Raw genomic sequence first — 70,686 nt, 5'->3', positions numbered from 1 at the left:
TCATTCAGTTTCCTGAATATATCTGCCAGATTATAGCAAAGCTTTGCAAGCCAGTCCGTGTCCTCAAACATGGTGGCATGGGGAGATCCGTGCTCTGTCAGGAAGGTGTGCACTTCAGCTGGCAACTCAAACAGCCTGCTCAGTACTCATCCACGGGACAGCCAGCGTACTTCAGGATGCAGGAGCAGTTCTGTGTGTTCAGCTCCCGTATTTCCACAGAGGCTGCGGAACAAACGTGCATTAAGTGGCCTTGACTTGATAAAGATTAGAACTTTAATGCTGTCGTTCAAAACTCCTTTTCTTGGACGCTAGCGCTTCCCTGTGTATCACACAGTGCGTCCACTTGATGTGGGGATTTTCTTTTTTAATCCGTGCTATGAGCCCTTTCGTGCTGCCCGTCGTTGATGCAGCCGCATCTGTGCAGATGCTGCTGCAGGATTTCCAGCTGATAAACATGTTAACGACATTCAAAATGTCCTCTCTGGTTGTTCACCCCTCCATTTCTTTGCAGAATAGAACGTGTTCACAGATGTCGTCCGTGTCAATGTATCTTAAATGCAACAAGTTGCGCATGTCCACTCACATCTGTGGATTCATCCAGCTGCAGTGAAAATGAGTCGCCAAGTTTCCCCACAACTTGTTCGATAATGTCTGTGCCCATGATATCTATTCTGCGGCAAACTGTGTCATTAGACAGAGGCACAGTTTTTTATGTATCTGCTGATTTTTTGTCCAGCATAGTTTCGGCCAATACCACTCACAGCGGCGGGGAGCAGTAGGTCTTCCGCTATGGTGAACGGTTGTTTGGCTTTAGCAACAAACAAGCAAAGACACCGCGTAAGAAGCCTCCAGGGCTTTGGCTGATGTAGTGGAGACTTTTCGCATTGTGGCTTGGGATGACTTGAAATCAGAAAGCTTTCTCCTGAAGAACTCTGCCTTCCCAACGTGACATCTATGTTTTGTGGTGAGATGCCGCTGGAGGTGTGCCGGCTTCATGCTAGCGTTGGCTAACTTCTCCCCGCAAAAAAAACAAAAAAAAACACAGTGCCTGGGGTGGGTCAGAGCTCGTGGACGTAAATCCCATTAAAACTTATTCTTCCATGTACTTTCTGGACTTCGTCGCCTCTTGTTTTGTTTTCTTTTTCACTTGTCCATCTCTTCTTTCAGCAGCATGGCTGCTGCGCTTTAACCACGCCTCCATAGTTAGTCGTTGATGAGTGCGTGACGTCAGTGGGTCAAACTAACTTGGTGTCCGGGGGGGGGGGGGGGCAGTTTTATTTCAAAGGACATTGAAACTAAATACTGAATATACAATTCAATGAATGAACACATATTTATATTTTATGGAACTTTTTACAAAATAATTTTTCTCAGGTTTATTATAAGGATGAGCCCACTGATTTAGATAGATATTTTGAAAAGCTTCACGTACCCCCTACAGTACCTCCACGTACCCCCATTTGAGAACCACTGTATATGATATGCTGATTACATCAATATGATGTAATAGTATGATGTAGCATGGTATCTTTGATATCTGTGATGTCATCATACAAGAGCCGATTGGTGTGACCACAGATTACATCATCAGACCAAAATCTATATATACCGGTAGGAGTCAGGTTAGTGTTTATTCTGGTCTTTCTTAGTAAAGAGTGATCACGTTTGAAACCTTTACGTTTTCAAAAACTCAATTCAAGAACCAGAGTATTTTTACCAAGCAGACTATTTTTACCTTTCATCAAATTTAAACTAAAATGGATTGCATCACAAATGACCAACCGGAAAAATGTTCCCTTTGGAAACTTCTTCACACAAAAGAAGTTTCTTCTTTTAAACTGAATCAGATCAGATCCATTCTGCGTCGAGTGGCAACTGCTTTTCAGGACCCTCAATACGCTGATGGAATTCTGACGCCAGAAAGAATTCAGTTGGTTGTTAAAAGAAACCAGAGACAACAGGTCATTTCTACTAAATTTAGTGGAGTTGAGAATCTTCCTCTGGATTCATGCCAACATTTCAGGTGGTACATGGCCCCAGAGACACTTCTTGGTTTAGAGACCACTGAAAAATCCCATGTCTGGTCCCTTGCTTGCATTGTTGCTGAGATGTTCCTTGGCTCTCCTTTCTACACTGCCAATAGTGATTTTGAGATGATCAGGAACATAACAAAAACTCATGGCCGCTTTCCAGACCATCTCTTAAATGCTGGATCCAAAACCAAAGATTTTTACTTCAAAACCTTGAAAAAGCAGTGGCTTCTGAGGACACCAAAAGAAGATAGAAACAGGATCCTTAAAGATGTCAGCTGTGTTTCAGCAGATGACTTCAGAAACCACCAACAGAAGTCGGGAATCTGTTCAGAGACCAAACAGATGAAACTGGAACAATTTATTGATCTGTTCAAGAGAATGCAGTTATTGGATCCTGCAAACCGTATTGCTCTTCATCAGGTGCTTCAACATCCATTTGTAGCAGGTAACATGGATCTCCCAAGAAGCTCTGTAGGAAATGTTACCAGTTTTACTGGCCAGCAAAATCTGTCTTCATCAGAAAAGATAAAAGAGAAAGACACACCATGCCAGTCTGGTAAAGAAAGAAAACTGCCTACGGTCTGGATCATGGGATCAGAATATTACATCAACGGAGCACAAAAAACAGCAAATGAATGCTACGGAGAAAACTTTGGACTCGATTCAAAAATAAATTGGATTGGAAAAGTAAACATGCGCTGGAGGGATGTCTTCGATCATTTCAAAAGTGAGGTTTCCCAACAAAGGAGTATACCAGACATTTTAATTCTCCATGTTGGCAGCAACGACTTGGGGAACACAAATGTGTCTGATCTTCTCTGTCAAATGGTGAAGGACTTGAAATGGCTGCATGACAATTTTCCCACAATGAAAATTGGGTATTCCTTCATAACTCCAACGTCAATACGGGGAACAGAGAAAATAGATAACGACAGGTCCAGGATCAACAAAACAATTCAATCCAGCGTCGAATTATTCAATGGCTTTGTGATAGAGCATCCAAGACTGATACCATTTAGCCATCTGTTTAAATCGAATGGAATACATTTCACCATAGAAGGATTTGAAATGTTTGTAAGCTCTATCTATGACACGCTTGAGCAAATTCTCAACTCGACCTTTTCAGGAGGCCAACCTCAGTCAACCTCAGTCCCACACATCCTTCCAAAGGTGCAGGTACCAACACCAGAGAAAGAAACCCCTTCAAAAGAGTTTGTCAATGGAATGTCTGCAACAGTGAGACAGCTGGAAATGGAGACATCCTTGCCAAAGCACAAAAAGTGTAATCTGAAAAGGAAACACATTTCAGAATCAGACTCAGAAAGCTACTTACCTGCACCAAAGATAATAAGAAAGATTTGTCTGAAATTCACAACAGAAAATGCACAGTCACCACCTGAGGATGAACACTGGCCTAACAAGAAAAAGCCTTTACTGAAGAGAAAAAGAAGTTCAGAGGAACCCCCTTCCCCAGTAAAAAAGATCAAGCTAATCTATGAAAATGTCTCTGAGGATGAACTGGGTTTTGAAAGTCCTTTTGCCAGTTCACCAGAAACTGTGATCCAACCTGAGGAGATGGAAGAGGACACATGTAGCATTACATCGGACAGCTCACCAACAACCCAAACACATCATTTAATAGGAGCACCTGATGTCTGGATCGTTGGCTCACAATACATTTCCAATGCAAAGCATGCAGCGGTTGATGAGTCCTTTGGAAAAAGCCTTCATTCCAACTCCAATGTTAAGTGGATTGGAAGTAAACACTCGGCCTGGAAGGACATTGTTAAAGCAGTCCATCAAACAATCTCTAAGGAAAGTGGTCCCCCTGAAGTTTTGGTCATTCATACTGAAGGTGAGGAATTAGGAACAATTCCTCCAGCGGTGATTGCAAGTCAGATGGCAGAAGACCTGAGGGTTCTAAAAGAAAAGTATCCTCAAATGAATGTAGCTTTATCCCTCATCATCCCAAGAAGACATTGGAGATTTGGAAATCCTGCTCATATGAATAAACTCCGGACCTCTGTCAACAAAATGATCAAGGGGTATACTGACCTGTTCGATGTGGTGGTTGAACATGAAAATATGGTTCCAGCTGAACAGAACATCTATCTACCTGATGGAGTAAATTTAACCAAAAGAGGGAGTCAAGTATTTTTAAATAACATTTGGACTGCCATCAAGACATTACTCCCAGAAGAACAACCAGACTTGATCACTTCTTTTCTTGATGATTTTAGTGAGAGGGATTTTCTAAATTGGGTGAACCAAATGATCACAGGAGATTAGATGATGAATTTTTGTAATTTGAATTTTTTTTCCTGTGGGTTATTATTTCTTTATCGTAAGGACATGTTTGTTTGGATTAAAAATGACCTATGCTTTAGGTTCACAATGTTTGGGTTTTGTTGTAGCACTTTAGTTTAATGGGGATTCTGGAAGTGACTTAATTGTCTTTTGTATAGTAAAAAAAAAAGAAATAGTTTAAGTTTATAGGTTCATAACTTTTTTTTATTCTATTCTGTGAAATTTGTATCTTGTGTGAAAATAAAAATTGGGAGTTGTCCCCCACACACATACTTTGTAAATTCTTAAATTTTTATTTATGTTATTGTTTTGTGTAAATATTTTATTCTGGAAAAAGACAAGGTTTTGTTCGGGGGGGGGTTGTTCATGAACTCTGCCCTCCCCCTAGACACACTCTTTGTACATCTGTAAATTCCTTTTTTCTGTAAAACCTTCACTTTGGAAAAAAAAACACAAAAAAATACTTTAGGGGGGTTTCTTTGTAAATTCTTAGGTTTTCTTTTATTCTTTTCTGTAAAACATTTACTTTGAAAAAAAACTGGGGGGTTTTCTACAGGTACTCTGGTTACCCCCCATGCTTTGTAAATTCTTAGGTTTTCTTTTATTCTTTTCTGTAAAACCTTTACTTTGAAAAAAAAAACTTTGGGGGGTTTTCTCTAGGGACTCTGGTTACCCCCCATGCTTTGTAAATTCTTAGTTTTTCTTTTCTTCTTTTCTTTAAAACCTTTACTTTGAAAAATAAAATAAAAAAAAACGTTAGGGGGGTTTCTTTGTAAATTCTTATGTTTTCATTTATTCTTTTCTGTAAAACCTTTACTTTGAAAAAAAAAATTGGGGGGGTTTCTCCAGGGACTCTGGTTACCCCCCCATGCTTTGTAAATTCTTAGGTTTTCTTTTATTCTTTTATTTTTTCTGTAAAACCTTCACTTTGTAAAAAAAAAACACACACACACACAAAAAAAATTGGGGGGTTTTCTCCAGGTACTCTGGTTACCCCCCCCCATGCTTTGTAAATTCTTAGTTTTTCTTTTATTCTTTTATTTTTTCTGTAAAACCTTCACTTTGTAAAAAAAAAACACACACACACAAAAAAAAATTGGGGGGTTTTCTCCAGGGACTCTGGTTATCCCCCATGCTTTGTAAATTCTTAGGTTTCTTTTATTCTTTTCTTTAAAACCTGTACTTTGAAAAAAAACACTTTTGGGGGTTTTCTCCAGGGACTCTGGTTACCCCCCATGCTTTGTAAATTCTTAGGTTTTCTTTTATTCTTTTCTTTAAAACCTTTACTTTGAAAAAAAAAAACTTTGGGGGGTTTTCTCCGGGGACTCTGGTTACCCCCCCCCATGCTTTGTAAATTCTTAGGTTTTCTTTTATTCTTTTCTTTAAAACTTTTACTTTGAAAAAAATAAAACTTTTGGGGGTTTTCTCCAGGGACTCTGGTTACCCCCCCATGCTTTGTAAATTCTTAGGTTTTCTATTATTCTTCTCTGTAAAACCTTTACTTTGAAAAAAAAAAAACTTTAGGGGGTTTTCACCAGGGACTCTGGTGCCCCCCCCCCCCCCCCACACACACACACACACTCAAGTCTTAGGCCGTCCTTTGATAATATCCTCTTTCCTTGTAAATGTACATTTTTTTGTGAAATCTTTAGTTTCTTTTACTGTATTTTCAGTTTCAGTTTCCTTATTTCAAACACAAATGAAAAAGTAAACACAGTAGTACATTAAATTGGGCTTGAAAAGGAGTGGGTTGAAGAGAAATCTTGTCTGATCCCACCACTTTTTTTTACAACCAATCCGTTCCGTTCATCCAATCCGTTCCATAAATCCACACCACAATTTGATTAACACATTTTTGTTTTTTAGTACAAATGCACTGCTTTTTGAAATTCAGTTGGTTTCTTAGATCGTAACTCCCGTCTCTGACTCTGAACATTTGCTGTATGTTTATTGGAAGTAAGTTGTTTCTGGCTTTATACATGATAAGTGCTGTTTACAGTTTCACTAGTTCCCATAATTTCAATAAACCCAACTTTAAAAACAATACATTTGTATGTGTCCCATAATCCACTGCATGAACTATTTGAATGGATTTTTTTGTAAGATGTACAAACACTCTAGATTTGTTTTATAAGTATTTTAACAAGCATGTGATACAAAAACAGGTTATGTGTGATAGTTTTTAAAGTTAATACACTAACAATTATTCCAAATGTATTCGATCATTTAAAGTCGCATACCGGTTGGACTGCAGGTTTTGCTTTACCTTCCATGTTCAGTCAAAAAAACAAAGGAACTGGTAGATGGTACTCTGGCTTCAGCTAGACGGGGTTCAACTCCCTGCAGTGTCCTTGAAAATTCTTTGACTTTGACATGAAACATCAAAGTAAATAGTCTTCCAAAAAAGATTATTCTAAAGTTTTAAAGATTATTCTATGTTGATAAAGAATAGTTTAGGAATTAATTAACCCTCATGCTATCCTAGGCACTTTAACATTGGGAGTTGGGTCATGTAGATCCACTAGACAGTGCTCTGAACCTTTTTTCTTGAATGATTTGTGATCTTCACTGGTGTCCAAGGATTACCGGTACATGAAATCTTTCCACCTTTATCCACCTTTGTCATGGTAGGGAGAACACGTCAATGTAAGGGTGGGGTTAATATAGCAATAGGACATGTATGTCATGTAAATGTATTCTTTTTTTCTCAATTGGTTGCATTGGTTTTGTATTATGATGGTTCCAAACAGTGTTGCCAGATAGTGTCACAGTTTTCCAGCCCAAAAGTCATCTGAAAAACCGTCAGACCTAGCAAAAAACTGCCCACCCTTTTATGACCGCGGGTTGGGGGGCATTGAAGTGCGGTGAGGTTGATGGCTGGTGAGGCACTGACTCCTCTGGAGTCAGATTTACAATTAGGTGTTAGAGAAAAGAAGAGCACAGATAGACAGCAAGTGGGATTGGGGGTGTTGGGGGTGGGGGTGTTAGAGGGGTTACTGATGAACCTGACTGCAGTGGGAGCTGTTTATGAAGTGGAAAGGCTGGACTGACCTGAGAACAGCTCCTTGGAGGATTCTCAAGTTCTTACTGATGAGCTTTTGCAGCCCTCTGATGACCATGGGGCACAGACTCTGGGAGGGGGGAAAGAGCTAGGGGAAGTTCCAGGGCCAAGGGAGAGATTTATTTTACCACCATGTCACACTTTATGGACCAAACCTCACAAGATGCCCTCAAATGTTACTTTCCTCTAGAGCAGTGATCCCCAACCTTTTTAGCGCCTTGACCCGGTATGACGTCACAAAAAGTTTTCACGGACCGGTCTTTTGGTCTTTTTTTTTTCTTTTTTCAATAAACTTGATTGCACCTTTTTTAATTTAACGGACCGGTCTTTAAGATGTTGACGGAGGATTACTGTAGCAACGCCACACAGAAGGAGGAACAGAAACGTGACAACACAAACCCCAAGCTTTAATTTTGACACGCATGGATACAACATCGCACAGGAGTCATCATCCTCTCCCCTTCCCACACTCATGGTGCAAAAAAGAAGTACTGTCTATTAAATGTAGCTTTCTTTTTTTGGAAGTTGAAGGTCCCTCTTCTGTCTCCTGGCTGGGCCTTTAACCCCTGGCAAAGAAACTTTCCAAAGACGTTTGTTTTTTACTCTTTTTGCTAGTTCCTGGGTTTTATTTTACCGGTAATCTATCACGTGACCGAGATGAGCGTGATAGGTTGATAGGCGTTACTGGTGACATAGACAGATGTGACAGAGAATCGGGCAATTTTTCAAAATAAAACTGCTTTCAGATTCCGATATAAATGAACCGGAAGTAAAGTATGTTATTTATTATTTCTGTGCGGCCCGGTACCAAATGACCCGCGGACCGGTGGGGTTGGGGACCACTGATCTAGACCCACTAGACAGTGCACTGAACCTTGTTTCTTCAATGATTTGAGAACCTCACTGGTGTCCATGGATTACATGAAATCTTTCCACCTTTATCCACCTTTGTCATGGTAGGGAGAACACGTCAGTGTAAGGGTGGGGTCATCTAAGATAGTACAAGGGTTAAGACAAAAAAAAAACTAAAAAAAGGAAACTGGATAAGAGTTTTCAAATACTAAAGCTTTTATAAATATCTTGAGTTACCCGATATACAATCAAATCAAATCAAATCAAATTAAACTTTATTTATAAAATAGCACTTCTCATGCATTTGTGCAGCTCCAAGCGCTTCAACATTAAAAACAGAAAACACACAATATTAGAGTAAAAACCCAACCCACCCTTCATCCTTCCCACTCCCCTCTGCTAAAACATATGACCCATGGCCCCCATGTACAAAGAATAATGACTATGTAACTGTAAAACTCAATTAAAAATAAATAAATAAAGAAACAAACAAAAAAGTAAGGCTTGGCTCTGCAGTGAGGAAACAGTATATGGGAGTCTCTTCATACCAGGAGCCAGCTTGACCATGGGAGCATCGCCACAGCGCCCACCCAGACTGGGACAACAACGGGGTCCACTTCACAGCCATGAAGCTGCAAAGTTAGACTTCAGCTGCCCCAGGAAGGGCGACGACCACGGCAACAACCACCGACCAAACCGGCGAGCCCTGGAGGAAAAGATCCCCACAAACACTGGGGCTAAAATCATGATAAGATACTAAAATTAAAGACACAAGATGTATATAAAAACATAAAATTGAGATTAAGATGCATAAAATGAAATTCAATACATAACATAGCGTATACTAAACTAATAGAATAAATTAGCAGTTAAAATCAAGTAAAAGCTAAATTAAAAAGGTAGATCTTGAGCCTCTTCTTAAAAACCTCTACAGTCTCTGCGGCCCTGAGGCTCCCTGGCATGCTGTTCCACAGGCTATGACCGTAATGGCAGTACTACGCCTCACCATAAGTTTTGGTCCTCACCTTAGGAACAACTAAGAGGCCAGCACTGGAGGACCTCAGGGTCCGCAAGGGCTCATATTTTAAAATAATATATCATTTGAATAAGATTCCCTTCTCTACCTCTGTGCCGGTCCCAAGCCCAGTTGCTTTGAGAGGGTTGCGTCAGGAAGGGCATCCGCCGTAAAACATTGCCATGTTTACCATGCGACTTGTTCGCTGTGGCGACCCCTGATGGGAAAAGCCGAAAGGGAAACAAACATATCATTTGAAAAAGAAGGCCCAAGACCATAAAACATATATAAACCATTAAAAGTATTTTAAAATCAATCCTGAAACGTAGAGGGAGCCAATGCAGCGACTTTAATCCTTGCGCCATCTTAGATGACCCCACCCTTACATTGACCTGTTCTCCCTACCATGAAAAAGGTGGATAAAGGTGGAAAGATTTCATTTAATCCATGGACACCAGTGAGGTTCACAAATCATTAAAGCCGCATGTGACTCTTGGCCAATAAGCATGCGGCTCTTTGCGTCTCATCATATTTTCTATATACTGTGCCTCATTTCATAATTTTTTCCCTCTTAAACCACACTCAAACCATCAGAGGGTATAAAAATAAATAATAAATAATACTAAAAGTTATTTGGCAGTGCGAATGTTTGATGCTGCTCCCGACACATAAGTGATCGCCAATCATTTGCGCGGGTTACGCCCAATGCCGTAAAAAATAACTAAACATATGATGTGCGTGCAGACTGTTACCCTCATGGTCAAAATGGTGAAATTCAGAGTTTAAAGATAAACACAGGACGTTTCTGGAAGAACGGGAAGATTCTTACTTTTTTTACTAAACAGAATGGCGTCACTATGTTTATCATTATGAGCTTTTGGGAGCAGTGACATAGTTCATGGCAGAAAAGAACAAAAAATATCCTGGAGAAAATGAAAAACTCTTCCTGATCTGACACAAATTGTCTCCTTTATTAACAAGTTGAAGCTTTTCAAAGTGCATATTCAAAACGGCCATCATGCCACTTTACTTTTTTGCGGAGCTCCCAGCAGAAAGCTGAAATCAGAATGAATACAGCGCAGAACGTGACACTGCTTGCGCAACTGGACAGAAACAACCGCAGATCCCTTTTCTCATGGATCCTGTAATACAGAGACTGACTGCCTGACATCCCCGCTTGTAACTGATGAGGCAGCGAGCGAACTGGAGATGAATGCGCTGAAATCTCTTTGGAAAAAAGGCCCTGTTACGTTTTGGAGAACGGAGAAATACCCGTGTGTAAAAGAGCTGCTCTCAAGCTGCTGTCGATGTTCTCCTCAATATATGTCTGTGAGTCCCTGTTTATTACCTTAAAACACGTGAAATCAAGGCATCGGTCCATTCTGACCAACACTCACGTAAAGGAACCGATCAGAGAGGCTACAACTGGCCTAGGCGTTAACCCCGCCTACAGCCCCTAAGACTCATGGGAAGTGGGGAATTAAGTGTAAGACAATAAGCCAGGGAGGAATGAGCAGAAGTGACTTGCATGCCGTTTGACTGTTTGTGTGTGTGCTTAAGTTAATGTGCTCTCAATATGGATTGGGGGGGGGGCGGGGCTCAAATAACGCAGCCAGTTTAATGGTAACTTAGCACTTGTTTGCTAACTACGTTGAAGGATGAAATGAGTCTTTTCAATGTATTAACATTTAATAAATTATTTGCTTTTGATGCAAAAAGTTAGTCATTCAATTTTAAATAAAAAAACATATAAAAGCAAGATAATCTAATAAAAGTAAAATTAAATTTAAGTTGCACACAACTGAAATGTAATGTATTCAATGTGTTATGTGTTATGGAAAATAATACGTGTTTGTGTGTGTGTACGTCTTGGCAGGTCGGTGTGGTGTGTAACCTTTATTTACCCAGGAATTGTCCCATTGAGATTGAGAATCTGTTTTTCGAGGGAGTCCTGGTATGGAAGCGATTCTGTCGCATAAATAAAAAGCAAAGTCAAAACTAGAAATGCTTTTTCATTTTCAAAATGAAGCTGCATTTTTTGACTCAAAAATAAAATAAAAAAGTAATCCACCAAAATGCTTTTTCATTTCCTTCCTCAACACAGCTTATTCTGTCACTTAATTAAATTTAAAATGAAAATAGTATTTGACATTTCATTTTCAAAATGTTATCTGGTAAATGTGTAGCAAAATTCATTTAGAAATGTCTAATTTGACAATTAAAATGTTATTTTATTTTTAATTTTTCATTTTATTTTTGAGTCAAAAAATGCAGCTTCATTTTGAAAATGAAAAAGCATTTCTAGTTTTGACTTTGCTTTTTATTTATGCTACAGAATCGCTTTAACTCTCACAGTGAAAAAATTTGTTTCTTGGTGTCAAACTTGTTTGCCACCCCTGGTCTAGTGGGTCTAGATGACCCAACTCCCAGTGTTAAAGTGCCTAGGATAGCACAAGGGTTACAACCGGTGTAATGTGTTCCCGCCCTCTGGTCCTCGTCTGAACTCGTGCCGCTGAGTTCTGCAGTAGCTATAGATTTGAAATAGACTTTTTGGATAAACCAGAGAGCAGGGCATTACAATAATCTAAAGGACTAAAAATAAAAGTATGCACAAGCACCTCTGTGCTGGGAAGAGAGAGGAACGGGCAGACTCTGGTAATGTTTTTGAGATGATGTTCTAGAGTGACTGAACTCGCTGTCTAAAGCTGGCTTTGAGTTAGCTGGAAAGAGCAGACAAGCCAGTGTGAGTTAGGAAATATTGAACTTGTGGAGAGACACGCTGAAGTCACCCAGAAAGATGCAGGACAAGGAGAAACACTGCAGGCACAACACAACACCAGGGTTTCTTTACCTGGAGTGACTAGTTTGATCACTCTAACAGTCAGAGCTCTGTTACTCCTGGTTGGTGAGTAGTTTTTAAGTCTGGCTTTACCTGAGTTTGTTGCACAGAGAGGATTTAACTCAGGTAACAGAGGGGCCATCTAGAAAGGAAACTTCTGGACTCACCAGTGAGTGGGGTCTCAGAGGTCAGACATCCCCTGTTCACCGAGTCACTTCAAAAGCTAATGACTTGCTCTATCTCAGCAGAGACAGAAGGGCAGACAGTGTGAGCGGAACACAGGCACTTGAGAAAAATGATCAAACACCATGATGTCCATTAAGGCACAACAAATACACTACAGTCACAAACAACAGGCGGCAGGGACAAAAACGTGATTCTCTCTGTGAGCACACACAGACGCACAATCAGTGTACAGATCTGCGGACAAAATCACTCTACGGTTACAAAGAAAGATTTCTACAACAACAGCTGACATTTAACACCAAAGAGCAGGCTGGATGGTGGCTTTTTCTGTACTTTAGGAGCCAGATGAGACTTTTCTGCTGCAAAATTTAGGCTTTGTTGCACCACTTTACCCTTTCCCTGGGGAAAGTAATACTTAGGATTATATACAAAATAAAAGTTACATCGTGTAAGAAGAAAGAGCTTAAATCTTTTTTTTAATCAATAACACAAAAAGAAAAGAACATATACTAGGAATAGCATTTACTATATCATTAAAAGTTGAAGAACAGATTGTCCTAAAACGGCTTTTTATGAAAAGTGAAGCCTCACTTTTAACATGCTTACCCGGTATAGTGCCATATCACTGTGCAGAGTCATGTTTTATAAAGTTTTGAAAGTTTAATATAGAAAAAATAAACAACTAAAATGCTATGAGGAAACATTTGAAAAGGAAAAAAAGCCCAAAATACTAATTTACCAAGATAAAATGTGGGATTTATTCTGATGAATAGCGTTCAACAAAACAAATATCAAACAACAAACATACAAACTAGCTTTCAAGCACTATTTCTTAACATCAAAACAAAGATTTGACTTATTAAACAGCAATTTTTTTATTTTTTTTATTTATCCCTGTAAACAACTCCCATGAAAACTGAAGACAGACATGTTTCCGACAGCATAAGAAAGTCCCTTCATTAGCTACTCTTCACATAACAAAAGATTTGTTTATGGTACACAAGTTTTCAATGAGCTTTATGACGGCTTTTCTTTGACAGGATTTGATCCTATTTATATTTCCAGTGTGTGTTCAGTCAGTATGTTAATATATTTTTTTAAATACACATCTTTTCCTTGAGGATGGTTTAAGTTTTGGCAAAGTCTCCAAAGTCTCTGCATCATTAAGTCATTGCCATCCCAAATTCTGCAGGAAAATGTTTGTTTTGCTTAAATGGATCCAGAAAGCCAAAATTTTACATAAATGGCTAGTTTGATCTTGTTTGTACATTATGAGCTTTTACATTAGGTCCTCAAATATTTAGAATTCTGTAAATATGTAAATGATCTTGCGTATTGCTGTTATCTGCTAGCTTTCCGCTATCTACAAGATCTGGAAGTGAATGTGTGCTGTTAAACCCAAAAACAAAATCTTAATATCTCGGCCTAATCTTTAATTAAGACTATAATTGATTCAATAAACAATTATTTGAAGATAAAGGCAAAATGTCAGCATATTTATTAATGTAAATGAGTAATAAATGACTATGAATTTAGGCCATTCGTTGTTTATTATGAAGAACTCACTGATAGACTTTTTATTTTTTTCTGACTTTTGTGTTTATTTGAAATCTGCAACTTAAATCACAAACATGGATTCAAACACAGCCTTGAATGGAAAGAGTTGAGGATAATAAAGTTAGCATTGTGTTTAGCAGCTGGCGTTCTTCCTGCCTTACAGTCTCATGTGGAAATGCTTTCTGTGGTGACTGTTTTCATGGGATTTGTTGACACTTGGTTATAAACTGACCAAATATGTCATCCTTTCAGTTTAACCTCTGCTGTGATTGTAAGACAAGCTACTGTAGGACAAACACGGATGATTCTGCGTTGGCTCAAACATTTACAGCCTTTTGTCTGAAGCCAAAAAGCAGCTCAATTCTGCAGAGCTAGTCATCAACACCAACACTGTGTGCACTTCTTTGACAAACGCACATCCAAAGCAGAGTATCAATGCATACGTACAGTCAAAGCCCACACATACACAGCAAGACAAGATCAGACAAGGACATGTATGAAAAATATGAATGTCATTGGCATTTCATGGAAACTGGCTTCTCCGATTCTTCCTACACCAGTAGCGGTTTTAGGCACGGGCCATACGGGCGATCGCCCGGGGCGGAAAAATGACGGAGGGGCGGCGCCAGCGGCTCAGCTCTTGTAAAATACTTTATGCATCACTATTGGTTTACTTATATCACAGAGTTTGTAACAGCCTGAAACCTGGCGGCGCCCCCGCCCCGCAGCTGCGCTCCCTGCTGTCTTTGAGAAGTAGACGCAAATGTGTGTGAGAAGGAGAAGGGAGGGGGCGCGGGGTGAAGAAGGAGAAGGGAGGGGGCGCGGGGTGAAGAAGGAGAAGGGAGGGGGCGCGGGGTGAAGGGTGCAGGCTGAGGTGAGCACGGAGCACAAAACGCATGCGCAAACCTGGCTGGATCTTCTTCCAGGGGGGCGACGGTCGCGGGCCGCGGCTCAGTGCTTGATGAAAAAATAAAAATAAAAATTGCGCCGCCATGTAGCGAATTGGCGCCCCTGGGTGCAGCTGCACGCGCTCCTGCTGGAAATGTTTGACGAACGGGGGGGGGGGGCTGCGGGTATAAAAAAAGTATAAAAAATCATGCTTTTTTGGTTATTTCAAATAAAAAATGGGAAAACAAAAAAAAATTCTTCACTTAGATGACAGTTGGTTTAGTCGACAGACTTGATACCTATGTCAGGACATTTATGCTAAATGCAAAAACATCTGAAATATGGAGAAAAAAGGTCAAAGCTGGTGCCCAATTTAGAAAGAAAAGAGAAGAAGAGGAGAAAAGAGACAAAGAAAAGGGTATTATCGCATAGCTAGATGCACGTTTTCTAAATTCGAATGTTATCTGCCCTCCAACAACAACAACGTTGCAGAGGAAAAATCTCTTGTTTGGTCTATCATGACCAAAACTGAAGTAGGCCCAAATATTGCAAATAACGTCATTTTTAAGATATTTATTCTTAAATGTTTGCTCTGCCTTAACTTGTAACATTAGTTATGATTCGTGTGTCTGTCTGCTCTGCTGTAACACAAAGTTTTTGTTGTGTTTTATTGTTGTATATTAGTTCATAATGTTAAATAAGCTGTGATGGTAGCATGCTGCTGCTGCTGCTGCTGCTGCTGCTGCTGCTGCTGCTTCTGCTGCTGTTAGCTTTTCAAAACTCCAGTTGATCAAGTCATACCTGAGATCACCAATGTCTCAGGAGCAACTCACTAACCTGCTGTTGTTAGTATCAATCATTCAGGGGGGGAGCAGATTTCATATGATGACGTTATTGACAAGCTTGCATCAGGAAGGCCACAAAGGTTAGGTTTTAGTTAGTGTTTTCTGTTCTTAGTGCTGCAGTTACATTTATTCTAGTGTGTTATTAGTGTGATTTGTAGTTTATAATATTTATTTCAGATTGTTTGTGTTTATTAAATATTTCCTAACTGTATTTTCAGTTACAATAAATGGACAAAGTGACTCTATGGGGGGGGGGGGGCGGGGGGGGGGGGGGGGGGCGCTAGAGGAGGGCCTCGCCCGGGGAGTAATTCAGGGTAGAACCGCCACTGTCCTACACCGTCAGGTTTCTTCCTTCGTTTCTTTCCAAATTTGACTCGTTGATTAACTTTTGACTGATCTATTTGCTCCAATTCTCAGTGTCATTTCAGCCCACTACTGCTCGTCTCTCTGAAACCTCAGTGTTTGCAGAAGTGTTTGCATCAGCTGAACTGCGTCTCTCATGAAAAATCAATAACTAATCCTCCTAAACGTTACATTTTTCACTACTTTGTAGCTCAGGCCTCAAAATAGTGCACCAGAGGGGTGAGAATACAGTTCATATGGAGCTCTGTCTGCTTAAGACACAGACGACTGAGAGAACGGATGCTGGGGGTTTAACTGTGGGGCAGAAGGCCTTTCTTGTAGGCCACAAAGCCGGCTGCTGCGGCCACAGACAGGAAGCTGGAGACCCCCATGAACCTCAGCAGACCGCCGACTGAAGGCAAATTCCTCTCCCAGAAGGTGGTGTGGAATGGAAGTGCTGGGACGTCCTGCATGGGAAGATCAGCAAATTTAGGTTGAAGCTTTTTCTGCACTTTGAAAGGTAAAACTAAAAATAAAGTATTCAATTGAATGAATGGACTTTTACATATTAGCGTGGCTTAAAAACAGAGATGATATGATGTGTGCCAACCACAGTCAGGAGCTGAGGAACCAGCCTCCACAGTCCTGAGGTGAACATTCTTACCATGCTCTCAGCCTCCGGCTGCCAGACCCGATTCTGGTGGATTTTACCCATCGCACACATAATCTGTAAAAACATTAGATATTTTTAAGAAATCAAACATTTATCTCTAAAGTGTGTCTGACTTTACGCTTGACATTTTTTACAACAGCAAAATACCCAACATTCTGACACGGTGAATATCCCTGAATTACTGCTGTTACAGTTAAAAAGATAAATACTTTTTCAATAAATACAGATAATATACTTTCTCAATGTAAATTAACCTTAACGATAATAAACATATAAGGCAACCATTGGCATCGAAAGAGTTTGAATTTTTTCTATTGAGCATTTAGTGTTTTGAAAACATAAAATAGGATTTTTTTTCTAATAGATTAGTAGTTTGAACATGTGAAATAGGAATTAATCAACATAAGTAAATAACAACATATTTCTGCTGTAAAGGAAAAGAGGCACTTTTTTCTTTATCAAAAAAAGAAAAAAATGTGAACAACTCCAGCACAACAAACCAAAAATAGTTTTCATGAATAAAATACTTTTCAAAGCTGGATCGGTTTGGTAAAGCTCTTATATTTATACCTTTAAAGACCCGCTCCAATGAAAAAGGTGTTTTTTGTGTTTTTTAAACTGTTTTTTTTTTGCTGATGATGAAGGACACGCATAAAGAAAATTAAGCTCAAAATTGCGTTTCTGAATATTTCTCTTTTTAAACCCTGGTGAATCAGAAGCAGACACCAAAATGCTGTTTGAAAAGATTATAGCAGTGACAATCTGCAGCTCACAAACTCCCTGCTCCGCTCCATTGCATGCATCCACTCGTAGACAAATAGATCCATGTACATCTTTGTTTTCCGAACTGGTATCTAGATGAAAGCTGTACGGCTGGATAACTCTGGTATTAATCACCATTTTTGTTGCACCGGTAATGTTAAGTTGTGGGTTGAGGGGCTGTAAGCTAGCGGGAGTGTGTTTATATTTATGGATGATGGGAAGTGGGTGCGAGGTTAGTACAGGAAAATAGTCCCGCCTACAAAGGTGAATTTCTGATGAACTCCTGCTGCTCTGCAAAAACTATGTCTGGGACAGAACCCAGGTTTTTTGATTTAGGCTAAAAACGTCAAAACCATAATTAAAAGACCACTGGGAACACTTTTACAAGTGTTGGAGTGGGACTTTTAATAACCAAACATCCGCTGTGTGACTGAAAGTGGAGGAGCTATAGTTACAAACAAAAAATAAAATCATCATTAAGCACAATTATAAACTAATGACTGTCAACTTTTTGGAGAACTTTTATGTGAGTCTTATAGTTAAACAAATGCTCTTGTTGTTTTAAACATAAATGTTACTATAATGTACAGTCATATCAACTTTCCAGACATGAATTACTGAGCGGAGTGTGTGAACAGTGCATCGTGCGCTCTGGGTCTGGCTGTGGGGCTCTGACCTCTCTGGCTGCCCTCTCTCCTGCTTGTACGGCTCCCTCAATGTATCCGCTCCACTCTGTGGCCGTTTCTGTGCCAGCGAAGAACAACCTCCCCACCGGCTCCCTCAGAACTCTACAGGAGAAAGAAATATATTTCATTTGGTAACATTTCAAGGTGTGTATGTATATACAGTGTCCACACACGAGCACGCGCAAACGCAGGCCCACACGTGCACACACACATCCACACACATATATAAAACGAGTAACGAGTGTCCTGCGTGGATTCCAGCGCGTGGCTGCGTTCCCACCAAACGGGACGTAAGATTTCCATATGAAGTCAGGACAGACCCGATAAGAGGTTTTGCAGGGCGTTTTGAACGTCAGGAATGGTGCAGCGGTCTGGCTGTAGCACATTTTGATCAATGCAAACCGTTTGGGGCGTTAAAATGCATCCAGAGTTCAAATATTTGAGCCTTGGTGAAAAAGACACATCAATCAATCAGGGACCCAGAGTTGATACGGTGATGGCGTGATCAGTGGGCGGAGTCCAAAACCAACATGGAGAGAATCCAATCATTCTCCCCCTGGGCTTTATTATGTTTTTCTTATTTGTATAAAGACAATTAGAAAAATGTAATTTTTAATTTTTTCTTTCCTCTGACTAAAGTGGGACAGAAAGTCGTCAAACTGGGTCACAGAGAGATGGAAGTACTGCTAAAAGTTCCATCATTTAGATGATTCCCTGTAGGGATGAGGCTAAAAACTTTGGACAGTAGCTTTTACCACTTATGTGGCAACTTAGCCATCAAGTGGTGAAGCACATACAGTAAACTGACAGAGCAAGGTCAGCAGATGTTTAGCATAGGGGTCACCAACCTTCTGCTCTCATTCACTACAGGCCTCCTAACTTCATGTGGCCTTTAGATTAGCTCAAAAACATTGTGGAGGATGCAGTGACGTGCGGTAAGGTTGATGGCTGGTGAGGCACTGACTCCTCTGGAGTCAGATTTACAATTGTAAGAACTAAATATTTCACTATTCATCCAACAGCAGGTAACAGCATATAAGATACACACAAGAAGATCTTTGTCCTACAGAGAATATTTCTTTTATAGACATGGATAGAACACTCTTCTTGTGTATAAATTCTTCATATATACTGTAAACAAATTAAAGTATACAGATGTGTTCGGCACACATTTCATTTCTACCTCAAGTAACTATTTATAGTATTTTTCCAAGTTCAAATTCTGTTGCTTTAATGTTATCAAAAGTTGTCTGTGAAAATGATCGTAAAAATAATTCTTTGGGCCTAAAATTTATTACACATTTAAAAATTTATAATTTATAATTTATTTTCCACTTACTGTCATGTTGTTTTTAAAAAACATGCGTGGCCTTATTTTTTGAGTCTGTGCGCTGCTCTTCAACGCAGATGCATGGAAAATAATCTTAAATTTATTTATCTTTTTCTAGTTTATCACAATCATGACAGGTGAAGCTGAGCCTCACTTGCCTCATCTGACTGCATGTCACTGGGAGGATGTCATGGAAGAAGGTTTTGACCAAAACCAAGTGCTGCAAATCCTGAACGAAGTGCCCAGAACTGTAGATGCCTCATACTAGGAGATTTCAACAATTTGTGCTTCCCACTTTGTTGGAGATTACCTCTTCCTGTTCCAACATGACTTCCTACCAGTGCACAAAGAGGGTTCATAAAGACATGCAGGTGTCAGTTTAGTGTGAAAAACTGGACTGGTCTGCTGAGAACCAGACTTTCTCAGAGTCTAAGCTCATTTTTGGCCTTCTGGAAGATCAAGCATTCCCATAAACGTCCTCAGAAGAATAAAAGCTGTTCCAACAGCAGAAGCTGGACCAAAGTCACACTAAGCTACGTTCACACCGGTCTCTGCAACGTGTGTTCAAGCAACCACTTCCAATGAAAAGTCTATGTAAGCGCACGGGAATGCGCATCTCAGGCCTCTGCGTTCAAAACTCTTGAATTCACACATTGCTACAAACATTTCTAAAACCATTTTGACACATGGATGGCATCTCTTTTAATGCACAGAAGTGCCAACTGTTGGAAAAGTGATCATGAAGGAGAAATGAATCATTCCGGTTTGTGGCCACCTGGAATTCTATGATACCAAGTCTTTCATTTATCGGAATACACTGCTCTTCAAAATGTAGGCGGTGGACATGCGCTAGTAAACAGTAGAAAAAGAAGAAGAAGCCCTTCTCTGCTTTTAAAGCGTGAACACCATGGGCTATACTCAAGTTTAAGTTTAGCATGTTCTTGAACATCTAGTGTGAATGCAGCATTAACCCCAATAGAACCTGAATGTGTGTGTGTGTAAAGGCAAATGAGTGAATACTTCATCCACATCAATATAATCATAAGAATTTTCATTCACAGGAAATACAAAAGACTACGTCGCAATTCGTCCCGGTGTGTACGGGCCTTTACATTGACATTTTTTCCCTACCATGACAAAGGTGGATAAAGGTGGAAAGATTTCATGTAATCCATGGACACCAGTGAAGATCAAAAATCATTGAAGAAAAAAGGTTCAGAGCACTGTCTAGTGGGTCTAGATGACCCAACTCCCAATGTTAAAGTGCCTAGGATAGCACAAGCGTTAAACATGTTTTTTTTTGCAGTGAAATTTATTCAAGTGATAAACTGACCAATCAGATGCCTCGTTAAAACTAAGCGGTCTCACATCCAATATTCAAAATGTTTGATTGACAGATTTTCCTGAGCCTGCTTTCTGGTAGCAGGGGTGTGGACTTCAAACAAGGTCACTCCTGATTGGTGAGATTGAACATTTGCAAAAAAATCGGCAACAGAATTGACTTTATTTGGGACTGAAAGTGAGCCATTTTCTATGGGTGACGTCACACTGACTCGGTCCAGTTCTCATTACAGTCAACAATCCAGACCCCTGATGAATCTTGACCTACCCCATAATAGCAGGCACAGTCCCATCTGGCTTTGTGTCATCAAGTGTCAGTCCAATTGGAGCACCCTCTTCCTCAATCACCATGGTTCCACAGTAGTGACTCCAGCTTCACCCGCTCACCCAGCTCTTTGGCCATGCCCTCGCTGATCTGACCAGATCCGCCCAGGAACTTCCTCTCCTTCAGATAGAGAGAGGCATCAGTCAGAGCAGAACTATTCACAACATGACTTGTTTTCACATTGATCTACTTTCTACCTACCAGATTTATTCAAGCCAAAAAACAGTGAACCTGACAAAAATATTCATATGGCAAACATTGCATGTTCAAACAAAAAAGAAAAACAGAAGACGTTGACCACCAGAAGGCATAAAACCAGTCAAAACTCAAATATGCAAAATGCTGCTAATAATAAATAAAATAAAAAATATACATGAATAAAAAAATCTGTTCACAGAAATAAATCTATAACTTAATTATGAATAAATAATATTTAGTTTACAAAATAAATTAACTTCATAAACAAAGATTTGCTCACAAATAATAATTCACATTAACTCTTTTAGGATAAAAAAGAAGAAGATTGCATGTGAATCACTTTGCATTGAACACTTGACTTGAATTGAACAGCATGTAACAGGCAGTGATTTATGAACTGGAAAAAAATGTACTCAATACATTTCAATGAGAAATATAAGCTTGCACCTCACTGAGGATCTTTGTCATTCTTGGTGGCAAAGAGGCAACTGCAGTGATCAAGCTCTTCTCCAGGCACAGTCTGTTTCTTTGCTTTGTTTTGATCAGCATCATTGCTGAGAAGGAGGCCTCACATAAATATGTGGATGCAAACGGTAGCAGCTGCTCCAAAGCTTTCTGTCCCAGCTCAGGGTGCTCCTGCCTCACACACAGCCAAAACGGTGTGAGAGTGGATGCACCACACTTCATCTGCAGGCCACGGTCAGATGCTACTTCCATCACTTTTTCCTGACGAGTGACAGGAAGCTTGCTTCTGTTTGCTTCAGACAAGAGAAATGGGTTTCTCACCCAATCCAGCTGCACAGATGTCTCATCCATGTCAGTAAAGTAGGAGCGAAATCCGGTGGTGAAATCCTCCTGATCACATGGCCTTTTCCACATCTCTGCTTTCTTCAGGAAACCCCCCACCTTGTCATACAGGTTCAGGATGCTGGTGTCCTTGCCCTGCAGGGACATGTTCAGATCATTCAGTTTCCTGAATATATCTGCCAGATTATAGCAAAGCTTTGCAAGCCAGTCCGTGTCCTCAAACATGGTGGCATGGGGAGATCCGTGCTCTGTCAGGAAGGTGTGCACTTCAGCTGGCAACTCAAACAGCCTGCTCAGTACTCATCCACGGGACAGCCAGCGTACTTCAGGATGCAGGAGCAGTTCTGTGTGTTCAGCTCCCGTATTTCCACAGAGGCTGCGGAACAAACGTGCATTAAGTGGCCTTGACTTGATAAAGATTAGAACTTTAATGCTGTCGTTCAAAACTCCTTTTCTTGGACGCTAGCGCTTCCCTGTGTATCACACAGTGCGTCCACTTGATGTGGGGATTTTCTTTTTTAATCCGTGCTATGAGCCCTTTCGTGCTGCCCGTCGTTGATGCAGCCGCATCTGTGCAGATGCTGCTGCAGGATTTCCAGCTGATAAACATGTTAACGACATTCAAAATGTCCTCTCTGGTTGTTCACCCCTCCATTTCTTTGCAGAATAGAACGTGTTCACAGATGTCGTCCGTGTCAATGTATCTTAAATGCAACAAGTTGCGCATGTCCACTCACATCTGTGGATTCATCCAGCTGCAGTGAAAATGAGTCGCCAAGTTTCCCCACAACTTGTTCGATAATGTCTGTGCCCATGATATCTATTCTGCGGAAAACTGTGTCATTAGACAGAGGCACAGTTTTTTATGTATCTGCTGATTTTTTGTCCAGCATAGTTTCGGCCAATACCACTCACAGCGGCGGGGAGCAGTAGGTCTTCCGCTATGGTGAACGGTTGTTTGGCTTTAGCAACAAACAAGCAAAGACACCGCGTAAGAAGCCTCCAGGGCTTTGGCTGATGTAGTGGAGACTTTTCGCATTGTGGCTTGGGATGACTTGAAATCAGAAAGCTTTCTCCTGAAGAACTCTGCCTTCCCAACGTGACATCTATGTTTTGTGGTGAGATGCCGCTGGAGGTGTGCCGGCTTCATGCTAGCGTTGGCTAACTTCTCCCCGCAAAAAAAACAAAAAAAAAACACAGTGCCTGGGGTGGGTCAGAGCTCGTGGAGGTAAATCCCATTAAAACTTATTCTTCCATGTACTTTCTGGACTTCGTCGCCTCTTGTTTTGTTTTCTTTTTCACTTGTCCATCTCTTCTTTCAGCAGCATGGCTGCTGCGCTTTAACCACGCCTCCATAGTTAGTCGTTGATGAGTGCGTGACGTCAGTGGGTCAAACTAACTTGGTGTCGGGGGGGGGGGGGGGGGGGGGCAGTTTTATTTCAAAGGACATTGAAACTAAATACTGAATATACAATTCAATGAATGAACACATATTTATATTTTATGGAACTTTTTACAAAATAATTTTTCTCAGGTTTATTATAAGGATGAGCCCACTGATTTAGATAGATATTTTGAAAAGCTTCACGTACCCCCTACAGTACCTCCACGTACCCCCATTTGAGAACCACTGTATATGATATGCTGATTACATCAATATGATGTAATAGTATGATGTAGCATGGTATCTTTGATATCTGTGATGTCATCATACAAGAGCCGATTGGTGTGACCACAGATTACATCATCAGACCAAAATCTATATATACCGGTAGGAGTCAGGTTAGTGTTTATTCTGGTCTTTCTTAGTAAAGAGTGATCACGTTTGAAACCTTTACGTTTTCAAAAACTCAATTCAAGAACCAGAGTATTTTTACCAAGCAGACTATTTTTACCTTTCATCAAATTTAAACTAAAATGGATTGCATCACAAATGACCAACCGGAAAAATGTTCCCTTTGGAAACTTCTTCACACAAAAGAAGTTTCTTCTTTTAAACTGAATCAGATCAGATCCATTCTGCGTCGAGTGGCAACTGCTTTTCAGGACCCTCAATACGCTGATGGAATTCTGACGCCAGAAAGAATTCAGTTGGTTGTTAAAAGAAACCAGAGACAACAGGTCATTTCTACTAAATTTAGTGGAGTTGAGAATCTTCCTCTGGATTCATGCCAACATTTCAGGTGGTACATGGCCCCAGAGACACTTCTTGGTTTAGAGACCACTGAAAAATCCCATGTCTGGTCCCTTGCTTGCATTGTTGCTGAGATGTTCCTTGGCTCTCCTTTCTACACTGCCAATAGTGATTTTGAGATGATCAGGAACATAACAAAAACTCATGGCCGCTTTCCAGACCATCTCTTAAATGCTGGATCCAAAACCAAAGATTTTTACTTCAAAACCTTGAAAAAGCAGTGGCTTCTGAGGACACCAAAAGAAGATACAAACAGGATCCTTAAAGATGTCAGCTGTGTTTCAGCAGATGACTTCAGAAAACACCAACAGAAGTCGGGAATCTGTTCAGAGACCAAACAGATAAAACTGGAACAATTTATTGATCTGTTCAAGAGAATGCAGTTATTGGATCCTGCAAACCGTATTGCTCTTCATCAGGTGCTTCAACATCCATTTGTAGCAGGTAACACGGATCTCCCAAGAAGCTCTGTAGGAAATGTTACCAGTTTTACTGGCCAGCAAAATCTGTCTTCATCAGAACAGATAAAAGAGAAAGACACACCATGCCATTCTGGTAAAGAAAGAAAACTGCCTACGGTCTGGATCATGGGATCAGAATATTACATCAACGGAGCACAAAAAACAGCAAATGAATGCTACGGAGAAAATTTTGGACTCGATTCAAAAATAAATTGGATTGGAAAAGTAAACATGCGCTGGAGGGATGTCTTCGATCATTTCAAAAGTGAGGTTTCCCAACAAAGGAGTATACCAGACATTTTAATTCTCCATGTTGGCAGCAACGACTTGGGGAACACAAATGTGTCTGATCTTCTCTGTCAAATGGTGAAGGACTTGAAATGGCTGCATGACAATTTTCCCACAATGAAAATTGGGTATTCCTTCATAACTCCAACGTCAATACGGGGAACAGAGAAAATAGATAACGACAGGATCAGGATCAACAAAACAATTCAATCCAGCGTTGAATTATTCAATGGCTTTGTGATAGAGCATCCAAGACTGATACCATTTAGCCATCTGTTTAAATCGAATGGAATACATTTCACCATAGAAGGATTTGAAATGTTTGTAAGCTCTATCTATGACAGGCTTGAGCAAATTCTCAACTCGACCTTTTCAGGAGGCCAACCTCAGTCAACCTCAGTCCCACACATCCTTCCAAAGGTGCAGGTACCAACACCAGAGAAAGAAACCCCTTCAAAAGAGTTTGTCAATGGAATGTCTGCAACAGTGAGACAGCTGGAAATGGAGACATCCTTGCCAAAGCACAAAAAGTGTAATCTGAAAAGGAAACACATTTCAGAATCAGACTCAGAAAGCTACTTACCTGCACAAAAGATAATAAGAAAGATTTGTCTGAAATTCACAACAGAAAATGCACAGTCACCACCTGAGGATGAACACTGGCCTAACAAGAAAAAGCCTTTACTGAAGAGAAAAAGAAGTTCAGAGGAACCCCCTTCCCCAGTAAAAAAGATCAAGCTAATCTATGAAAATGTCTCTGAGGATGAACTGGGTTTTGAAAGTCCTTTTGCCAGTTCACCAGAAACTGTGATCCAACCTGAGGAGATGGAAGAGGACACATGTAGCATTACATCGGACAGCTCACCAACAACCCAAACACATCATTTAATAGGAGCACCTGATGTCTGGATCGTTGGCTCACAATACATTTCCAATGCAAAGCATGCAGCGGTTGATGAGTCCTTTGGAAAAAGCCTTCATTCCAACTCCAATGTTAAGTGGATTGGAAGTAAACACTCGGCCTGGAAGGACATTGTTAAAGCAGTCCATCAAACAATCTCTAAGGAAAGTGGTCCCCCTGAAGTTTTGGTCATTCATACTGAAGGTGAGGAATTAGGAACAATTCCTCCAGCGGTGATTGCAAGTCAGATGGCAGAAGACCTGAGGGTTCTAAAAGAAAAGTATCCTCAAATGAATGTAGCTTTATCCCTCATCATCCCAAGAAGACATTGGAGATTTGGAAATCCTGCTCATATGAATAAACTCCGGACCTCTGTCAACAAAATGATCAAGGAGTATACTGACCTGTTCGATGTGGTGGTTGAACATGAAAATATGGTTCCAGCTGAACAGAACATCTATCTACCTGATGGAGTAAATTTAACCAAAAGAGGGAGTCAAGTATTTTTAAATAACATTTGGACTGCCATCAAGACATTACTCCCAGAAGAACAACCAGACTTGATCACTTCTTTTCTTGATGATTTTAGTGAGAGGGATTTTCTAAATTGGGTGAACCAAATGATCACAGGAGATTAGATGATGAGTTTATGTAATCTGATTTTTTTTCGTGTGGGTTATTATTTCTTTATCGTAAGGACCTGTTTGTTTGGATTAAAAAAGACCTATGCTTTAGCTTCACAATGTTTGGGTTTTGTTGTAGCACTTTAGTTTAATGGGGATTCTGGAAGTGACTTAATTGTCTTTTGTATAGTAAAAAAAAAAGAAATAGTTAGTTTAAGTTTATAGGTTCATAACTTTTTTTTATTCTATTCTGTGAAATTTTTGTCTTGTGTGAAAAATAAAAATTGGGAGTTGTCCCCCACACACATACTTTGTAAATTCTTAAATTTTTATTTATGTTATTGTTTTGTGTAAATATTTTAATCTTTTTTTTGGGGGGGGGGGGGTGTTCATGAACTCTGCCCTCCCCCTAGACACACTCTTTGTACATCTGTAAATTCCTTTTTTCTGTAAAACCTTCACTTTGTAAAAAAAAACAAAAAACACACACACACACACAAAATACTTTGGGGGGTTTTCTCCAGGTACTCTGGTTACCCCCCATGCTTTGTAAATTCTTAGGTTTTCTTTTTTTCTTTTCTGTAAAACCTTTACTTTGGAAAAAAATAAAAATAAATTAAAAATCTTTAGGGTTTTTTTTACCAGGATCTCCGGTTACCCCCCATGCTTTGTAAATTCTTAGGTTTTCTTTTATTCTTTTTTTAAAAATTTAATTTGAAAAAAAAAAAACTTTGGGGGGATTTCTCCAGGTACTCTGGTTACCCCCCCATGATTTGTAAATTCTTAGGTTTTCTTTTATTCTTTTCTTTCAAACCTTTACTTTGAAAAAAAAAAAACTTTTGGGGGTTTTCTCCAGGGACTCTGGTTATCCCCCATGCTTTGTAAATTCTTAGGTTTTCTTTTCTGTAAAACCTTTACTTTGAAAAAAAAAAAATTAAAAAACTTTAGGGAGTTTTCACCAGGTACTCTGGTTACCCCCCCCCCCCCCCCGATTTGTAAATTCTTAGGTTTTCTTTTATTCTTTTCTGTAAAACCTTTACGTTGAAAAAAAAAAATTAAAAAACTTTAGGGAGTTTTCACCAGGTACTCTGGTTACAACCCATGCTTTGTAAATTCTTAGGTTTTCTTTTATTCTTTTCTTTCAAACCTTTACTTTGAAAAAAAAAAAACTTTTGGGGGTTTTCTCCAGGGACTCTGGTTATCCCCCATGCTTTGTAAATTCTTAGGTTTTCTTTTCTGTAAAACCTTTACTTTGAAAAAAAAAAAATTAAAAAACTTTAGGGAGTTTTCACCAGGTACTCTGGTTACCCCCCCCCCCCCCCCGATTTGTAAATTCTTAGGTTTTCTTTTATTCTTTTCTGTAAAACCTTTACGTTGAAAAAAAAAAATTAAAAAACTTTAGGGAGTTTTCACCAGGTACTCTGGTTACAACCCATGCTTTGTAAATTCTTAGGTTTTCTTTTATTCTTTTCTGTAAAACCTTTACGTTGAAAAAAAAAAAATTAAAAAACTTTAGGGGTTTTCTCCAGGTACTCTGGTTACAACCCATGCTTTGTAAATTCTTAGGTTTTCTTTTATTCTTTTCTTTAAAACCTTTACATTGAAAAAAAAAAACTTTTGGGGGTTTTCTCCAGGGACTCTGGTTATCCCCCATGCTTTGTAAATTCTTAGGTTTTCTTTTATTCTTTTCTGTAAAACCTTTACGTTGAAAAAAAAAAAAATTAAAAAACTTTAGGGGTTTTCTCCAGGTACTCTGGTTACAACCCATGCTTTGTAAATTCTTAGGTTTTCTTTTATTCTTTTCTTTAAAACCTTTACCTTGAAAAAAAAAACTTTTGGGGGTTTTCTCCAGGGACTCTGGTTATCCCCCATGCTTTGTAAATTCTTAGGTTTTCTTTTATTCTTTTCTTTAAAACCTTTACTTTAAAAAAAAAAAAACTTTGGGGGGTTTTCTCCAGGTACTCTGGTTACCCCCCCATGCTTTGTAAATTCTTAGGTTTTCTTTTATTCTTTTCTTTAAAACCTTTACTTTGAAAAAAAAAAAAACTTTGGGGGGTTTTCTCCAGGGACTCTGGTTACCCCCCCATGCTTTGTAAATTCTTAGGTTTTCTTTTATTCTTTTCTGTAAAACCTTTACTTTGAAAAAAAAAAAAAAACTTTTGGGGGTTTTCTCCAGGTACTCTGGTTACCCCCCATGCTTTGTAAATTCTTAAGTTTTCTTTTATTCTTTTCTTTAAAACCTTTACTTTGAAAAAAAAAAAAAAAACTTTAGGGGGTTTTCACCAGGGACTCTGGTCCCCCCCCCCCCCCCACACACACACACTCAATTCTTAGGCTGTCCTTTGATAATATCCTCTTTCCTTGTAAATGTACATTTTTTTGTGAAACCTTTGGTTTCTTTTACTGTATTTTCAGATTCAGTTTCCTTATTTCAAACACAAATGAAAAAGTTAACACAGTAGTTTAAAATAGACATAGAAAACAATAAAGTGGGCTTGAAAAGGAGCGGGTTGAAGAGAAATCTTGTCTGATCCCATTACTTTTTTTTACAACCAATCCGTTCTTATTATCCGTTCATCCAATCCGTTCCATAAATCCACACCACAATTTTATAAACACATTTTGTTTTTTAGTACAAATGCACTGCTTTTTGAAATTCAGTTGGTTTCTTAGATCGTAACTCCCGTCTCTGACTCTGAACATTTGCTGTATGTTTATTGGAAGTAAGTTGCTTCTGGCTTTATACACGATAAGTGCTGTTTACAGTTTCACTAATTCCCATAATTTCAATAAACCCAACTTTAAAAACAATACATTTGTATGTGTCCCATAATCCACTCCATGAACTATTTGAATACATTTTTTTGTAAGATGTACAAACACTGTAGATTTGTTTTATAAGTATTTTAACAAGCATGTGATACAAAAACAGGTTATGTGTGATAGTTTTTAAAGTTAATAGACTAACAATTATTCCAAATGTATTCGATCATTTAAAGTCGCATACCGGTTGGACTGCCGGTTTTGCTTTGCCTTCCATAGTGAGTCAAAAAAACAAAGGCACTGGTAGATGGTACTCTGGCTTCAGCTAGACGGGGTTCAACTCCCTGCAGTGTCCTTGAAAATTCTTTGACTTTGACATGAAACATCAAAGTAAATAGTCTTCCAAAAAAGATTATTCTAAAGTTTTAAAGATTATTCTATGTTGATAAAGAATAGTTTAGGAATTAATTAACCCTCATGCTATCCTAGGCACTTTAACATTGGGAGTTGGGTCATGTAGATCCACTAGACAGTGCTCTGAACCTTTTTTCTTGAATGATTTGTGATCTTCACTGGTGTCCATGGATTACATGAAATCTTTCCACCTTTATCCACCTTTGTCATGGTAGGGAGAACACGTCAATGTAAGGGTGGGGTTAATATAGCAATAGGACATGTATGTCATGTAAATGTATTCTTTTTTTCTCAATTTGTTGCATTGGTTTGTATTATGATGGTTCCAAACAGTGTTGCCAGATAGTGTCAGTTTTCCAGCCCAAAAGTCATCTGAAAAACCGCCAGACGTAGCAAAAAACTTCCCACCCTTTTATGACTGCGGACCACGGGGGTTGGGGGGCATTGAAGTGCGGTGAGGTTGATGGCTGGTGAGGCACTGACTCCTCTGGAGTCAGATTTACAATTAGGTGTTAGAGAAAAGAAGAGCACAGATACACAGCAAGTGGGATTGTGGGTGTTGGGGGTGGGGGTGTTAGAGGGGTTACTGATGAACCTGACTGCAGTGGGAGCTGTTTATGAAGTGGAAAGGCTGGACTTACCTGAGAACAGCTCCTCGGAGGATTTTCAAGTTCTTACTGATGAGCTTTTTCAGCCCTCTGATGACCATGGGGCGCAGACTCTGGGAGGGGGGAAAGAGCTAGGGGGAGTTCCAGGGCCAAGGGAGAGATTGCACCTTTTTTAATTTAACGGACCGGTCTTCAAGATGTTGACGGAGGATTACTGTAGCAACGGCACACAGAAAGAGGAACAGTAACGTGACAACACAAACCCCAAGCTTTAATTTTGACACGCATGGATACAACATGGCACAGGAGTCATCATCCTCTCCCCTTCCCACACTCATGGTGCAAAAAAGAAGTACTGTCTATTCAATTCAATTCAATTCAATTCAATTTTATTTGTATAGCCCAAAATCACAACAACAGTCGTCTCGATGGGCTTCGAAGTAAAACATGAAATCAAAAGGATCACGAATACAAAGAGTTCAATAGAAAAATACTAAAATGAACTAACAAACTGACTAAGCTATACTGGCATCCCTGCCCTTAGACCCCCCTTCGCGGTAAGGAAAAACTCCCAAAAAAACCGGATTCCGGAAAAAACGAAGAAACCTCAGGGGTGCCCACATGAAAGAGGGATCCTCCCCCAGGACGGACAGGCGATTTACCAGAACTCTTAGAGAAGAATTAACTTATCTAAATCTACAACTACATATATAAAAGTCCAGCAGACGAGCTTCATCCAGCCGTGGTTATCGGGACAGTCAAAGGCGCGAGTCGAGCCGGAGACAGGAACCACAGCCAGGTGTAGGAGCAGGAGCAGAGACGAGGTACTCGGTCAGGTACAGAGCAGAGACGAGCCAGAGATGAGCCAGAGGCAGGATCCACAGCCAGGTGTAGGAGCAGGAGCAGAGACGAGGTACTCGGTCAGGTACAGAGCAGAGACGAGCCAGAGATGAGCCAGAGGCAGGATCCACAGCCAGGTGTAGGAGCGGGAGCAAAGGCGAGGTAAACGGTCAGGAACTGGAGCACGGATGAGCCAACTGGAGTCTGGAAGCACTCCCACTCCCCAGGAGGGGAGAGGAAAAGAGGGACAATACATGAATCGCACTGCACCAAACAGAGGCATGGAGAACTAAATGATAAATTATGATCAAGAATAGAGGAGAGGAAGGGTAGAAGTAAAAAAGGAAAGAGGACAGAACCCCAGTGCACCATAGTTACCCCAGCTTCAACTTCTAGCAGCCTTTTAAAAGAAATAGTTTTTATTAAGTTTAATTTAAACAAACTAACATTAAGTTAAATAATCTCTGAATACTAACTAGTCTGACAATAAGCCTGTCCAAAGAGGAATGTTTTCAGTCTAGCTTTGAATGTAGAAACTGAGTCGGCCTCTCTTACATGAGCTGGGAGTTTATTCCATAAGACAGGGGCTTGGTGGCTAAACGCTCTACCTCCAACCGTACTTTTACTAATTCTAGGAACCACAAGCAGTCCTGCATTTTGCGAGCGAAGTGTTCTGATTGGTTGGTAAGGGACTATGAGGTCCTTAATATAGGACGGGGCCATTCCATGTAAGGCCTTATAGGTTAACAGGAGGATCTTGAACTTAATTCTAGAATCAACTGGGAGCCAATGGAGCGAAACTAACACAGGAGTGATGTGATCTCTTCTGCTGGTTCCAGCTAACAATCTAGCAGCTGCGTTCTGAACAAGCTGGAGACTTCTTAAGGAACTCTTAGGACACGCTGCTAACAAGGAGTTACAGTAATCCAGCCTCGACGTAACAAATGCATGGATGAGTTTTTCAGCATCACTCTTAGAAAGTATATTTCTGATCTTAGCAATATTCCGCAGGTGAAAAAAGGCAGTTCTGCACGCCTGAGATATGTGAGCCTTAAATGATAAATCCTGGTCAAGTAAAACCCCAAGGTTTCTAACTGTGGAATTGGGGGCTATACTTATACCATCCAGGGAGACTATCTGAGCAGACAGAGCATCTCTGAGGTTTTTAGGACCAAGTATAATGACCTCAGTTTTTTCTGGGTTCAAGAGGAGGTAATTAATTGTCATCCAGGTCTTGATGTCACTGATGCAGGCGTTCAGTTTCTCTATCTGGTCATTCTGGTCAGGCTTCATGGATAAATACAACTGCGTATCGTCGGCATAACAATGAAAATTAATGCTGTGTTTCCTGATTATGTTTCCTAGGGGTAACATATAAAGCGTAAACAGGATCGGTCCCAAGACTGAGCCCTGTGGGACTCCATAGTTGACTCGAGTGCACTGAGAGGAATGGCCATTTACATTAACGAACTGATACCTATCGGACAGATAGGATTTAAACCACTGGAGAGCAGATCCTCTGATCCCTTTGTCCTGCTCTAATCTATGGAGTAAAATACCGTGGTCGATAGTGTCAAAGGCTGCACTGAGGTCTAACAGGACCAGAATAGAAAGTAGTCCCTTTTCTGAGGCCAATAACAAGTCATTAGAGACTCTAACTAGTGCAGTTTCCGTACTGTGGTGAGGTCTAAACCCCGACTGAAAGTCTTCAAAGTGGCTGTTGTCCTGTAGGTGGCAGTAAAGCTGCTTAACTACAACTCTTTCTAGGATTTTAGAAATAAAGGGCAGGTTTGATATCGGTCTATAGTTGGCCAAGATGCTAGGATCCAAACTGGGCTTTTTCAGAAGAGGTTTAACAACTGCATATTTAAAAGACTGTGGCACGTAACCCGTTTCCAGAGAGGCATTTATCATTGTTAATATGGGATCATTAATTAGGGGAAAAGTTTCTTTAAAAAGTCTAGTGGGAATTGGGTCTAACAGACACGTTGAGGATTTGGGGGACGTAATAATTGATGTTATTTCCGCTTGATCCACAGCAGTGAAGCAGTCCAATGTTACAGAGGTTTCTATGGATGCCTCCATTTCTACCGCTTCAGCCTGTTCTGGGCTGATAGTAGGAATAACTTGATTTAACTTATGTCTAATATTTGAGATTTTACTATCGAAAAATGTAAGAAAATCATCAGAGCTGAGAGAAACAGGAACATGTGGTTCTACTGAGCTCTGACTGCGAGTTAATTTAGCTATAGTGCTAAAAAGAAATCTTGGATTGTTTCCATTCTCTGATATTAAGGTTGAATAGTACTGGCTTCTAGCTCTACGCAGAGCTTTTTTATAATTTAATAGGCTATGTTTCCAGATATCCAGAGACTGCTCTGAACCGGAGCGGCGCCATTCTCTTTCCAACTTACGGGTTTCTCGTTTAAGAGAACGAGTTTCAGCGTTAAACCACGGTACTACTCGGTTTTGTCTGACGAACTTAGGTTTCAAGGGGGCAACAACATCGAGTGTACTCCTGAGGGCTTGTAAGGCATCATTAACAAAGTGGTCATTTATACTAGGACTATTAAATGTAGCTTTCTTTTTTTGGAAGTTGAAGGTCCCTCTTCTGTCTCCTGGCTGGGCCTTTAACCCCTGGCAAAGAAACTTTCCAAAGACGTTTGTTTTTTACTCATTTTTGTAGTTCCTGGGTTTTATTTTACCGGTAACCTATCACGTGACTGAGAAGAGCGTGATAGGTTGATAAGCGTTACTGGTGACATAGACAGATGTGACAGAGAATTGGGCAATTTTTCAAAATAAAACTTCGTTCAAATTCCGATATAAATAAACCAAAAGTAAAGTATGTTATTTATTATTTCTGTGCAGCCCGGTGCCAAATGACCCACGGACCGGTAGGGGGTTGGGGACCACTGATCTAGACCCCACTAGAAAGTGCTCTGAACCTTTTTTTCTTCAATGATTTGAGAACCTCACTAGTGTCCATGGATTACATGAAATCTTTCCACCTTTATCCACCTTTGTCATGGTAGGGAGAACACGTCAGTGTAAGGGTGGGTTCATCTAAGATAGTACAAGGGTTAAGACAAAAAACAAACTAAAAAAAGGAAACTGGATAAGAGTTTTCAAATACTAAAGCTTTTATAAATATCTTGAGTTACCCGATATACAATCAAATCAAATCAAATTAAACTTTATTTATAAAATAGCACTTCTCATGCATTTGTGCAGCTCCAAGCGCTTCAACATTAAAAACAGAAAACACACAATATTACAGTAAAAACCCAACCCACCCTTCATCCTTCCCACTCCCCTCTGCTAAAACATATGACCCATGGCCCCCATGTACAAAGAATAATGACTATGTAACTGTAAAACTCAATTAAAAATAAATAAATAAAGAAACAAACAAAAAAGTAAGGCTTGGCTCTGCAGTGAGCAAACAGTATATGGGAGTCTCTTCATACCAAGAGCCAGCTTGACCATGGGAGCATCGCCACAGCGCCCACCCAGACTGGGACAACAACGGGGTCCACTTCACAGCCGTGAAGCTGCAAAGTTAGACTTCAGCTGCTCCAGCAAGGGCGACGACCACGGCAACAACCACCGACCAAACCGGCGAGCCCTGGAGGAAAAGATCCCCACAAACACTGGGGCTAAAATCATGATAAGATACTAAAATTAAAGACACAAGATGTATATAAAAACATAAAATTGAGATTAAGATGCATAAAATGAAATTCAATACATAACATAGCGTATACTAAACTAATAGAATAAATTGGCAGTTAAAATCAAGTAAAAGCTAAATTAAAAAGGTAGATCTTGAACCTCTTCTTAAAAACCTCTACAGTCTCTGCGGCCCTGAGGCTCCCTGGCAGGCTGTTCCACAGGCTATGACCGTAATGGCAGTACTACGCCTCACCATAAGTTTTGGTCCTCACCTTAGGAACAACTAAGAGGACAGCACTGGAGGACCTCAGGGTCCGCAAGGGCTCACATTTTAAAATAATATATCATTTGAATAAGAAGGCCCAAGACCATAAAAAACATATATAAACCATTAAAAGTATTTTAAAATCAATCCTGAAACGCACAAGGAGCCAATGCAGCGACTTTAACCCTTGCGCTATCTTAGATGACCCCACCCTTACATAGACGTGTTCTCCCTACCATGACAAAGGTGGATAAAGGTGGAAAGATTTCATTTAATCCATGGACACCAGTGAGGTTCACAAATCATTAAAGCTGCATGTGGCTCTTGGCCAATAAGCATGCGGCTCTTTGCGTCTCATCATATTTTCTATATACTGTGCCTCAATTCATAATTTTTTCCCTCTTAAACCACACTCAAACCATCAGAGGGTATTAAAAATAAATAATAAATAATACTAAAAGTTATTTGGCAGTGCGAATGTTTGATGCTGCTCCCGACACATAAGTGATCGCCAATCAGTTGCGCGGGTTACGCCCAATGCCGTAAAAAATAACTAAACATATGATGTGCGTGCAGACTGTTACCCTCATGGTCAAAATGGTGAAATTCAGAGTTTAAAGATAAACACAGGACGTTTCTGGAAGAACGGGAAGATTCTTACTTTTTTTACTTAACAGAATGGCGTCACTATGTTTATCATTATGAGCTTTTGGAAGCAGTGACATAGTTCATGGCAGAAAAGAACAAAAAATATCCTGGAGAAAATGAAAAACTCTTCCTGATCTGACACAAATTGTCTCCTTTATTAACAAGTTGAAGCTTTTCAAAGTGCATATTCAAAACGGCCATCATGCCACTTTACTTTTTTGCGGAGCTCCCAGCAGAAAGCTGAAATCAGAATGAATACAGCGCAGAACGTGACACTGCTTGCGCAACTGGACAGAAACAACCGCAGATTCCCTACTCAGTGTGTGGTGTGGCTCTTTTTTTTTTTTAACCTTTATTTACCCAGGAATTGTCCCATTGAGATTAATAATCTGTTTTTCGAGGGAGTCCTGGTATGGAAGCGATTCTGTAGCATAAATAAAAAGCAAAGTCAAAACTAGAAATGCTTTTTCATTTTCAAAATGAAGCTGCATTTTTTGACTCAAAAATAAAATGAAAAAGCAATCCACCAAAATGCTTTTTCATTTCCTTCCTTAACACAGCTTATTCTGTCACTTAATTAAAATTAAAATGGTATTTGACATTTCATTTTCAAGACGTTCTCTGGTAAATGTGTAGCATAATTCATTCCCTGCATTTTTCGCATTAGTAAACACCGAAAACCGGGTCCTGTTCACAAACCGCTGGACCTGGACTGCTCAAACCTGGATTCCTGGATCTTAATGCGAGAAATGCAGTGGAATGTTCCTTTTGTGCCCTCGCGAATCAGAAGCTGTGAATCCCAAGCCAACTTCAGCGGCCGGACACACGGAGAAAGCAGTGACGTCATCGCCCCGCCTCCCCTCTGCTAATGCTTTTTCTAAATGAATATTGAGACAAGGTTCCCAGGGTGGATGTGAAAATGCAAATGCAATCCCCTCTTTGCATTTTGGTTTTAATTATGACACACAATAAGCGGTTTTAAGTATAAAATGAAAAAGCATTTTGAAATATCGCTTTTTAATTTTAATTTTGAGATATTTGATGCAGTTACATTTTGAAAATTAAAAAGCATTTCTGTTAATCCATTTTAATTGTCAAATTAGACATTTCTAAATGAATTTTGCTACACATTTACCAGATAACCTTTTGAAAATGAAATGTCAAATACCATTTTCATTTTCATTTTAATTAAGTGACAGAATAAGCTGTGTTGAGGAAGGAAATGAAAAAGCATTTTGGTGGATTGCTTTTTCATTTTATTTTTGAGTCAAAAAATGCAGCTTCATTTTGAAAATGAAAAAGCATTTTTAGTTTTGACTTTGCTTTTTATTTATGCTACAGAATCACTTTAACTCTCACAGTGAAAAATTTCGGCTCTTGCTGTCAAACTTGTTCGCCATCCCTGGTCCAGTGGGTCTAGATCAGTGTTTTTCAACCAGTGTGCCGCGGCACACTAGTGTGCCGTGGGAGATGGTCAAGTGTGCCGTGGGAAATTACCCTCATTAATCATTCACTGATCTAAAAATATTTTCCATCTCCAGGAAATCAGCTCTTTGTTCATCAAAACAGGCCCTGATAAAACACTGAGTAGTGAGGAATATAAAAGATCTTAAAATTACTTTTTCTTTGTGTTTATTTGATTCTATTAAAGATATTTTGATAAGAATGACGGTATTTACCTGCAGCTATAGCGGTTTGCGGAAAAGTCGATCAATAGAGACCATGAATTTCTGCTTATTTTTTTTTTTTTGGATGCTGGTGTGCCGCGGGATTTTTGTCAAGGTTAAAGTGTGCCGTGGCTCAAGAAAGGTTGAAAAACACTGGTCTAGATGACCCAACTCCCAGTGTTAAAGTGCCTAGGATAGCACAAGGGTTACAACCGGTGTAATGTGTTCCCGCCCTCTGGTCCTCGTCTGAACTCGTGCCGCTGAGTTCTGCAGTAGCTATAGATTTGAAATAGACTTTTTGGATAAACCAGAGAGCAGGGCATTACAATAATCTAAACGACTAAAAATAAAAGTATGCACGAGCACCTCTGTGCTGGCAAGAGAGAGGAACGGGAGGACATTGGTAATGTTTTTGAGATGATAAAATCCTGTCTTAACGACATTTTTATGTGTGGGATAAAATTTAGCTCGGAGTCAAAAAGTACACCCAGCTTTCTAACACATTGAGAAGGTTTAAAATTATGAATTAGCGATTATTGAATCATATACAGAGTAATCCAATATTGTAGCAAATGGAGAAGAAGCAGTCACAATATGATGGGAGAACATGAGATAGAGGAAAGATGCTTGCTGTGTAAAAGCCAGTCCACTGTTTCTCAACATGGAGCATAAAGGCATGAACATAGAATCATGAACGTAACCCTTGTGCTATCCTAGGCACTTTAACATTGGGAGTTGGGTCATGTAGACCCACTAGACAGTGCGCTGAGCCTTTTTTCTTCAATGATTTATGATCTTCACTGGTGTCCATGGATTACATGAAATCTTTCCACCTTTATCCACCTCATGGTAGGGAGAACACGTCAATGGAAGGGTGGGGTCATCTAAGACAGCACAAGGGTTTAAAAAGGTTTAGAGGGTCTTAGGGATACACAAAACTCCCAAATGAATCTGGTTATTTGCTGCAAAGTGTTCAAATGAATATTTTAATCAGATTTCCACTACTTTCAAACAAAGAGAAACACATGATGAACCAAAAACCAGACGATTAAAAGGGTTTATTTCACTTTTTTTTTCTTGTACATCGTCACCAGCTTTGTTGTGGGGATCAAAGACGTCAAAGAACAGGTCAAAGGAAAAACAGAAACTCTTTGGAATAATATCCCTTACAAGAACCCACTCAATGATGTTCTAGAGTGACTGAACTCGCTGTCTAAAGCTGGCTTTGAGTTAGCTGGAAAGAGCAGACAAGCCAGTGTGAGTTAGGAAAGATTTAACTTGTGGAGAGACACGCTGAAGTCACCCAGAAAGATGCACAACAAGGAGAGACACTGCAGTCACAACACAACACCAGGGTTTCTTTACCTGGAGTGACTAGTTTGATCACTCTAACAGTCAGAGCTCTGTTACTCCTGGTTGGTGAGTAGTTTTTAAGTCTGGCTTTACCTGAGTTTGTTGCACAGAGAGGATTTAACTCAGGTAACAGAGGGGACATCTAGAAAGGAAACTTCTGGACTCACCAGTGAGTGGGGTCTCAGAGGTCAGACATCCCCTGTTCACCGAGTCACTTCAAAAGCTAATGACTTGCTCTATCTCAGCAGAGACAGAAGGGCAGACAGTGTGAGCGGAACACAGGCACTTGAGAAAAATGATCAAACACCATGATGTCCATTAAGGCACAACAAATACACTACAGTCACAAACAACAGGCGGCAGGAACAAAAACGTAATTCTCTCTGTGAGCACACACAGACGCACAATCAGTGTACAGATCTCCGGACAAAATCACTCTACGGTTACAAAGAAAGATTTCTACAACAACAGCTGACATTTAACACCAAAGAGCAGGCTGGATGGTGGCTTTTTCTGTACTTTAGGAGCCAGATGAGACTTTTCTGCTGCAAAATTTAGGCTTTGTTGCACCACTTTACCCTTTCCCTGGGGAAAGTAATACTTAGGATTATATACAAAACAAAAGTTACATCGTGTTAGAAGAAAGAGCTTAAATCTTTTTTTTAATCAATAACACAAAAAGAAAAGAACATATACTAGGAATAGCATTTACTATATCATTAAAAGTTGAAGAACAGATTGTCCTAAAATGGCTTTTTATGAAAAGTGAAGCCTCACTTTTAACGTGCTTACCTGGTATAGTGCCCTCTCACTGTGCAAAGTCATGTTTTATTAAAGTTTTGAAAGTTTAATATAGAAAAAATAAACAACTAAAATGCTATGAGGAAACATTTGAAAAGGAAAAAAAGCCCAAAATACTAATTTACCAAGATAAAATGTGGGATTAATTCTGATGAATAGCGTTCAACAAAACAAATATCAAGCAATAAACATACAAACTAGCTTTCAAGCACTATTTCTTAACATCAAAACAAAGATTTGACTTATTAAACAGCAATTTTTTTTTTTTTTTATTTATCCCTGTAAACAACTCCCATGAAAACTGAAGACAGACATGTTTCCGACAGCATAATTAAGTCCCTTCATTAGCTACTCTTCACATAACAAAAGATTTGTTTATGGTACACAAGTTTTCAATGAGCTTTATGACGGCTTTTCTTTGACAGGATTTGATCCTATTTATAGTTCCAGTGTGTGTTCAGTCAGTATGTTAATATATTTTTTTAAATACACATCTTTTCCTTGAGGATGGTTTAAGTTTTGGCAAAGTCTCCAAAGTCTCTGCATCATTAAGTCATTGCCATCCCAAATTCTGCAGGAAAATGTTTGTTTTGCTTAAATGGATCCACAAAGCCAAAATTTTACATAAATGGCTAGTTTGATCTTGTTTGTACATTATGAGCTTTTACATTAGGTCCTCAAATATTTAGAATTCTGTAAATATGTAAATGATCTCGCGTATTGCTGCTATCTGCTAGCTTTCCGCTATCTACAAGATCTGGAAGTGAATGTGTGCTGTTAAACCCAAAAACAAAATCTCAATATCTCGGCCTAATCTTTAATTAAGACTATAATTGATTCAATAAACAATTATTTGAAGATAAAGGCAAAATGTCAGCATATTTATTAATGTAAATGAGTAATAAATGACTATGAATTTAGGCCATTCGTTGTTTATTACGAAGAACTCACTGATAGACTTTTTATTTTTTTCTGACTTTTGTGTTTATTTGAAATCTGCAACTTAAATCACAAACATGGATTCAAACACAGCCTTGAATGGAAAGAGTTGAGGATAATAAAGTTAGCATTGTGTTTAGCAGCTGGCGTTCTTCCTGCCTTACAGTCATGTGGAAATGCTTTCTGTGGTGACTGTTTTCATGGGATTTGTTGACACTTGGTTATAAACTCACCAAATATGTCATCCTTTCAGTTTAGCCTCTGCTGTGATTGTAAGACAAGCTACTGTAGGACAAACACGGATGATTCTGCGTTGGCTAAAACATTTACAGCCTTTTGTCTAAAGCCAAAAAGCAGCTCAATTCTGCAGAGCTAGTCATCAACACCAACACTGTGTGCACTTCTTTGACAAACGCACATCCAAAGCAGAGTATCAATGCATACGTACGGTCAAAGCCCACACATACACAGCAAGACAAGATCAGACAAGGACATGTATGAAAAATATGAATGTCATTGGCATTTCATGGAAACTGGCTTCTCCGATTCTTCCTACACCGTCAGGTTTCTTCCTTCGTTTCTTTCCAAATTTGACTCGTTGATTAACTTTTGACTGATCTATTTGCTCCAATTCTCAGTGTCATTTCAGCCCACTACTGCTCGTCTCTCTGAAACCTCAGTGTTTGCAGAAGTGTTTGCATTAGCTGAACTGCGTCTCTCATGAAAAATCAATAACTAATCCTCCTAAACGTTAAATTTTTCACTACTTTGTAGCTCAGGCCTCAAAATAGTGCACCAGAGGGGTGAGAATACAGTTCATATGGAGCTCTGTCTGCTTAAGACACAGACGACTGAGAGAACGGATGCTGGGGGTTTAACTGTGGGGGAGAAGGCCTTTCTTGTAGGCCACAAAGCCGGCTGCTGCGGCCACAGACAGGAAGCTGGAGACCCCCATGAACCTCAGCAGACCGCCGACTGAAGGCAAATTCCTCTCCCAGAAGGTGGTGTGGAATGGAAGTGCTGGGACGTCCTGCATGGGAAGATCAGCAAATTTAGGTTGAAGCTTTTTCTGCACTTTGAAAGGTAAAACTAAAAATAAAGTATTCAATTGAATGAATGGACTTTTACATATTAGCGTGGCTTAAAAACAGAGATCATATGATGTGTGCCAACCACAGTCAGGAGCTGAGGAACCAGCCTCCACAGTCCTGAGGTGAACATTCTTACCATGCTCTCAGCCTCCGGCTGCCAGACCCGATTCTGGTGGATTTTACCCATCGCACACATAATCTGTAAAAAAATTAGATATTTTTAAGAAATCAAACATTTATCTCTAAAGTGTGTCTGACTTTACGCTTGACATTTTTTACAACAGCAAAATACCCAACATTCTGACACGGTGAATATCCCTGAATTACTGCTGTTACAGTTAAAAAGATAAATACTTTTTCAATAAATACAGATAATATACTTTCTCAATGTAAATTAACCTTAACGATAATAAACATATAAGGCAACCATTGGCATCAAAAGAGTTTGAATTTTTTCTATTGAGCATTTAGTCTTTTGAAAACATAAAATAGGATTTTTTTTCTAATAGATTAGTAGTTTGAACATGTGAAATAGGAATTAATCAACATAAGTAAATAACAACATATTTCTGCTGTAAAGGAAAAGAGGCACTTTTTTCTTTATCAAAAAAAGAAAAAAATGTGAACAACTCCAGCACAACAAACCAAAAATAGTTTTCATGAATAAAATACTTTTCAAAGCTGCATTGGTTTGGTAAAGCTCTTATATTTATACCTTTAAAGACCCGCTCCAATGAAAAAGGTGTTTTTTGTGTTTTTTAAACTGTTTTTTTTTTGCTGATGATGAAGGACACGCATAAAGAAAATTAAGCTCAAAATTGCGTTTCTGAATATTTCTCTTTTTAAACCCTGGTGAATCAGAAGCAGACACCAAAATGCTGTTTGAAAAGATTATAGCAGTGACAATCTGCAGCTCACAAACTCCCTGCTCCGCTCCATTGCATGCATCCACTCGTAGACAAATAGATCCATGTACATCTTTGTTTTCCGAACTGGTATCTAGATGAAAGCTGTACGGCTGGATAACTCTGGTATTAATCACCATTTTTGTTGCACCGGTAATGTTAAGTTGTGGGTTGAGGGGCTGTAAGCTAGCGGGAGTGTGTTTATACTTATGGATGATGGGAAGTGGGTGCGAGGTTAGTACAGGAAAATAGTCCCGCCTACAAAGGTGAATTTCTGATGAACTCCTGCTGCTCTGCAAAAACTATGTCTGGGACAGAACCCAGGTTTTTTGATTTAGGCTAAAAACGTCAAAACCATAATTAAAAGACCACTGGGAACACTTTTACAAGTGTTGGAGTGGGACTTTTAATAACCAAACATCCGCTGTGTGACTGAAAGTGGAGGAGCTATAGTTACAAACAAAAAATAAAATCATCATTAAGCACAATTATAAACTAATGACTGTCAACTTTTTGGAGAACTTTTATGCGAGTCTTATAGTTAAACAAATGCTCTTGTTGTTTTAAACATAAATGTTACTATAATGTACAGTCATCTCAACTTTCCAGACATAAATTACTGAGCGGAGTGTGTGAACAGTGCATCGTGCGCTCTGGGTCTGGCTGTGGGGCTCTGACCTCTCTGGCTGCCCTCTCTCCTGCTTGTACGGCTCCCTCCATGTATCCGCTCCACTCTGTGGCCGTCTCTGTGCCAGCGAAGAACAACATCCCCACCGGCTCCCTCAGAACTCTACAGGAGGAAGAAATATATTTCACTTGGTAACATTTCAAGGTGTGTATGTATATACAGTGTCCACACACACACGCACATATTCATATAAAACGAGTAACGAGTGTCCTGCGTGCATTGAGCACACATCCTTGTGTTAATGGGTAAATTCCAGCGCGTGGCTGCGTTCCCACCAAACGGGACGTAAGATTTCCATATGAAGTCAAGACAAACCCGATAAGAGGTTTTGCAGGGCGTTCTGAACGTCAGGAATGGTGCAGCGGTCTGGCTGTAGCGCATTTTGATCAATGCAAACCGTTTGGGGCGTTAAAATGCATCCAGAGTTCAAATATTTGAGCCTTGGTGAAAAAGACACATCAATCAATCAGGGAACCAGAGTTGATACGGTGATGGCGTGATCAGTGGGCGGAGTCCAAAAACCAACATGGAGAGAATCCAATCATTCTCCCCCTGGGCTTTATTATGTTTTTCTTATTTGTATAAAGAAAATTAGAAAAATGTAATTTTTAATTTTTTCTTTCCTCTGACTAAAGTGGGACAGAAAGTCGTCAAACTGGGTCACAGAGAGATGGAAGTACTGCCAAAAGTTCCATCATTTAGATGATTCCCTGTAGGGATGAGGCTAAAATCTTTGGACAGTAGCTTTTACCACTTATGTGGCAACTTAGCCATCAAGTGGTGAAGCACATACAGTAAACTGACAGAGCAAGGTCAGCAGATGTTTAGCATAGGGGTCACCAACCTTCTGCTCTCATTCACTACAGGCCTCCTAACTTCATGTGGCCTTTAGATTAGCTCAAAGACATTGTGGAGGATGCAGTGACGTGCGGTAAGGTTGATGGCTGGTGAGGCACTGACTCCTCTGGAGTCAGATTTACAATTGTAAGAACTAAATATTTCACTATTCATCCAACAGCAGGTAACAGCATATAAGATACACACAAGAAGATCTTTGTCCTACAGAGAATATTTCTTTTATAGACATGGATAGAACACTCTTCTTGTGTATAAATTCTTCATATATACTGTAAACAAATTAAAGTATACAGATGTGTTCGGCACACATTTCATTTCTACCTCAAGTAACTATTTATAGTATTTTTCCAAGTTCAAATTCTGTTGCTTTAATGTTATCAAAGGTTGTCTGTGAAAATGATCGTAAAAATAATTCTTTGGGCCTAAAATTTATTACACTTTTAATTTTTTATTTATTATTAATTATTTTTTTTCACTTACTGTCATGTTGTTTTTAAAAAACATGCGTGGCCTTATTTTTTGAGTCTGTGCGCTGCTCTTCAACGCAGATGCATGGAAAATAATCTTAAATTTATTTATCTTTTTCTAGTTTATCACAATCATGACAGGTGAAGCTGAGCCTCACTTGCCTCATCTGACCGCATGTCACTGGGAGGATGTCATGGAAGAAGGTTTTGACCAAAACCAAGTGCTGCAAATCCTGAACGAAGTGCCCAGAACTGTAGATGCCTCATACTAGGAGATTTCAACAATTTGTGCTTCCCACTTTGTTGGAGATTACCTCTTCCTGTTCCAACATGACTGCCCACCAGTGCACAAAGAGGGTTCATAAAGACATGCAGGTGTCAGTTTAGTGTGATAAACTGGACTGGTCTGCTGAGAACCAGACTTTCTCAGAGTCTAAGCTCATTTTTGGCCTTCTGGAAGATCAAGCATTCCCATAAACGTCCTCAGAAGAATAAAAGCTGTTCCAACAGCAGAAGCTGGACCAAAGTCATACTAAGCTACGTTCACACCGGCCTCTGCAACGTGTGTTCAAGCAACCACTTCCAATGAAAAGTCTATGTAAGCGCACGGGAATGCGCATCTCGGGCCTCTAGATGGCCACGGTCAGATGCTACTTCCTTCACTTTTTCCTGACGAGTGACAGGAAGCTTGCTTCTGTTTGCTTCAGACAAGAGAAATGGGTTTCTCACCCAATCCAGCTGCACAGATGTCTCATCCATGTCAGTAAAGTAGGAGCGAAATCCGGTGGTGAAATCCTCCTGATCACATGGCTTTTTCCACATCTCTGCTTTCTTCAGGAAACCCCCCACCTTGTCATACAGGTTCAGGATGCTGGTGTCCTTGCCCTGCAGGGACATGTTCAGATCATTCAGTTTCCTGAATATATCTGCCAGATTATAGCAAAGCTTTGCAAGCCAGTCCGTGTCCTCAAACATGGTGGCATGGGGAGATCCGTGCTCTGTCAGGAAGGTGTGCACTTCAGCTGGCAACTCAAACAGCCTGCTCAGTACTCATCCACGGGACAGCCAGCGTACTTCAGGATGCAGGAGCAGTTCTGTGTGTTCAGCTCCCGTATTTCCACAGAGGCTGCGGAACAAACGTGCATTAAGTGGTCTTGACTTGATAAAGTTTAGAACTTTAATGCTGTCGTTCAAAACTCCTTTTCTTGGACGCTAGCGCTTCCCTGTGTATCACACAGTGCGTCCACTTGATGTGGGGATTTTCTTTTTTAATCCGTGCTATGAGCCCTTTCGTGCTGCCCGTCGTTGATGCAGCCGCATCTGTGCAGACGATGCTGCAGGATTTCCAGCTGATAAACATGTTAACGACATTAAAAATGTCCTCTCTGGTTGTTTACCCCTCCATTTCTTTGCAGAATAGAACGTGTTCACAGATGTCGTCCGTGTCAATGTATCTTAAATGCAACAAGTTGCGCATGTCCACTCACATCTGTGGATTCATCCAGCTGCAGTGAAAATGAGTCGCCAAGTTTCCCCACAACTTGTTGGATAATGTCTGTGCCCATGATATCTATTCTGCGGAAAACTGTGTCATTAGACAGAGGCACAGTTTTTTATGTATCTGCTGATTTTTGTCCAGCATAGTTTCGGCCAATACCACAGCGGCGGGGAGCAGTAGGTCTTCCGCTATGGTGATCGGTTGTTTGGCTTTAGCAACAAACAAGCAAAGACACCGCGTAAGAAGCCTCCAGGGCTTTGGCTGATGTAGTGGAGACTTTTCGCATTGTGGCTTGGGATGACTTGAAATCAGAAAGCTTTCTCCTGAAGAACTCTGGTGCCTTACCAACGTGACATCCATGTTTTGTGGTGAGATGCCGCTGGAGGTGTACCGGCTTCATGCTAGCGTTGGCTAACTTCTCCCCGCAAAAAAAAAAACAAAAAAAAAACACAGTGCCTGGGGTGGGTCGGAGCTCGTGGACGTAAATCCCATTAAAACTTATTCTTCCATGTACTTTCTGGACTTCGTCGCCTCTTGTTTTGTTTTCTTTTTCACTTGTCCATCTCTTCTTTCAGCAGCATGGCTGCTGCGCTTTAACCACGCCTCCATAGTTAGTCGTTGATGAGTGCGTGACGTCAGTGGGTCAAACTAACTTGGTGTCCGGGGGGGGGGGCAGTTTTATTTCAAAGGACATTGAAACTAAATACTGAATATACAATTCAATGAATGAACACATATTTATATTTTATGGAACTTTTTACAAAATAATTTTTCTCAGGTTTATTATAAGGATGAGCCCACTGATTTAGATAGATATTTTGAAAAGCTTCACGTACCCCCTACAGTACCTCCACGTACCCCCATTTGAGAACCACTGTATATGATATGCTGATTACATCAATATGATGTAATAGTATGATGTAGCATGGTATCTTTGATATCTGTGATGTCATCATACAAGAGCCGATTGGTGTGACCACAGATTACATCATCAGACCAAAATCTATATATACCGGTAGGAGTCAGGTTAGTGTTTATTCTGGTCTTTCTTAGTAAAGAGTGATCACGTTTGAAACCTTTACGTTTTCAAAAACTCAATTCAAGAACCAGAGTATTTTTACCAAGCAGACTATTTTTACCTTTCATCAAATTTAAACTAAAATGGATTGCATCACAAATGACCAACCGGAAAAATGTTCCCTTTGGAAACTTCTTCACACAAAAGAAGTTTCTTCTTTTAAACTGAATCAGATCAGATCCATTCTGCGTCGAGTGGCAACTGCTTTTCAGGACCCTCAATACGCTGATGGAATTCTGACGCCAGAAAGAATTCAGTTGGTTGTTAAAAGAAACCAGAGACAACAGGTCATTTCTACTAAATTTAGTGGAGTTGAGAATCCTCCTCTGGATTCATGCCAACATTTCAGGTGGTACATGGCCCCAGAGACACTTCTTGGTTTAGAGACCACTGAAAAATCCCATGTCTGGTCCCTTGCTTGCATTGTTGCTGAGATGTTCCTTGGCTCTCCTTTCTACACTGCCAATAGTGATTTTGAGATGATCAGGAACATAACAAAAACTCATGGCCGCTTTCCAGACCATCTCTTAAATGCTGGATCCAAAACCAAAGATTTTTACTTCAAAACCTTGAAAAAGCAGTGGCTTCTGAGGACACCAAAAGAAGATAGAAACAGGATCCTTAAAGATGTCAGCTGTGTTTCAGCAGATGACTTCAGAAACCACCAACAGAAGTCGGGAATCTGTTCAGAGACCAAACAGATGAAACTGGAACAATTTATTGATCTGTTCAAGAGAATGCAGTTATTGGATCCTGCAAACCGTATTGCTCTTCATCAGGTGCTTCAACATCCATTTGTAGCAGGTAACATGGATCTCCCAAGAAGCTCTGTAGGAAATGTTACCAGTTTTACTGGCCAGCAAAATCTGTCTTCATCAGAAAAGATAAAAGAGAAAGACACACCATGCCAGTCTGGTAAAGAAAGAAAACTGCCTACGGTCTGGATCATGGGATCAGAATATTACATCAACGGAGCACAAAAAACAGCAAATGAATGCTACGGAGAAAACTTTGGACTCGATTCAAAAATAAATTGGATTGGAAAAGTAAACATGCGCTGGAGGGATGTCTTCGATCATTTCAAAAGTGAGGTTTCCCAACAAAGGAGTATACCAGACATTTTAATTCTCCATGTTGGCAGCAACGACTTGGGGAACACAAATGTGTCTGATCTTCTCTGTCAAATGGTGAAGGACTTGAAATGGCTGCATGACAATTTTCCCACAATGAAAATTGGGTATTCCTTCATAACTCCAACGTCAATACGGGGAACAGAGAAAATAGATAACGACAGGATCAGGATCAACAAAACAATTCAATCCAGCGTTGAATTATTCAATGGCTTTGTGATAGAGCATCCAAGACTGATACCATTTAGCCATCTGTTTAAATCGAATGGAATACATTTCACCATAGAAGGATTTGAAATGTTTGTAAGCTCTATCTATGACAGGCTTGAGCAAATTCTCAACTCGACCTTTTCAGGAGGCCAACCTCAGTCAACCTCAGTCCCACACATCCTTCCAAAGGTGCAGGTACCAACACCAGAGAAAGAAACCCCTTCAAAAGAGTTTGTCAATGGAATGTCTGCAACAGTAAGACAGCTGGAAATGGAGACATCCTTGCCAAAGCACAAAAAGTGTAATCTGAAAAGGAAACACATTTCAGAATCAGACTCAGAAAGCTACTTACCTGCACCAAAGATAATAAGAAAGATTTGTCTGAAATTCACAACAGAAAATGCACAGTCACCACCTGAGGATGAACACTGGCCTAACAAGAAAAAGCCTTTACTGAAGAGAAAAAGAAGTTCAGAGGAACCCCCTTCCCCAGTAAAAAAGATCAAGCTAATCTATGAAAATGTCTCTGAGGATGAACTGGGTTTTGAAAGTCCTTTTGCCAGTTCACCAGAAACTGTGATCCAACCTGAGGAGATGGAAGAGGACACATGTAGCATTACATCGGACAGCTCACCAACAACCCAAACACATCATTTAATAGGAGCACCTGATGTCTGGATCGTTGGCTCACAATACATTTCCAATGCAAAGCATGCAGCGGTTGATGAGTCCTTTGGAAAAAGCCTTCATTCCAACTCCAATGTTAAGTGGATTGGAAGTAAACACTCGGCCTGGAAGGACATTGTTAAAGCAGTCCATCAAACAATCTCTAAGGAAAGTGGTCCCCCTGAAGTTTTGGTCATTCATACTGAAGGTGAGGAATTAGGAACAATTCCTCCAGCGGTGATTGCAAGTCAGATGGCAGAAGACCTGAGGGTTCTAAAAGAAAAGTATCCTCAAATGAATGTAGCTTTATCCCTCATCATCCCAAGAAGACATTGGAGATTTGGAAATCCTGCTCATATGAATAAACTCCGGACCTCTGTCAACAAAATGATCATGGGGTATACTGACCTGTTCGATGTGGTGGTTGAACATGAAAATATGGTTCCAGCTGAACAGAACATCTATCTACCTGATGGAGTAAATTTAACCAAAAGAGGGAGTCAAGTATTTTTAAATAACATTTGGACTGCCATCAAGACATTACTCCCAGAAGAACAACCAGACTTGATCACTTCTTTTCTTGATGATTTTAGTGAGAGGGATTTTCTAAATTGGGTGAACCAAATGATCACAGGAGATTAGATGATGAGTTTATGTAATCTGAATTTTTTTTCGTGTGGGTTATTATTTCTTTATCGTAAGGACATGTTTGTTTGGATTAAAAAAGACCTATGTTTTAGCTTCACAATGTTTGGGTTTTCTTGTAGCACTTTAGTTTAATGGGGATTCTGGAAGTGACTTAATTGTCTTTTGTATAGTTAAAAAAAAAGAAATAGTTTAAGTTTATAGGTTCATAACTTTTTTTTATTCTATTCTGTGAAATTTTTGTCTTGTGTGAAAAATAAAAATTGGGAGTTGTCCCCCACACACATACTTTGTAAATTCTTAAATTTTTATTTATGTTATTGTTTTGTGTAAATATTTTAATCTGGAAAAAGACAAGGGTTTTTTTTTTGGGGGGGGGGGGGGGGGGGGGTGTTCATGAACTCTGCCCTCCCCCTAGACACACTCTTTGTACATCTGTAAATTCCTTTTTTCTGTAAAACCTTCACTTTGTAAAAAAAAACAAAAAACACACACACACACACAAAATACTTTGGGGGGTTTTCTCCAGGTACTCTGGTTACCCCCCATGCTTTGTAAATTCTTAGGTTTTCTTTTTTTCTTTTCTGTAAAACCTATACTTTGGAAAAAAATAAAAATAAATTAAAAATCTTTAGGTTTTTTTTACCAGGATCTCCGGTTACCCCCCATGCTTTGTAAATTCTTAGGTTTTCTTTTATTCTTTTTTTAAAAATTTAATTTGAAAAAAAAAAAACTTTGGGGGGATTTCTCCAGGTACTCTGGTTACCCCCCCATGATTTGTAAATTCTTAGGTTTTCTTTTATTCTTTTTCTTTAAAACCTTTACTTTAAAAAAAAAACAAACTTTGGGGGGTTTTCTCCAGGGACTCTGGTTATCCCCCATGCTTTGTAAATTCTTAGGTTTTCTTTTTTTCTTTTCTGTAAAACCTTTACTTTGGAAAAAAATAAAAATAAATTAAAAATCTTTAGGGGTTTTTTACCAGGATCTCCGGTTACCCCCCATGCTTTGTAAATTCTTAGGTTTTCTTTTATTCTTTTTTTTTAAATTTAATTTGAAAAAAAAAAACTTTGGGGGGATTTCTCCATGTACTCTGGTTACCCCCCCATGATTTGTAAATTCTTAGGTTTTCTTTTATTCTTTTCTTTCAAACCTTTACTTTAAAAAAAAAAAAAACTTTTGGGGGTTTTCTCCAGGGACTCTGGTTATCCCCCATGCTTTGTAAATTCTTAGGTTTTCTTTTCTGTAAAACCTTTACTTTGAAAAAAAAAAATTAAAAAACTTTAGGGAGTTTTCACCAGGGACTCTGGTTACCCCCCATGCTTTGTAAATTCTTAGGTTTTCTTTTTTTATTTTCTTTAAAATTTTAATTTGAAAAAAAAAAACTTTGAGGGGATTTCACCAGGGACTCTGGTTACAACCCATGCTTTGTAAATTCTTAGGTTTTCTTTTATTCTGTTCCCTTCTCTACCTCTGCCGGTTCCAAGCCCGGTTTGAGAAGGTTGCGTCAGGAAGGGCATCCGGTGTAAAACATTGCCAAATTTACCATGCGACTTGTTCGCTGTGGCGACCCCTGATGGGAGAAGCCGAAAGTGGAAGAAGTTTAAAACCTTTACTTTAAAAAAAAAACAACTTTGGGGGGTTTTCTCCAGGTACTCTGGTTACCCCCCCCATGCTTTGTAAATTCTTAGGTTTTCTTTTATTCTTTTCTTTAAAACCTTTACTTTGAAAAAAAAAAACTTTTGGGGGTTTTCTCCAGGGACTCTGGTTACCCCCCAAAGCTTTGTAAATTCTTAGGTTTTCTTTTATTCTTTTCTGTAAAACCTTTACTTTGAAAAAAAAAAAAACTTTTGGGGGTTTTCTCCAGGTACTCTGGTTACCCCCCATGCTTTGTAAATTCTTAAGTTTTCTTTTATTCTTTTCTTTAAAACCTTTACTTTGAAAAAAAAAAAAAAACTTTAGGGGGTTTTCAATAGGGACTCTGGTCCCCCCCCCCCCCCCCACACACACACACTCAATTCTTAGGCCGTCCTTTGAAAATATCCTCTTTCCTTGTAAATGTACATTTTTTTGTGAAACCTTTGGTTTCTTTTACTGTATTTTCAGATTCAGTTTCCTTATTTCAAACACAAATGAAAAAGTTAACACAGTAGTTTAAAATAGACATAGAAAACAATAAAGTGGGCTTGAAAAGGAGTGGGTTGAAGAGAAATCTTGTCTGATCCCATTACTTTTTTTTACAACCAATCCGTTCTTATTATCCGTTCATCCAATCCGTTCCATAAATCCACACCACAATTTTATAAACACATTTTGTTTTTTAGTACAAATGCACTGCTTTTTGAAATTCAGTTGGTTTCTTAGATCGTAACTCCCGTCTCTGACTCTGAACATTTGCTGTATGTTTATTGGAAGTAAGTTGCTTCTGGCTTTATACACGATAAGTGCTGTTTACAGTTTCACTAATTCCCATAATTTCAATAAACCCAACTTTAAAAACAATACATTTGTATGTGTCCCATAATCCACTCCATGAACTATTTGAATACATTTTTTTGTAAGATGTACAAACACTGTAGATTTGTTTTATAAGTATTTTAACAAGCATGTGATACAAAAACAGGTTATGTGTGATAGTTTTTAAAGTTAATAGACTAACAATTATTCCAAATGTATTCGATCATTTAAAGTCGCATACCGGTTGGACTGCAGGTTTTGCTTTGCCTTCCATGTTCAGTCAAAAAAACAGAAGGCACTGGTAGATGGTACTCTGGCTTCAGCTAGACGGGGTTCAACTCCCTGCAGTGTCCTTGAAAATTATTTGACTTTGACATGAAAAATCAATGTAAATAGTCTTCCAAAAAAGATTATTCTAAAGTTTTAAAGATTATCTATGTTGATAAAGAATAGTTTAGGAATTGATTAACCCTTGTGCTATCCTAGGCACTTTAACATTGGGAGTTGGGTCATGTAGACCCACTAGACAGTGCTCTGAACCTTTTTTCTTCAATGATTTGTGATCTTCACTGGTGTCCAAGGATTACCGGTACATGAAATCTTTCCACCTTTATCCACCTTTGTCATGGTAGGGAGAACACGTCAATGTAAGGGTGGGGTTAATATAGCAATAGGACATGTATGTCATGTCAATGTATTCTTTTTTCTCAATTTGTTGCATTGGTTTGTATTATGATGGTTCCAAACAGTGTTGCCAGATAGTGTCAGTTTTCCAGCCCAAAAGTCATCTGAAAAACCGCCAGACGTAGCAAAAAACTTCCCACCCTTTTATGACTGCGGACCACGGGGGTTGGGGGCATTGAAGTGCGGTGAGGTTGATGGCTGGTGAGGCACTGACTCCTCTGGAGTCAGATTTACAATTAGGTGTTAGAGAAAAGAAGAGCACAGATACACAGCAAGTGGGATTGTGGGTGTTGGGGGTGGGGGTGTTAGAGGGGTTACTGATGAACCTGACTGCAGTGGGAGCTGTTTATGAAGTGGAGAGGCTGGACTGACCTGAGAACAGCTCCTCGGAGGATTCTCAAGTTCTTACTGATGAGCTTTTTCAGCCCTCTGATGACAATGGGGCGCAGACTCTGGGAGGGGGGAAAGAGCTAGGGGGAGTTCCAGGGCCAAGGGAGAGATTGCACCTTTTTTAATTTAACGGACCGGTCTTCAAGATGTTGACGGAGGATTACTGTAGCAACGCCACACAGAAAGAGGAACAGAAACGTGACAACACAAACCCCAAGCTTTAATTTTGACACGCATGGATACAACATGGCACAGGAGTCATCATCCTCTCCCCTTCCCACACTCATGGTGCAAAAAAGAAGTACTGTCTATTAAATGTAGCTTTCTTTTTTTGGAAGTTGAAGGTCCCTCTTCTGTCTCCTGGCTGGGCCTTTAACCCCTGGCAAAGAAACTTTCCAAACACGTTTGTTTTTTTACTCATTTTTGTAGTTCCTGGGTTTTATTTTACCGGTAACCTATCACGTGACTGAGAAGAGCGTGATAGGTTGATAAGCGTTACTGGTGACATAGACAGATGTGACAGAGAATTGGGCAATTTTTCAAAATAAAACTTCGTTCAAATTCCGATATAAATAAACCAAAAGTAAAGTATGTTATTTATTATTTCTGTGCAGCCCGGTGCCAAATGACCCACGGACCGGTAGGGGGTTAGGGACCATTGATCTAGACCCCACTAGATAGTGCTCTGAACCTTTTTTCTTCAATTATTTGTGAACCTCACTAGTGTCCATGGATTACATGAAATCTTTCCACCTTTATCCACCTTTGTCATGGTAGGGAGAACACGTCAGTGTAAGGGTGGGTTCATCTAAGATAGTACAAGGGTTAAGACAAAAAACAAACTAAAAAAAGGAAACTGGATAAGAGTTTTCAAATACTAAAGCTTTTATAAATATCTTGAGTTACCCGATATACAATCATATCAAATCAAATTAAACTTTATTTATAAAATAGCACTTCTCATGCATTTGTGCAGCTCCAAGCGCTTCAACATTAAAAACAGAAAACACACAATATTACAGTAAAAACCCAACCCACCCTTCATCCTTCCCACTCCCCTCTGCTAAAACATATGACCCATGGCCCCCATGTACAAAGAATAATGACTATGTAACTGTAAAACTCAATTAAAAATAAATAAATAAAGAAACAAACAAAAAAGTAAGGCTTGGCTCTGCAGTGAGGAAACAGTATATGGGAGTCTCTTCATACCAGGAGCCAGCTTGACCATGGGAGCAACTCCACAGCGCCCACCCAGACTGGGACAACAACGGGGTCCACTTCACAGCCGTGAAGCTGCAAAGTTAGACTTCAGCTGCTCCAGCAAGGGCGACGACCACGGCAACAACCACCGACCAAACCGGCGAGCCCTGGAGGAAAAGATCCCCACAAACACTGGGGCTAAAATCATGATAAGATACTAAAATTAAAGACACAAGATGTATATAAAAACATAAAATTGAGATTAAGATGCATAAAATGAAATTCAATACATAACATAGCGTATACTAAACTAATAGAATAAATTGGCAGTTAAAATCAAGTAAAAGCTAAATTGAAAAGGTAGATCTTGAGCCTCTTCTTAAAAACCTCTACAGTCTCTGCGGCCCTGAGGCTCCCTGGCATGCTGTTCCACAGGCTATGACCGTAATGGCAGTACTACGCCTCACCATAAGTTTTGGTCCTCACCTTAGGAACAACTAAGAGGACAGCACTGGAGGACCTCAGGGTCCGCAAGGGCTCACATTTTAAAATAATATATCATTTGAATAAGAAGGCCCAAGACCATAAAAAACATATATAAACCATTAAAAGTATTTTAAAATCAATCCTGAAACGCACAAGGAGCCAATGCAGCGACTTTAACCCTTGCGCTATCTTAGATGACCCCACCCTTACATAGACGTGTTCTCCCTACCATGACAAAGGTGGATACAGGTGGAAAGATTTCATTTAATCCATGGACACCAGTGAGGTTCACAAATCATTAAAGCTGCATGTGGCTCTTGGCCAATAAGCATGCAGCTCTTTGCGTCTCATCATATTTTCTATATACTGTGCCTCAATTCATAATTTTTTCCCTCTTAAACCACACTCAAACCATCAGAGGGTATTAAAAATAAATAATAAATAATACTAAAAGTTATTTGGCAGTGCGAATGTTTGATGCTGCTCCCGACACATAAGTGATCGCCAATCAGTTGCGCGGGTTACGCCCAATGCCGGAAAAAATAACTAAACATATGATGTGCGTGCAGACTGTTACCCTCATGGTCAAAATGGTGAAATTCAGAGTTTAAAGATAAACACAGGACGTTTCTGGAAGAACGGGAAGATTCTTACTTTTTTTACTTAACAGAATGGCGTCACTATGTTTATCATTATGAGCTTTTGGAAGCAGTGACATAGTTCATGGCAGAAAAGAACAAAAAATATCCTGGAGAAAATGAAAAACTCTTCCTGATCTGACACAATTTGTCTCCTTTATTAACAAGTTGAAGCTTTTCAAAGTGCATATTCAAAACGGCCATCATGCCACTTTACTTTTTTGCGGAGCTCCCAGCAGAAAGCTGAAATCAGAATGAATACAGCGCAGAACGTGACACTGCTTGCGCAACTGGACAGAAACAACCGCAGATTCCCTACTCAGTGTGTGGTGTGGCTCTTTTTTTTTTTTTAACCTTTATTTACCCAGGAATTGTCCCATTGAGATTAAGAATCTTTTTTTCGAGGGAGTCCTGGTATGGAAGCGATTCTGTAGCATAAATAAAAAGCAAAGTCAAAACTAGAAATGCTTTTTCATTTTCAAAATGAAGCTGCATTTTTTGACTCAAAAATAAAATGAAAAAGCAATCCACCAAAATGCTTTTTCATTTCCTTCCTCAACACAGCTTATTCTGTCACTTAATTAAAATTAAAATGGTATTTGACATTTCATTTTCAAGACGTTCTCTGGTAAATGTGTAGCATAATTCATTCCCTGCATTTTTCGCATTAAGATCACCTAAAACCGGGTCCTGTTCACAAACCGCTGAACCTGGACTGCTCAAACCTGGATTCCTGGATCTTAATGCGAGAAATGCAGTGGAATGTTCCTTTTGTGCCCTTGCGAATCAGAAGCTGTGAATCGCAAGCCAACTTCAGCGGCCGGACACACGGAGAAAGCAGTGACGTCATCGCCCCGCCTCCCCTCTGCTAATGCTTTTTCTAAATGAATATTGAGACAAGGTTCCCAGGGTGGATGTGAAAATGCAAATGCAATCCCCTCTTTGCATTTTGGTTTTAATTATGACACACAATAAGCGGTTTTAAGTATAAAATGAAAAAGCATTTTGAAATATCGCTTTTTAATTTTAATTTTGAGTCATTTGATGCAGTTACATTTTGAAAATTAAAAAGCATTTCTGTTAATCCATTTTAATTGTCAAATTAGACATTTCTAAATGAATTTTGCTACACATTTACCAGATAACATTTTGAACATGAAATGTCAAATACCATTTTCATTTTAATTTTAATTAAGTGACAGAATAAGCTGTGTTGAGGAAGGAAATGAAAAAGCATTTTGGTGGATTGCTTTTTCATTTTATTTTTGAGTCAAAAAATGCAGCTTCATTTTGAAAATGAAAAAGCATTTCTAGGTTTGACTTTGCTTTTTATTTATGCTACAGAATCGTTTTAACTCTCACAGTGAAAAAATTTGTTTCTTGGTGTCAAATTTGTTCGCCACCCCTGGTCTAGTGGGTCTAGATGACCCAACTCCCAGTCTTAAAGTGCCTAGGATAGCACAAGGGTTACAACCGGTGTAATGTGTTCCAGCCCTCTGGTCCTCGTCTGAACTCTGGCCGCTGAGTTCTGCAGTAGCTGTAGATTTGAAATAGACTTTTTGGATAAACCAGAGAGCAGGGCATTACAATAATCTAAACAACTAAAAATAAAAGTATGCACGAGCACCTCTGTGCTGGGAAGAGAGAGGAACGGGTGGACTCTGGTAATGTTTTTGAGATGATGTTCTAGAGTGACTGAACTTGTGGAGAGACACGCTGAAGTCACCCAGAAAGATGCACAACAAGGAGAGACACTGCAGTCACAACACAACACCAGGGTTTCTTTACCTGGAGTGACTAGTTTGATCACTCTAACAGTCAGAGCTCTGTTACTCCTGTGTTGCACACTCTTGAATGATGATAATTCAGGCGTGCATGAGTTTGTAGAACTTTCTTTAATTCGTCTTTCTTTTACAATCTTTACTCGGACCTCACGACTCTCGCCATCACACACGTGCTTCTCTCGTCACTCTCTCTCTCTCTCGCCCCCAGCGCTCACACCCAAAAAGCATCTCAGGACCTCATTTCAGGACCCCTTTAGCTGTCCAAAACTGCCTGAATCTTATAATCTGTGCGCTTTACATTCTTAAATGACATCAGATCACATGTGGTCATCTGTGGTCCCCCACACCTGGTTGGTGAGTAGTTTTTATGTCTGGCTTTACCTGAGTTTGTTGCACAGAGAGGATTTAACTCAGGTAACAGAGGGGACATCTAGAAAGGAAACTTCTGGACTCACCAGTGAGTGGGGTCTCAGAGGTCAGACATCCCCTGTTCACCGAGTCACTTCAAAAGCTAATGACTTGCTCTATCTCAGCAGAGACAGAAGGGCAGACAGTGTGAGCGGAACACAGGCACTTGAGAAAAATGATCAAACACCATGATGTCCATTAAGGCACAACAAATACACTACAGTCACAAACAACAGGCGGCAGGAACAAAAACGTAATTCTCTCTGTGAGCACACACAGACGCACAATCAGTGTACAGATCTCCGGACAAAATCACTCTACGGTTACAAAGAAAGATTTCTACAACAACAGCTGACATTTAACACCAAAGAGCAGGCTGGATGGTGGCTTTTTCTGTACTTTAGGAGCCAGATGAGACTTTTCTGCTGCAAAATTTAGGCTTTGTTGCACCACTTTACCCTTTCCCTGGGGAAAGTAATACTTAGGATTATATACAAAACAAAAGTTACATCGTGTTAGAAGAAAGAGCTTAAATCTTTTTTTTAATCAATAACACAAAAAGAAAAGAACATATACTAGGAATAGCATTTACTATATCATTAAAAGTTGAAGAACAGTTTGTCCTAAAATGGCTTTTTATGAAAAGTGAAGCCTCACTTTTAACGTGCTTTCCTGGTATAGTGCCCTCTCACTGTGCAAAGTCATGTTTTATAAAGTTTTGAAAGTTTAATACAGAAAAATTAAACAACTAAAATGCTATGAGGAAACATTTGAAAAGGAAAAAAATGCCCAAAATACTAATTTACCAAGATAAAATGTGGGATTTATTCTGATGAATAGCGTTCAACAAAACAAATATCAAGCAATAAACATACAAACTAGCTTTCAAGCACTATTTCTTCACATCAAAACAAAGATTTGACTTATTAAACAGCAATTTTTATTTTTTTTATTTATCCCTGTAAACAACTCCCATGAAAACTGAAGACAGACATGTTTCCGACGGCAGAAAAAAGTCCTTCATTAGCTACTCTTCACATAACAAAAGATTTTTTTATGGTACACAAGTTTTCAATGAGCTTTATGACGGCTTTTCTTTGACAGGATTTGATCCTATTTATAGTTCCAGTGTGTGTTCAGTCAGTATGTTAATATATTTTTTAAAATACACATCTTTTCCTTGAGGATGGTTTAAGTTTTGGCAAAGTCTCCAAAGTCTCTGCATCATGAAGTCATTGCCATCCCAAATTCTGCAGGAAAATGTTTGTTTTGCTTAAATGGATCCAGAAAGCCACAATTTTACATAAATGGCTAGTTTGATCTTGTTTGTACATTATGAGCTTTTACATTAGGTCCTCAAATATTTAGAATTCTGTAAATATGTAAATGATCTTGCGTATTGCTGCTATCTGCTAGCTTTCCGCTATCTACAAGATCTGGAAGTGAATGTGTGCTGTTAAACCCAAAAACAAAAATCTCAATATCTCGGCCTAATCTTTAATTAAGACAATAATTGATTCAATAAACAATTATTTGAAGAAAAATGCAAAATGTCAACATATTTATTAATGTAAATGAGTAATAAATGACTATGAATTTAGGCCATTCGTGGTTTATTATAAAGAACTCACTGATAGACTTTTTCTTTCTTTCTTTCTTTTGTGTTTATTTGAAATCTGCAACTTAAATCACAAACATGGATTCAAACACAGCCTTGAATAGAAAGAGTTGAGGATAATAAAGTTAGCATTGTGTTTAGCAGCTGGGGTTCTGCCTGCCTTACAGTCATGTGGAAATGCTTTCTGTGGTGACTGTTTTCATGGGATTTGTTGACACTTGGTTATAAACTGACCAAATATGTCATCCTTTCAGTTTAGCCTCTGCTGTGATTGTAAGACAAGCTACTGTAGGACAAACACGGATGATTCTGCGTTGGCTCAAACATTTACAGCCTTTTGTCTGAAGCCAAAAAGCAGCTCAATTCTGCAGAGCTAGTCATCAACACCAACACTGTGTGCACTTCTTTGACAAACGCACATCCAAAGCAGAGTATCAATGCATACGTACGGTCAAAGCCCACACATACACAGCAAGACAAGATCAGACAAGGACATATATGAAAAATATGAATGTCATTGGCATTTCATGGAAACTGGCTTCTCCGATTCTTCCTACACCGTCGGGTTTCTTCCTTCGTTTCTTTCCAAATTTGACTCGTTGATTAACTTTTGACTGATCTATTTGCTCCAATTCTCAGTGTCATTTCAGCCCACTACTGCTCGTCTCTCTGAAACCTCAGTGTTTGCAGAAGCGTTTGCATCAGCTGAACTGCATCTCTCATGAAAAATCTATAACAAATCCTCCTAAACGTTACATTTTTCACTACTTTGTAGCTCAGGCCTCAAAATAGTGCACCAGAGGGGTGAGAATACAGTTCATATGGAGCTCTGTCTGCTTAAGACACAGACGACTGAGAGAACGGATGCTGGGGGTTTAACTGTGGGGCAGAAGGCCTTTCTTGTAGGCCACAAAGCCGGCTGCTGCGGCCACAGACAGGAAGCTGGAGACCCCCATGAACCTCAGCAGACCGCCGACTAAAGGCAAATTCCTCTCCCAGAAGGTGGTGTGGAATGGAAGTGCTGGGACGTCCTGCATGGGAAGATCAGCAAATTTAGGTTGAAGCTTTTTCTGCACTTTGAAAGGTAAAACTAAAAATAAAGTATTAAATTGAATGAATGGACTTTTACATATTAGCGTGGCTTAAAAACAGAGATGATATGATGTGTGCCAACCACAGTCAGGAGCTGAGGAACCAGCCTCCACAGTCCTGAGGTGAACATTCTTACCATGCTCTCAGGCTCCGGCTGCCAGACCTGATTCTGGTGGATTTTACCCATCGCACACATAATCTGTAAAAAAATTAGATATTTTTAAGAAATCAAACATTTATCTCTAAAGTGTGTCTGACTTTAGGCTTGACATATTTTACAACAGCAAAATACCCAACATTCTGACACGGTGAATATCCCTGAATTACTGCTGTTACAGTTAAAAAGATAAATACTTTTTCAATAAATACAGATAATATACTTTCTCAATGTAAATTAACCTTAATGATAATAAACATATAAGGCAACCATTGGCATCAAAAGAGTTTGAATTTTTTCTATTGAGCATTTAGTCTTTTGAAAACATAAAATAGGATTTTTTTCTTTCGGATTAGTAGTTTGAACATGTGAAATAGGAATTAATCAACATAAGTAAATAACAACATATTTCTGCTGTAAAGGAAAAGAGGCACTTTTTTCTTTATCAAAAAAAGAAAAAAAATGTGAACAACTCCAGCACAACAAACCAAAAATAGTTTTCATGAATAAAATACTTTTCAAAGCTGCATTGGTTTGGTAAAGCTCTTATATTTATACCTTTAAAGACCCGCTCCAATGAAAAGGGTGTTTTTGTGTTTTTTAACATGTTTTTTTTATGCTGATGATGAAGGACACGCATAAAGAAAATTAAGCTCAAAATTGCGTTTCTGAATATTTCTCTTTTTAAACCCTGGTGAATCAGAAGCAGACACCAAAATGCTGTTTGAAAAGATTATAGCAGTGACAATCTGCAGCTCACAAACTCCCTGCTCCGCTCCATTGCATGCATCCACTCGTAGACAAATAGATCCATGTACATCTTTGTTTTCCGAACTGGTATCTAGATGAAAGCTGTACGGCTGGATAACTCTGATATTAATCACCATTTTTGTTGCACCGGTAATGTTAAGTTGTGGGTTGAGGGGCTGTAAGCTAGCGGGAGTGTGTTCATATTTATGGATGATGGGAAGTGGGTGCGAGGTTAGTACAGGAAAATAGTCCCGCCTACAAAGGTGAATTTCTGATGAACTCCTGCTGCTCTGCAAAAACTATGTCTGGGACAGAACCCAGGTTTTTTGATTTAGGCTAAAAACGTCAAAACCATAATTAAAAGACCACTGGGAACACTTTTACAAGTGTTGGAGTGGGACTTTTAATAACCAAACATCCGCTGTGTGACTGAAAGTGGAGGAGCTATAGTTACAAACAAAAAATAAAATCATCATTAAGCACAATTATAAACTAATGACTGTCAACTTTTTGGAGAACTTTTATGTGAGTCTTATAGTTAAACAAATGCTCTTGTTGTTTTAAACATAAATGTTACTATAATGTACAGTCATATCAACTTTCCAGACATGAATTACTGAGTGGAGTGTGTGAACAGTGCAGCGTGCGCTCTGGGTCTGGCTGTGGGGCTCTGACCTCTCTGGCTGCCCTCTCTCCTGCTTGTACGGCTCCCTCCATGTATCCGCTCCACTCTGTGGCCGTCTCTGTACCAGCGAAGAACAACATCCCCACCGGCTCCCTCAGAACTCTACAGGAGGAAGAAATATATTTCATTTGGTAACATTTCAAGGTGTTTATGCATATACAGTGTAAACACACACACACACATACGCACTACACACACACTCACACACACATACACATTCATATAAAACGAGTAACGAGTGTCCTGCGTGCATTGAGCACACATCCTTGTGTTAATGGGTAAATTCCAGCGCGTGGCTGCGTTCCCACCAAACGGGACGTAAGATTTCCATATGAAGTCAAGACAAACCCGATAAGAGGTTTTGCAGGGCGTTTTGAACGTCAGGAATGGTGCAGCGGTCTGGCTGTAGCACATTTTGATCAATGCAAACCGTTTGGGGCGTTAAAATGCATCCAGAGTTCAAATGTTTGAGCCTTGGTGAAAAAGACACATCAATCAATCAGGGACCCAGATTTGATACGGTGATGGCGTGATCAGTGGGCGGAGTCCAAAACCAACATGGAGAGAATCCGATCATTCTCCCCCTGGGCTTTATTATGTTTTTCTTATTTGTATAAAGACAATTAGAAAAATGTAATTTTTAATTTTTTCTTTCCTCTGACTAAAGTGGGACAGAAAGTCATCAAACTGGGTCACAGAGAGATGGAAGTACTGCTAAAAGTGCCATCATTTAGATGATTCCCTGTAGGGATGAGGCTAAAAACTTTGGACAGTAGCTTTTACCACTTATGTGGCAACTTAGCCATCAAGTGGTGAAGCACATACAGTAAACTGACAGAGCAAGGTCAGCAGATGTTTAGCATAGGGGTCACCAACCTTCTGCTCTCATTCACTACAGGCCTCCTAACATCATGTGGCCTTTAGGCTACGTTCACACTGCAGGGCTTAATGCTCAATTCGGATTTTTTGAAAAAATCCGAATTGTTTGCTAGACCGTTCACATTTCCAAGTAAATCCGAACTTTTGTGATCTCCAGTGTGACCGTGACACGACCCAAACGAGACCCGCATGCGCAGAAGCCAGAAGAATACTCAACGGTGAACGACGTCACTTGTTTGCGGAGCAGATGTCAACAACAGTGTTGTCAAAAGCGGAGCTCTTTTTGTAATATTAAATTTATTTTCACGAAGGAGCAGCACAATTACAATCTTCTCATTTTAAGAAGGCAATGAAAGTTATAGCAGTAAAGGTTCAACACCACGCTCTGCCATTTAGCTGGAAAATTTTTCAAAAACCGCCCAGTTGCAATAAGAGCCCTGGAGTTTGGCCTGAAAAGAGCGATCAGCCCAAATATTAATCCAATCGGGGATCTCGCTTCCCTTCCACTGACTGGTCTCAGCAGCATCGTCCACCATGGTTGATGTTTACGTTCTCGTTCCCGCCTACTTTAACGCAAAATGATGACGTTTGTTGCGTGTCGATGACGTACAGTTCGGAATCAAGTCGCCTGGCCGGTCAGACGGCGGTCGCAATTGAAAAGAACGGCTACAATTCGGAATCAGGCCGGCAAACCCACGGGGCCTGGGTCGCAATTGAAAAGATCGGATCTGTGTCATTCAGACTGTCATGAAAAGATCGGAATTGGGCCACTTAGGGGCAAAAAATTCGGAATTGGGTCGTTTCAGCCTGCAGTGTGAACGTAGCCTTAGATTAGCTCAAACACATTGTGGAGGATGCAGTGACGTGCGGTGAGGTTGATGGCTTGTGAGGCACTGACTCCTCTGGAGTCAGATTTACAATTGTAAGAACTGAATATTTCACCATTCATCCAACAGCAGGTAACAGCATATAAGATACACACAAGAAGATATTTGTCCTTCAGAGAATATTTCTTTTATAGACATGGATAGCAGGGCTCCAGACTGCGAGCAATTGGTCGCATTTTGCGACCAAAATTTGAGAGTGTGCGACTAAATTTTACATCCAGTCGCACATGTGCGAGCAGTAAATTTGCTTCCCCCACCCTCCGTATTTTTTTAGACATTAAACTTGGAAGGGGCACGTCAATGATCAATGAAATAATCAATGAGACGCAAGCGCACACGCACGCAGGCAGACACACACTCGCGCACATACTCATGAAACACGAGCACGTACATTCTCGCGTGATGCCTGTCTGTGAGGCGGCCACTGCGTGTGAGAAGAATAGGGAAAGTCACTGTGAGTGGCTAAAATGCGTGGAGGGGGAGGGGCCTAGAGCTGACCAACCAATCACAGTGGGGTATATGACTCTTGGGGGCGTGACAATGACAGGGTTTTGCAAGCAGGAAACCTGACAGCCCCCTCCCCGGACCACATTAAGGAGTTCTTTACTTTCCTTTCTAGAACGTATCTATTCGCTCGTAATTTTCTAAATACATGCAGTCCGTGCTGAACTTTTCTCTGGGTCACACAGACCCGGAGGAAGGTTTAGGTTTTGGCTACGGTTACGGCGGCGCATCATACGGGTTACGGCAGCACACCGACCGCCCCCGTCCCGCGGGAGTCGGGTCAGCTGAGGAGAATAAATGTCCCACACCTACATGCGTGACAGCTAACGGGGCTTGAACTTTAAACACGCTCGAGCAAAAATAACATTAGTTTTAGACTCACTGAAAATACGTGGGGAAAATGCAACGATAGACGTGTTTGAGATGAACCGGCGGCTCGCCTGGATCGTTGGGGACACCAGGCCGGGGTTTGGGGGGGGGGGGGGGGGGGGGGGGGGGGGGGGGGGGGCTGTGAGATGAAGGCGAATCTGCAGCAAGACTGAAGGAGAACAGGAAATTGGAGTTGTCCTTAACATTCAATTTAGATTTAATATTCTTCTCCCCCTTAATATGATCTGTGTTATTATACATTTTATGATTATTTTAATGTTTTGTAGTTTATGTAGCCTTTTTTAATGAATTGGTATTTTAAATTATTTTAATTAATCACTCAACTACAAAAACCATCAGGACACATGTCCCATAATGCATTGTTTTGTAGTCTGTAGGGCAGCTTTCAGTCAGTTCAGTTTCCAGCTGTGTCCGGGTAGGTTTGCCCCTTGCTCCCACCCCTTTCTCGCGATATTTTTGTGATGATTGACAGTTAATGTTGGAGCAAAAACAAAAATATATGTCACACACCAGGTGATCTGTGCAGCGTTGAGTCCACCTGGGTGATCTCAAACACGCTTATTGTGCATCTTGGCTGCACCTATTTGGTGTCACAAAGATAAATTTGTACTGTCATGACAGCGATGCTTTTGTTTTGTTGCATCTTCAAAAGTGCAGAATAAAATGTGACACTGAATCTGAAACAGCACATTGTAATTTCTGCATCTATTATTAAAGTATTTATTAGTAATACAGTGGAAATTAGTAGATTGGGTTAGCATGTTGATTTACGGTATGCGCCCCTAAATTTTCTGGTTGCGCCCCTAAAATTTTCAGTTAGGGGCCACTGTGCTCCTAGTGAAAAAAGTTAGTCTGGAGCCCTGGATAGAAACCTCTTCTTGTGTATAAATTCTTCATATATACTGTAATCAAATTAAAGTATACAAATGTGTTCGGCACACATTTCATTTTGACCCCAAGTAACTATTTATAGTATTTTTCCAAGTTCAAATTCTGGTGCTTTAATGTTATCAAAAGTTGTCTGTGAAAATGATCGTAAAAATAATTCTTTGGGCCTAAAATTTAGTTTTACTCACATTTATTTTCCACTTACTGTCATGTTGTTTTTAAAAAACATGCGTGGCCTTATTTTTTGAGTCTGTGCGCTGCTCTTCAACGCAGATGCATGGAAAATAATCTTAACTTTATTTACCTTTGTCTAGTTTATTACAATCATGACAGGTGAAGCTGAGCCTCACTTGCCTCATCTGACCGCATGTCACTGGGAGGATGTCATGGAAGAAGGTTTTGACCAAAACCAAGTGCTGCAAATCCTGAACGAAGTGCCCAGAACTGTAGATGCCTCATACTAGGAGATTTCAACAATTTCTGCTTCCCACTTTGTTGGAGATTACCTCTTCCTGTTCCAACATGACTGCCCACCAGTGCACAAAGAGGGTTCATAAAGACATGCAGGTGTCAGTCTAGTGTGAAAAACTGGACTGGTCTGCTGAGAACCAGACTTTCTCAGAGTCTAAGCTCATTTTTGGCCTTCTGGAAGATCAAGCGTTCCCATAAACATCCTCAGAAGAATAAAAGCTGTTCCAACAGCAGAAGCTGGACCAAAGTCATACTAAGCTACGTTCACACCGGTCTCTGCAACGTGTGTTCAAGCAACCACTTCCAATGAAAAGTCTATGTAAGCGCACGGGAATGCGCATCTCGGGCCTCTGCGTTCAAAACTCTTGCATTCACACATTGCTACAAACATTTCTAAAACCATTTTGACACATGGATGGCATCTCTTTTAATGCACAGAAGTGCCAACTGTTGGAAAAGTGATTATGAAGGAGAAATGAATCATTCCGGTTTGTGGCCACCTGGAATTCTATGACACCAAGTCTTTCATTTATCGGAATACACTGCTCTTCCAAATGTAGGCGGTGGACATGCGCTAGTAAACAGTAGAAAAAGAAGAAGAAGCCCTTCTCTGCTTTTATAGCGTGAACACCATGGGCTATACTCAAGTTTAAGTTTAGCATGTTCTTGAACATCTGGTGTGAATGCAGCATTAACCCCAATAGAACCTGAATGTGTGTGTGTGTAAAGGCAAATGAGAGAATACTTCATCCACATCAATATAATCATAAGAATTTTCATTCACAGGTAATACAAAAGACTACGTCGCAATTCGTCCCGGTGTGTACGGGCCTTTACATTGACGTTTTCTCCCTACCATGACAAAGGTGGATAAAGGTGGAAAGATTTCATGTAATCCATGGACACCAGTGAAGATCAAAAATCATTGAAGAAAAAAGGTTCAGAGCACTGTCTAGTGCAGGGTTCACCAACCTTTTTTTGAGGACTTTTTTTGAGGACTTCCTTTTGTGTGCCCTATTTTTATTTGCTCATTTTACACACAAAAACATGCATGAATTTTCTAGACTCGTATTACAGGGGGGGTCAAACTTAGTTGCAGAGGGGGCCTAAATTCAAAACAGACTTTAGGTTGCAGCCGAACAAGATAAATATTTATTGAACACACTAAAGCTAAACTTTTAAACCTTTAAAACTTTAACTTAATTTTAACTTTTTAAACATAAATGTAAATAAAAACAGACAGGAATATTAATCCTCACATTAATGGATTACTCAACCACCTAAACCTATTCTCAAAATCTTTACATTGCATGAATCATAAGAATGTCCAGAAATTGTGTAATTTATATGATCTATTAAAACTTTTGTAATAGACCCTTACTTTTATTGATTATTTTTTAAGTTATATTTGTTTACATATTTGGGTTTTCTTTGTCTACCTTTATCTCAGAATTGATATTGTTGTCATTGACAAACATGCCGTGGTTGTTTGTTGAATATTTGCTTCAATAAAAAAATAAAAGATATTTTGGGGGTGCATTCCCTGCGGGCGCCACAAGGGGTGCACAGGGTTGGTGACCCCTGGTCTAGTGGGTCTAGATGACCCAACTCCCAATGTTAAAGTGCCTAGGATAGCACAAGCGTTAAACATGTTTTTTTTTGCAGTGAAATTTATTCAAGTGATAAACTGACCAATCAGATCAGTTAAAACTAAGCGGTCTCACATCCAATATTCAAAATGTTTGATTGACAGATTCTCCTGAGCCTGCTTTCTGGTAGCAGGGGTGTGGACTTCAAACAAGGTCACTCCTGATTGGTGAGAGTGGTCGCCATGGACACGATGATTCAGACCGAGTCGGACCAATCACTCCTTTTTGACAATTTCTGATTCCAACGTGGAACATTTGCAAAAAAATCGGCAAAAGAATTGACTTTATTTGGGACTGAAAGTGAGCCATTTTCTATGGGTGACGTCACACTGACTCGGTCCAGTTCTCATTACAGTCAACAATCCAGACCCCTGATGAATCTTGACCTACCCCATAATAGCAGGCACAGTCCCATCTGGCTTTGCATCATCAAGTGTCAGTCCAATTGGAGCACCCTCTTCCTCAATCACCATGGTTCCACAGTAGTGACTCCAGCTTCACCCGCTCACCCAGCTCTTTGGCCATGCCCTCGCTGATCTGACCAGATCCGCCCAGGAACTTCCTCTCCTTCAGATAGAGAGAGGCATCAGTCAGAGCAGAACTATTCACAACATGACTTGTTTTCACATTGATCTACTTTCTACCTACCAGATTTATTCAAGCCAAACAACAGTGAACCTGACAAAAATATTCATATGGCAAACATTGCATGTTCAAACAAAAAAGAAAAACAGAAGACGTTGACCACCAGAAGGCATAAAACCAGTCAAAACTCAAATATGCAAAATGCTGCTAATAATAAATAAAATAAAAAATATACATGAATAAAAAAATCTGTTCACAGAAATAAATCTATAACTTAATTATAACTAAATAATATTTAGTTTACAAAATAAATTAACTTCATAAATAAAGATTTGCTCACAAATAATAATTCACGTTAACTCTTTTAGGATAAAAAATAAGAAGATTGCATGTGAATCACTTTGCATTGAACATTTGACTTGAATTGAACAGCATGTAACAGGCAGTGATTTATGAACTGGAAAAAAATGTACTCAATACATTTCAATGAGAAATATAAGCTTGCACCTCACTGAGGATCTTTGTCATTCTTGGTGGCAAAGAGGCAACTGCAGTGATCAAGCTCTTCTCCAGGCACAGTCTGTTTCTTTGCTTTGTTTTGATCAGCATCATTGCTGAGAAGGAGGCCTCACATAAATATGTGGATGCAAACGGTAGCAGCTGCTCCAAAGCTTTCTGTCCCAGCTCAGGGTGCTCCTGCCTCACACACAGCCAAAACGGTGTGAGAGTGGATGCACCACACTTCATCTGCAGGCCACGGTCAGATGCTACTTCCATCACTTTTTCCTGACGAGTGACAGGAAGCTTGCTTCTGTTTGCTTCAGACAAGAGAAATGGGTTTCTCACCCAATCCAGCTGCACAGATGTCTCATCCATGTCAGTAAAGTAGGAGCGAAATCCGGTGGTGAAATCCTCCTGATCACATGGCTTTTTCCACATCTCTGCTTTCTTCAGGAAACCCCCCACCTTGTCATACAGGTTCAGGATGCTGGTGTCCTTGCCCTGCAGGGACATGTTCAGATCATTCAGTTTCCTGAATATATCTGCCAGATTATAGCAAAGCTTTGCAAGCCAGTCCGTGTCCTCAAACATGGTGGCATGGGGAGATCCGTGCTCTGTCAGGAAGGTGTGCACTTCAGCTGGCAACTCAAACAGCCTGCTCAGTACTCATCCACGGGACAGCCAGCGTACTTCAGGATGCAGGAGCAGTTCTGTGTGTTCAGCTCCCGTATTTCCACAGAGGCTGCGGAACAAACGTGCATTAAGTTGCCTTGACTTGATAAAGTTTAGAACTTTAATGCTGTCGTTCAAAACTCCTTTTCTTGGACGCTAGCGCTTCCCTGTGTATCACACAGTGCGTCCACTTGATGTGGGGATTTTCTTTTTTAATCCGTGCTATGAGCCCTTTCGTGCTGCCCGTCGTTGATGCAGCCGCATCTGTGCAGACGCTGCTGCAGGATTTCCAGCTGATAAACATGTTAACGACATTAAAAATGTCCTCTCTGGTTGTTCGCCCCTCCATTTCTTTGCAGAATAGAACGTGTTCACAGATGTCGTCCGTGTCAATGTATCTTAAATGCAACAAGTTGCGCATGTCCACTCACATCTGTGGATTCATCCAGCTGCAGTGAAAATGAGTCGCCAAGTTTCCCCACAACTTGTTCGATAATGTCTGTGCCCATGATATCTATTCTGCGGAAAACTGTGTCATTAGACAGAGGCACAGTTTTTTATGTATCTGCTGATTTTTTGTCCAGCATAGTTTCGGCCAATACCACTCACAGCGGCGGGGAGCAGTAGGTCTTCCGCTATGGTGAACGGTTGTTTGGCTTTAGCAACAAACAAGCAAAGACACCGCGTAAGAAGCTTCCAGGGCTTTGGCTAATGTAGTGGAGACCTTTCGCATTGTGGCTTGGGATGACTTGAAATCAGAAAGCTTTCTCCTGAAGAACTCTGCCTTCCCAACGTGACATCTATGTTTTGTGGTGAGATGCCGCTGGAGGTGTGCCGGCTTCATGCTAGCGTTGGCTAACTTCTCCCCGCAAAAAAAAAAAAAAAACACAGTGCCTGGGGTGGGTCAGAGCTCGTGGACGTAAATCCCATTAAAACTTATTCTTCCATGTACTTTCTGGACTTCGTCGCCTCTTGTTTTGTTTTCTTTTTCACTTGTCCATCTCTTCTTTCAGCAGCATGGCTGCTGCGCTTTAACCACGCCTCCATAGTTAGTCGTTGATGAGTGCGTGACGTCAGTGGGTCAAACTAACTTGGTGTCCGGGGGGGGGGGGGGGGGGGGCAGTTTTATTTCAAAGGACATTGAAACTAAATACTGAATATACAATTCAATGAATGAACACATATTTA

The 70,686-nt window shown here is 39.9% G+C and overlaps 4 protein-coding genes across 12 annotated transcripts in view; all 4 read right to left on the bottom strand.

Annotated features, from left to right (window-relative positions):
* The window catches only part of LOC144988705 (amine oxidase [flavin-containing]-like), a 6,132-nt gene extending 6,131 nt beyond the window's left edge, over window position 1 (bottom strand). The window contains exon 1 of the mRNA XM_078939506.1: window position 1. This exon is cut by the window's left edge and continues 175 nt beyond it. The gene's annotated coding sequence lies outside the window, so the exon portion shown is untranslated.
* Window positions 2–15,910: 15,909 nt separating this feature from the next.
* Window positions 15,911–22,337, bottom strand: LOC144988706 (amine oxidase [flavin-containing]-like). 3 transcript variants are annotated; one of them, XM_078939507.1, is made up of 5 exons: window positions 21,688–22,337; window positions 20,986–21,162; window positions 18,037–18,148; window positions 16,590–16,652; window positions 15,911–16,392 (listed from the first exon to the last, which is right to left on the bottom strand). In XM_078939507.1, exons 2-5 carry the CDS (start codon window positions 21,066–21,068, stop codon window positions 16,237–16,239), a joined length of 414 nt encoding a protein of 137 aa, XP_078795633.1. In that variant the 5' UTR covers window positions 21,069–21,162; window positions 21,688–22,337; the 3' UTR covers window positions 15,911–16,236. The 3 variants fall into 3 exon arrangements, with proteins under 3 accessions (XP_078795633.1, XP_078795634.1, XP_078795635.1); XM_078939508.1 differs by having other exon boundaries at window positions 22,027–22,163; XM_078939509.1 differs by lacking the exon at window positions 20,986–21,162 and having other exon boundaries at window positions 22,027–22,195.
* An 18,170-nt stretch (window positions 22,338–40,507) lies between these two features.
* LOC144988703 (amine oxidase [flavin-containing]-like) lies at window positions 40,508–46,580 on the bottom strand. Of its 5 annotated transcripts, none has more exons than XM_078939497.1 (5): window positions 46,340–46,580; window positions 45,226–45,622; window positions 43,162–43,273; window positions 41,715–41,777; window positions 40,508–41,517 (listed from the first exon to the last, which is right to left on the bottom strand). In XM_078939497.1, exons 2-5 carry the CDS (start codon window positions 45,249–45,251, stop codon window positions 41,362–41,364), a joined length of 357 nt encoding a protein of 118 aa, XP_078795623.1. In that variant the 5' UTR covers window positions 45,252–45,622; window positions 46,340–46,580; the 3' UTR covers window positions 40,508–41,361. The 5 variants fall into 5 exon arrangements, with proteins under 5 accessions (XP_078795623.1, XP_078795624.1, XP_078795625.1 ...); XM_078939498.1 differs by having other exon boundaries at window positions 41,217–41,517; window positions 45,226–45,381; window positions 46,340–46,575; XM_078939499.1 differs by lacking the exon at window positions 46,340–46,580 and adding an exon at window positions 45,984–46,110 and having other exon boundaries at window positions 41,217–41,517; window positions 45,226–45,381.
* An 11,991-nt stretch (window positions 46,581–58,571) lies between these two features.
* LOC144988702 (amine oxidase [flavin-containing]-like) lies at window positions 58,572–69,328 on the bottom strand. 3 transcript variants are annotated; one of them, XM_078939494.1, is made up of 5 exons: window positions 69,172–69,306; window positions 68,131–68,307; window positions 62,063–62,174; window positions 60,617–60,679; window positions 58,572–60,419 (listed from the first exon to the last, which is right to left on the bottom strand). In XM_078939494.1, exons 2-5 carry the CDS (start codon window positions 68,211–68,213, stop codon window positions 60,264–60,266), a joined length of 414 nt encoding a protein of 137 aa, XP_078795620.1. In that variant the 5' UTR covers window positions 68,214–68,307; window positions 69,172–69,306; the 3' UTR covers window positions 58,572–60,263. The 3 variants fall into 3 exon arrangements, with proteins under 3 accessions (XP_078795620.1, XP_078795619.1, XP_078795621.1); XM_078939493.1 differs by lacking the exon at window positions 69,172–69,306 and adding an exon at window positions 68,833–69,042; XM_078939495.1 differs by lacking the exon at window positions 68,131–68,307 and having other exon boundaries at window positions 69,172–69,328.
* Between the last annotated feature and the right edge of the window lie 1,358 nt (window positions 69,329–70,686).

Source organism: Oryzias latipes, chromosome 21, assembly GCF_053564925.1.
Source record: "Oryzias latipes strain Hd-rR chromosome 21, Olatipes_Hd-rR_3.1".
NCBI classification, from domain to species: Eukaryota; Metazoa; Chordata; class Actinopteri; order Beloniformes; family Adrianichthyidae; genus Oryzias; species Oryzias latipes.
This window is presented reverse-complemented; position numbering and strand designations above follow the sequence as displayed.

What these genes read in the sequence shown, in the direction of transcription:
- LOC144988703 (XM_078939496.1), bottom strand. Translation starts at nt 45,471, where the DNA reads ATGTTTGAGGACACGGACTGGCTTGCAAAGCTTTGCTATAATCTGGCA. An exon ending in CATCTGTGCAGCTGGATTGG is followed by an intron (nt 43,274 to 45,225) that starts GTGAGAAACCCA and finishes TTCCTCCTGTAG; the next exon opens with AGTTCTGAGGGAGCCGGTGG. An exon ending in GAGAGAGGGCAGCCAGAGAG is followed by an intron (nt 41,778 to 43,161) that starts GTCAGAGCCCCA and finishes ATTTTTTTACAG; the next exon opens with ATTATGTGTGCGATGGGTAA.
- LOC144988702 (XM_078939494.1), bottom strand. Translation starts at nt 68,213, where the DNA reads ATGGTGATTGAGGAAGAGGGTGCTCCAATTGGACTGACACTTGATGAT. An exon ending in ACTGTGCCTGCTATTATGGG is followed by an intron (nt 62,175 to 68,130) that starts GTAGGTCAAGAT and finishes TTCCTCCTGTAG; the next exon opens with AGTTCTGAGGGAGCCGGTGG. An exon ending in GAGAGAGGGCAGCCAGAGAG is followed by an intron (nt 60,680 to 62,062) that starts GTCAGAGCCCCA and finishes ATTTTTTTACAG; the next exon opens with ATTATGTGTGCGATGGGTAA.
- LOC144988706 (XM_078939507.1), bottom strand. Translation starts at nt 21,068, where the DNA reads ATGGTGATTGAGGAAGAGGGTGCTCCAATTGGACTGACACTTGATGAC. An exon ending in ACTGTGCCTGCTATTATGGG is followed by an intron (nt 18,149 to 20,985) that starts GTAGGTCAAGAT and finishes TTTCTCCTGTAG; the next exon opens with AGTTCTGAGGGAGCCGGTGG. An exon ending in GAGAGAGGGCAGCCAGAGAG is followed by an intron (nt 16,653 to 18,036) that starts GTCAGAGCCCCA and finishes ATGTTTTTACAG; the next exon opens with ATTATGTGTGCGATGGGTAA.